General features: G+C 38.6%; 5 protein-coding genes across 9 annotated transcripts; 3 read left to right on the top strand and 2 right to left on the bottom strand.

The window, feature by feature from the left end:
- Positions 1 to 5,613: 5,613 nt before the first annotated feature.
- LOC144644031 (uncharacterized) lies at positions 5,614 to 7,345 on the top strand. The gene is made up of 2 exons (XM_078503438.1): positions 5,614 to 5,755; positions 6,577 to 7,345. Exon 2 carries the CDS (start codon positions 6,580 to 6,582, stop codon positions 6,892 to 6,894), a length of 315 nt encoding a protein of 104 aa, XP_078359564.1. The 5' UTR covers positions 5,614 to 5,755; positions 6,577 to 6,579; the 3' UTR covers positions 6,895 to 7,345.
- A 177-nt stretch (positions 7,346 to 7,522) lies between these two features.
- Positions 7,523 to 46,926, bottom strand: LOC144643085 (melanocortin receptor 4-like). Of its 5 annotated transcripts, none has more exons than XM_078502227.1 (5): positions 46,793 to 46,926; positions 16,788 to 16,850; positions 16,042 to 16,133; positions 15,318 to 15,377; positions 7,523 to 10,459 (listed from the first exon to the last, which is right to left on the bottom strand). In XM_078502227.1, exon 5 carries the CDS (start codon positions 10,368 to 10,370, stop codon positions 9,201 to 9,203), a length of 1,170 nt encoding a protein of 389 aa, XP_078358353.1. In that variant the 5' UTR covers positions 10,371 to 10,459; positions 15,318 to 15,377; positions 16,042 to 16,133; positions 16,788 to 16,850; positions 46,793 to 46,926; the 3' UTR covers positions 7,523 to 9,200. The 5 variants fall into 5 exon arrangements, with proteins under 5 accessions (XP_078358353.1, XP_078358358.1, XP_078358365.1 ...); XM_078502232.1 differs by lacking the exon at positions 46,793 to 46,926 and adding an exon at positions 38,718 to 38,803; XM_078502239.1 differs by lacking the exons at positions 16,042 to 16,133; positions 16,788 to 16,850 and having other exon boundaries at positions 46,793 to 46,814.
- Positions 26,549 to 51,170, top strand: LOC144645866 (uncharacterized). The gene is given in 16 exon segments (XM_078505399.1): positions 26,549 to 27,958; positions 27,960 to 28,517; positions 28,519 to 28,975; positions 29,229 to 31,615; positions 31,983 to 32,124; positions 35,445 to 35,575; positions 39,953 to 40,096; positions 40,098 to 42,194; positions 42,196 to 43,815; positions 43,817 to 43,984; positions 44,406 to 44,969; positions 44,971 to 45,159; positions 46,188 to 46,364; positions 46,820 to 46,972; positions 49,481 to 49,612; positions 50,032 to 51,170. Coding segments are annotated over 16 exon segments (9,825 nt in total). The 5' UTR covers positions 26,549 to 27,307; the 3' UTR covers positions 50,287 to 51,170.
- A 1,617-nt stretch (positions 51,171 to 52,787) lies between these two features.
- On the bottom strand, positions 52,788 to 57,893 carry LOC144661744 (tektin-like protein 1). The gene is made up of 4 exons (XM_078522572.1): positions 57,147 to 57,893; positions 55,197 to 55,634; positions 54,699 to 54,794; positions 52,788 to 53,770 (listed from the first exon to the last, which is right to left on the bottom strand). Exons 1-4 carry the CDS (start codon positions 57,513 to 57,515, stop codon positions 53,468 to 53,470), a joined length of 1,206 nt encoding a protein of 401 aa, XP_078378698.1. The 5' UTR covers positions 57,516 to 57,893; the 3' UTR covers positions 52,788 to 53,467.
- Positions 57,894 to 58,174: 281 nt separating this feature from the next.
- Positions 58,175 to 63,225, top strand: LOC144661750 (uncharacterized). The gene is made up of 5 exons (XM_078522584.1): positions 58,175 to 58,323; positions 58,400 to 58,484; positions 60,029 to 60,110; positions 60,681 to 60,911; positions 62,073 to 63,225. Exons 1-5 carry the CDS (start codon positions 58,277 to 58,279, stop codon positions 62,135 to 62,137), a joined length of 510 nt encoding a protein of 169 aa, XP_078378710.1. The 5' UTR covers positions 58,175 to 58,276; the 3' UTR covers positions 62,138 to 63,225.
- The last annotated feature ends 1,885 nt before the right edge of the window (positions 63,226 to 65,110 follow it).

The following is a 65,110-nucleotide window of genomic DNA, read 5'->3' as shown; positions in this document are numbered from 1 at the left end:
ACAAGCTATAAACTGCTAACCGCTTATAAATCTCAAGTCCAGCTCTTGTTTATGCTCCAGAAGGCAAAACTAAGTTGGACCAATAATTTCATGGGTAGTTCATCACGCTTGCAGAGGGCCACTGGTTTGTCAGTTTTTACTGTTATGTGTTTACCCTCTATAAATAAAGTTGATTATTATTATTATTATTATAACAAGAATCGGATGGCAATATCTTTGGCAAGAGGTCAGAGAGGTCCATTAACAAGAACCAATAAATTAAATTTATTACTGCGCGCTTTTGTACTCGTTATGAAATATTATCGTCATAACCAATGGCTTACAAGCAGACGAAAGCAGCATCGACTGTAGACTTTGGTAACAAAAGTCTCGTTTGCAATCATCCTCTATTTTTGGAAGCTAATAAGGCGCTTTCATACAGCTATTTTTTAAGCACTTTTCATTGTAGCGGGTACCCGGGAGATTTGGTGACCCGTACGGGAGAGCGGGAGATCCGGTCTGTATCCAGGAGACTCCCAGTTAATCCAGAAGAGTTGGCATAGATGTGCTTATGAATGAGAATTTCATATCCAGTGAAGACCCTAATGCAGCAGTACAGAAATACTTTTATCCCAAAACCCACACCTTCAGGTAGAGCTTTTGAAAGAATGTTCATTAAAAAAAGCAAACATAATGTATTTATGACGGGACATAATGCCCGCGTGATAATCGGCTAAGTCACTTCCAACCAGGTAAGGGAATTCATCAAATTAGCCAATGAGTTTAGAAGGTGGACCATATTCAGTAGGAAAAAGGCAATTTCCCCCAAGCTTTTCGTCCTTCTTTCTCTGGCCACCAGAGATCAGGAAACAAGAAAGGTCTTCCCGCCACCTCTCCTTTCCGTCCAGCGCGTTGTTACTGTTTTCGTTATTTTTTCTATTCTCTATCATTAGTCTTCATTTAAGGCGTTTTTCTCACCCCACTTCATCTCAAGATGTTAATTTGTTTAGACTTATCGCTGCGTTTTTTGACTCCTATTTTTGATTCAACTAATCCTGCCACTTTCATGGCCAGACTTATCCAACAAAGTTGTCTAAGTACATATTTGTGCTCTTCACCAAAGGATAATAAGAGCTCGTTCTTACGGTTGGCCTGGCTTTCAAGTGGCACATGCCTTGACATAAAAACAAATATGAAATCTAACGGAATGGCGACATCAAAGGTTTAAACTCTGCTTCAACACTTTTGAATACAGTTGTTGACTACATGGTTTGCCATATACTTGGGATAAGACCCATATCCTTCTCGTCAACTCTTCCCCATACAAGGCAAGTGCTAGTCAATGACGCATTTGTAATAGGTTTCGAAAACGAAAAAATGCTGAAATGCTGTTGAATAAAAATTGAAAGAAATGGCAATCTTTTCAAACGCCTTTTTAAAGGCGTCAGTCTCGCACTGTCGAATTTGTTCATACAGATACTGATATCCATTTACACCCCTTTCATCTTTGCTCATTTTTCAGTTTTTATTACTGTCGAATACCATTGGACGTGGAGTGGAGCGACCATTAAGCTGAATCCACTTGGTAGCATTATCCCAAAACGGTCCCGAATGAACATTATAAGTTTCAAACTGGCAGTTTTGGTGGATCTGGAGTGAAAATAAGGCCTAATCTACGTGGTAGCATTTGAAATAACGGGGACCAAAAATCTTCATTTTGAGTTTCCTGTTTGAGGGAACTCACTTGTTTCTGTTGGACCTTGAGTGCCCATTAAACTAGCATGTTCCAGGCTTTCGGTTTGTGGGAGCCTGGAACAGCAATCCACGTGGTAGTATTTTCCAAAAAGTACTACAAATGTACATTTTAAGTTTCAAAGGGGCAGCTTTTAGTGGATCTGGAGTGAGAATAAGACTTAATCTACTTGGTGGCAATAATTGTCGGGTTTTTCCTTACAGTCAACCCTCATTCAATCACCTCCAGTAGGCGGACACCTTGGGACACGAAGAACCGTCAAACCAGAGGTGTCCACTTATCGGAGGTTAAAAATGTGGTGTTTGTGTATTGCTGAGGCAATGCCAAGTGTCTTCTCACGGTAGGTGTTCGTTAAAGGAGGTTCGACTGGCCTAAGCCGTCTTTGAGCTTTTCCAATCGCGCTGAAAACCACTGGCAGTGCTTCTTTAGTTGATATTACCGAGAGTCAGTTTACAGTTTTCTATTGGCCTCAACCCTCGATAAATTGGTTGAGTTTCCTATTCGCAAGTTTACGAAGGCGTAGTACATAAACAGACCAAAAAAGACAGACCAAAACAAACACCGCTTTAATACGCACAGAACAAAATAACTTAATAAAGTTTTTATGATATTGGCTCTTTAAAAATTTGGCGGTAAATAAGGGGTTTATTCAAACGCGCGCAACGGTGTTAAGCTAATTCAAAAACTAGAGTAAGGCCACTTCCTTAGTTTTTGTGTCAACCTCAAGTTTTGAAGCGAAGCAACTATAGTTACATAACACACCAACACAGCATAAAAATACCCCAAGACCTAAAGTGTGTACTATCAAGATTTTAATTAGGTGTGCTTTGTTTCAGTTTAACCCTGGAAACGAACATTCTGATTGGTTTGTTGATTCTGTTTCAATCTGGTTACACTGAGAAACAAAATGACATAAACCTGAAGCAAACAAAAGTGGATTTTACCTAGGTGTATGTTTTCCTTTGTTTTGGAGCTATTGTTTTCCTGCTCCATCAATCTTTGTTTACAATATTTGCCTCATAAGCATAAGCGCTTTAGTTTCTGATCGAGCTAACAGTGTCAATTCTGAATATCGAATGAACATGGCACGATTAACTTTCTCCATAATGTTTGGTCTTGTTTGTGGCGGGTTTGAACAGTCGAAATTTTCAAAGAGCTAAAAAGTTCGCCGGTTATTAAGTTTCACAAGCTCTTTAAAAATCTAGGGTTAATTTGTATATAGCACGATGCCTTCAAGGTAGTGTGCCAATGAGGCACAATGACGTCAGCAAAGTTCCCATTAATGATTTTAAATGTTTTGTTTTCTTTCCTTTACGTCATTGGCAAAAGGGCGTTTTACAGGTTTGATCCCGAAAATGAAATTATTATATTTTCGCTTGACACTATGGCGAAACTAAAAAATCTGTTTATTTCTGCTTAGTACAAGTTTTCTTTTATTTTCCCGATGCCAAAGTAAATCAAAGTAAAGGATTTGGAAAAAGATAACGAGAAAAAGTGAAAAAAAAAAAAAAAAACCCACAATACAGATAAATTTACACTTCAGTTCAGCTGTTAACGAACAAAGCATCAGCGCATGTTATCGACTTCATTGATTTGATTTAGCCGAGCAAACTATATAAAAAAAGTCAATTTTGCTTGGAATAAATAAAATTGTGTCAGCGAGAAGTGATCAAAAGATGCGAAATCAAATCCAAAACAGAACAGGTCAATGTTTCTTTTTGTGAAGAATAATTTGGGATTACGCAAATTTGGTCAGCCAGACGACTGAATCAACAGCGCTTCGCTTAACTTTGTTATCTGTATTACGTCACTCTTAGGAAACAAGGCATGCCGTGGAAGATGAACAGATGAAGCTAGACGAACATGTCATTCATTTTTGACAGGGACATAAAGCCATGCAAAATGTCTTGAAGGAAGAAACATAAACTAAACTAATATTGGTTCTGACTTTACAAATATGAAATCTAAGACTATTTATTTCTCAGATATTTCTCTTTGTTCTGTGAGGTTTAGTAGCTTATTTAAACATGAAGAAAGTCAATTTGTTAAATGTCATGCTATCTCGAAAGAGGTTTCTGGCAAAAGGTAAAATGTTGCGAAATGTTACTTTTATCACAAATGAATATAAACATGTTTGCTTATGAGTGTCATGGCCATATTTTATTATTCAATAAGTAAAACATTGTCTTCTCTTAGAACTATCACAGATTACGCAATACATTAAAACAAAGTCTTGCCTAAACCCAGACTTGAAATACAAGATTTGAAGAACTTTTAAACACAATAACTCGGTCTTTATTAAGTGTGAATTTGATTTCTTTTCCGTTTTGTGCTAAACGAAAGCCATGCACATAAAGTTGTGTTTGACAATCTGTAGTCTAAACCTAATACGGAGAGCATTTTCCTTTTCATCTCAGTTCAATGGTGTCTGAGCCTGCGGTATTTGGCTGGAATGTTGCTAGGTAACATGACGCATTCTGATTACGTCAGACTGATGAGCTGTTTCGTACTGGACAAATAACAATCTGTCAATCGAGGGATACTTCAAACAGGATTTGATACAGCACAGCACCGGTGGATGCATATACAACAACCCCGTCTGAACGACTCCTGCTCCTTTATGGCTTCTTAGCGTTTGTTTTGTTGTTATTTTCCAATACAGTAAAATATCTAAAAATATCCTTCAAGTGTGAAAAAGGAGTTCAATAAATCGGTTTAATTCGACATTACCATTCAAAGAGGAGTTTTGCCATTATGAATATACGATTTAAAGAAAAGCAAACAATAATTCCCAAAAGGAAAACAGCAAATTGTAAACGAAAAAACTACTTGAATAAAACTTTAAGGATTGCCTTATTTTGGGGGGGGAGGGGGGGTAAAGATTGCAAAGATTTAAAACAGGAAAAGCTTACGTTTACGGTTCAATTTACTAATTTGAAGGCCCCGTTGTGGTGTAACTCGACAAAAGCCAAATTCAACATAAATTAACATACGGTGGCTACGTGCTTTTGGCTACCCGCCATTTCTCAATTAATTACAGCAAAATTTATCCCATCAGGTTCTCTAGTTCTAGCACAGGCTGCTAAAACCGCTAAAACTATTAGACGTTATGTTTATTTGCCTTTTCTCACTGGATTTTCTCCCTGACTTTCCTAACAAGATGTGTGCTGACTGGAATTTTAGATGCTTTCCTCATTTTGATTAATGCTTTTGACTGAGCAACACGAAACGACGCTGTGGCTTTTACTAAACCAAGCCACAACTAAATTATGAACGAGGAAACTGCTGGTTCGTTAACAAAATAACAGGTATTTCACACTAAGACAATTATGATTATCTAGGAACATTCCAGAACTGGTTTGGGCATACAACTGAGTTGTTAATAACGATGCCAAATATCAGAGCGGGAAAATATGATTGCACCTTTTATGTTAGTTCAGAAAACTAGACGATACATCGTGCAAGAAACATATGTCTAGTTGATGATTTCCTTCTTTCTCATTACCTGTCTGCCTAACACCATAAGGATATTGTAGGGTGAAATCACGTCTTCATCACAGTTGTTAACTAAAGGTTCAATAGTTGTCAACATCTATTACCAAGCAAAACATTCAGAAACGTATAAAAGAGCTTAACTTGCTTAGCGACAACTATTATTGAATAGATTGAGCACGATTAAAAAAATTAATTAAAAAAGTCTACAAATTCGTTCAACAGTTTCCACTGCCAGGTCAAAAGGATAAAATAAAGCGTCGTCTAACTGCAGAGATGCGATTTGCGGGTTTGTGGGTATAAACTGTTTAACCACGGCACTTTTCCATGGATCTGTCAACGTTTGGCTCTGCGTCTTCAAGCTCTTAAACAGCTTGTTGTTGATTTATAATTTATAAGCGATTCACACTCGGGGAGCTCAAGAAAACTGCTTAAAGCCCGGACCCTGCATCAAAGCTTTCAGATTGCCGACGCATTTTCCCCGGTTTGTTTCACAGAACAGCAAGTACATTCTACTCAACAGAATACGAGGTTAGTGCTCGTTTTATGTAAGTCGTTTGGTAAAGCCCTTTAATTCTCTGTCAAAAAATAAGTTTAAAATTGCGTGTTTGGTAAATTTGAACTGTTCTTAGTACGATGATTTGGCATTATTAGAAAGCAAAAATGGAATTTAATTGAATACACCAAGCATACCAAGGATTATGGAAATGAAAGATCTTCAGTATGGTTTCTGGAAATTTGTAGCCAAAAAAACCCTGTTTGTTTTGTTTTTAAATATCTCTTGGTTATAGGCCTAATTTCGAAAAACGCTATTTCAGCCACTGAAGTTTCCTTGCTTAATTAGGTTCATTCTTCGCGGTTTATTAGGTTTTATTGGCACTTCATGGTAATTCCAATACCTTTGCCCAGTGAACAGGGTCTATAGCAAGCATATCAACAGATGTGTTTACATGAGAGCTAGCGCATTTTACAACAAGAGTATTCCTAAGCTGATGCCGTTCTTTAGATTCCAGTAAAAGCAATACAACTGCATGTTTTGAAGCGGCATGAAGTTGAAAAATTGATTATCTTCGAGTCACTGTGACAGCTTGTTTTATTGAACTCTTTACTTAGTTCTTGCCTTCAGTTCCAGCTTTGATATTATTGGTACATACCGGTGTATGTGATATATTATATTTACATAAGCAGGTATCTGGAGGTACCCCCACTAATTGCAAAGAATATATCTTAATTTAAACTGCACTTTTCCAAATGTAGAATCAAGCCAAAAACTCGGATACGACTTCACGTTTTTGTAATATCCAGCATAAACAAGAAATATTTGCTAAAATCAATTTCTCGCTCAACTTTAGACAATGGCAGAACAATTGGACGATGTCAAGAAACAACTAGCAGAGAAAGTGGCCGAGAACGCCAAGTTGGTTACAGAAGTCGCATCTTTAAAAGAAAAATTGGCGGCATTAACACAGAAGCTGCAGGAACTGGGCGGTGCCGACGCCGCGAAAGATCTGCTGGGTAAATTTACAGGCGGCTCAGATGCCGCGGAGGATGATGGGTCTAAAGAAGAAAAAGCTACAGAGGCTGCGGAAGCTGCGACAGACGCTGCGAAAGACGCGGCCAAGGACGCCGTGGGGGGACTAAGTGCTAAACTAGGAGGATTTGGCTTTTAATAACACGAATTGTATCAAAACAGAACGGCGGTGTGATAAGCCGGTCAATTAATGAATCTTAGCTGTTTTAACGCTCGTTTTCCCATGCTGTTTTTTTGTCTTCCTGTAATATCAAAATAAAAGGGTAATTTTCGTCAGTAGCATTTTTAGTTTAACACCGCTTGATAGTTTTTGTAACATCGCGAGTGAAAAGTTTTTGGATAAGTTAGTTATGACCAGTAGCAAGATTCCCTTTACCTCTTTCTATATATATATTTTGTAAAATAATTGTCCTTTGGAGAATTTACATATCGTTCAATGTTTTTTTTATGAACTTTGAATTGTAACGAGAAAAAGAGAGTTTAGGAATTTAACACTGCTGCGATTTAGCGTCAGGAATATTTAATCATTTGTTGTCGATACTAACATGTTTCAATAAAATGTTAAAAAAAATATTCTCGTCATGAAGGCTCTTGCTGTTGTCTCATGAGGGCTTCACTGAAAACCGCTTTTGCGAGTTGGATTCCCTCGTTAAATATTATTATTTTTCTTATTAGTATTGTCTCATACATTTCCGACATCCAAAATTCGAAGACAATATTCTCGTAGATTCTTTGTCTTACATTTTGCGTATCCTTGATCAAGTTTAGTTTGTAGAATAAAAAACCTAAGCATTACCAAGGATGAAATTGCATATACGCATATCGCTTTCACACTACACACAGCGCTTACCTTACCTTACGATTTCAATAATTTATCAAGTTAATTAAGAAAAAAACAATTTTACAGTACATATTTCGCCCGCTCCAATTGAAGTGGCAGGAAATTTATCTAATATTATCACTATTTTCTTGGCCAGTTTTCAGGGTTGTTATTAAATTATTTAAAGCATTGAAGAAAAGCAATTATCGTTAAAATACAGTTTCATTTTTTGAAGTTTCGTTAATTTTGTTCATCCTCTTCATTTGTTGCAAAGTCTGCTAAGCAGTCGGTACTAAATAAAATGTCACATATTATGACAAGCTGTCAATCGCGAATTCTTATTTATAACGCTAGACAAGGTTTACAACATTGATCACACGACGAAATTGCCAATAACTCGATGACAAAAAAATTGTTGTTTTTATTTAATAACACGACACAAGGAAAAACCGCAGAAAAATTACAAACATTACCGGTATTATGCGAAAGAATAAAATTTATATGAGTTCTGAGGGGGTTTAAAAACATTTTCATAATTTAAATTGCGGGATTAAACAAGCTGTGTATCTAAGATATTAGTTGCGATTTTAATCAGGGGTGGCATGCGATCCCATTGGTCGCTGAGGAATACATTCGCTTCGAACGACATTTGTGTTCATGTTTTTAATTTATTTGAAATTGTCTTTCTTTACACACTGAGTTGTCTCGAGCAAACATTTCCGAGCGATAACAAGCGGTTTCATTTTGTCGAGAGGATTCCTCGCCGAGAGTTTTCAGAGCGTGAATTATTGCCAGCAATATGGCGGCAAACGATCAAGTTTCTTTTTTCACAAAAAAAGTGATTTGCTAAACGCAAAATTCGATGCGGAAGGATTTAATCGAATTTGTCGTGTTGCCAAAAGGAAAAAAAACTAAAGTGAAAAGCAAATGATAGCATGTCAGATAGCTATCTAAGGTCGGGTTTCTCTAAGACAAATGATTAAAAAAAGGAAATTAGCATAAAACAAAATATTGCCAATGTCTTAAAATATCTATTGTTAGATTTTCCCGCATACGCTGAATTTCGTCTTTTTTGGCTCGCAAAAACCTTGTTAGGAAAATCGGGAAAAAACATAACAAAATTATTTGAATTATTAAACTGAAAACTAAGCCGAACGGAAAGTGCCTTCAACAGTCAAGCTAAATACATTAAGGGACTGACAAATAAGACAATTCTAGCCAACGCTAAAAAATTAATTTTCACTTTGGTCTTTCTGCTTTAAGCGTTCTTTACATTAAGTACATAAAGAAATCAAGAAAATGCAATCTTCAACGACATGAATATCGAAATCAACTAAATTAATAGCCCCTGGGAAATAAAACAGAAATCTTGTGTGTCCTTTCTCATTGCACACCTTAATTTAAGCTCAATATCTGCACGATTAAAGAATGATTTGCGTTAAGGTGTGAACAGTAAATCGACCGAAATCTTTCTTTATTAAGATTAAAAGTTTCGTCAATCGTCAACCCACTTCGATTGTACGATGCTATAAAATTAATGAGAATTTTCGCATCATAAATACTTCATAAAATCGCACGCCTTCTTGATGTTGTTACTGTTACATAACATTTCTGTTCACCGTTCTTCAGCCGAGTTTACCCTCAAAACTAGGACCAGGCTCGAGAAATCTCGGCAAAAGAAATAATTTCTTTTCCTCTTGCGGTTTCGCTTCTGTCCCTTGATCCTGGTGTAAATCCGAGCGGGAATGCGCCACATTCGACCAGCTTCCCCGCGGCCTGACCGAGAAAGAGCCCTTTCGAATCTGTTCCGTCCTGCTTCTATACTCATTGTCCATGCTTCCTGATCCGGGAGTTATCACATCTCCGACCTGAACGCGCGTTGCTGACGATAAACCGAACACGTTCCGCACGGCGCGTCGCATCTCCCGCATTTTCCAGTAGTACATTAGCGGATTAGCGGACGCGTTTATGAGCGCTACTGTCTTGGCAACTTCCCATAAAATGGTCTGACTAACGCTGGCGAATTTCTCGCCCAAATCCAAATAATGAATCATGGCGTAAAACGTCGGCGCGTAGAATATGAAGAATAGCACCACAACGTACAGCATAGTGGCGGAGGACTTTTTATGTTTTCTTATGTTCACGGAGGGTGGGTGTAGCTTGGCTTGATTCTGTATGAGAGCTTTGTGTCGGCGAAGTATCAGAAATATCTTGATGTACGTAAAAAGCAGCAGAATCGCTGCTATTGTGATTACAGTAATGCCGATCATTGTGAAGATGTACAGGTCTAAACCTAACGGCCAGGCGATGACCGATACAATGCAGAAGAACCATGTTGCTCCAATGGACATAAGCGTCCGCGAAACTGTTACAATTTCGCGATATCTTAAGTGAAAATGGAGAGCCAGCCAGCGCTCAGTACTAATCAAGACCAGAGTCGAGATCGACACAAACATGAATAATAGTAATAGGGTCTCTTTAGCCATCCACAGCCCACAGGAAAAACTTTGCCCACTCACAAGCATGGCATTGTGCGCGATGTAGAGAGGTTGTATCACACATCCAACAAACAGATCCGTCGAAGCCAGCGAGCACAGCAGAATGTAGGGAGGATTGTGCAAGGAAGGCGTTTTTAAAATCGCGTAAATAACTGGCAAGTTCTGAATTGTAGCCGTCAAAGCAAAAACCGAGTTCAACACGATGACTGCGATGTTTGTATCGACCATCATACTCCGTCGCTCTTCGTTATCGACCATAAAAGAACAGTTCGTTGTAACACTGCTTTTCTCAGTCATGTTGAGGATATCAGTGAAAGATCGCCCGACTAGTCCTTTAAAACTGTCATCAAGCACGGAAGCTGGTTATGTCCTGACGGATGCGCTCTCTGAAAGAAATTACAAACACAAGACTGAAATCTCCAATCGTGTCGTTTCCTCGCGCGTATTACGAGTCACACTCGGTTGAAACAACGCGTTCAAGTGTAAATAGCCACTTTGCCGTTGCTAGGTACTAAACAAAGTTAGAAACGCGATCCCCTTAAGCAGAAGAGCGCTAATAGTTCAGTACCAAGAGGACAAAACAATTCTCATGCGATTACAACACAGAGAAAGAGTAATTTACACCCTTAATGTTTTGCGCTTTCTTAAATAAACACGTGGAAAGTCAAACGTCTTAGTACAATTTGATCTCAACAAATAGTTTTGGGCAGGTGGGATTTTCCAATGACGAATAAGGGAAAGAAATGTTGTTAGCAACATCACGTTTTTAAATAACGGCTTCCTCGTCGCAAAGATGACCGATCTTTACCGCAGATCAGTATATTTCACTTTATATACTTATTAAACCATATTTCTTCGTTATTTTAAACAATAACAAGCATAACCACGCTGAATAGAATTTTTATGTTTCTATTGAAAATGTAAATATTTCAATGTACGCTTAAAAGCAAGCTGTCCTAGCCTGTATTGTTCGGAGTTCTTCGCCGATCAGCAGGGGATCGCTAAGAAGCATTTTGTTAACGTGAAGCAAATAACCAGAAACAAAGGTTTGCAATGCGAACAGTGTCTAGAATATCTTTATTAAGAGCAGTTCACCCTAGGGTTAAATTTGTAGCTTGTGTTAGCCAATCATTGACGTTCTCCGAGAGATCGGGTAAACACCAATTTCCTGCCTTTTGGATCATGTTAGTGTTGGGTCCGATATAAGCGCGCGGGAAGTCGCTCGCACCTGCAAACGATATTAAAAACAAAAACAGAAAACGCTGTAGAAGTTGGAGGAAAACTTTCACAACCAGCTTTTAAACGGGCGTCATGAACAAGGCTGCTGAAATTAAGTTCGTACCAAAAATGGCTTGATAAGTAAACAAAAGAAAGATAGGAAATAACCACAAAAATCATACAATTCTCACTACTCGGTTTGCCGCAAGTGCCGAGCAAAAAGAATTCACAATGCCATTTTCGTTGTTCCGAGAAGACCAAATGGCATTTTAACTGGAGTCAAAGGATAGTTTTATTTAAAATAAAAAGCTGAGGCAAAACTATTTAGTAGCAAATAAATGTATCACAACCTTTTCAATAAACTATTAAATCCCAGTAAAAGATTCTTGACTCAAAACACTATTTCAAAATAAGTACCTGATTTGAAGATCTTTTAAAATACTTCTACAAGACAAGTCAGTCCATTCCGTATAGGGTTTGACTTACCGTGCTTTGTTTGCCTGCACAACTCTGTTTTTATACATCTGAGTACAAAGTTTGAACATTTTCATTTAGAAGTTTCCAGCAGCGAGAGACTTTTAACAATGACAAAACGAAATTAAACAGTAGTATTTTTTTTCCTTTGGTAAATAATTCTTTCTCCCAGAAATTTACATATGTCTTGACTGTTATTACAGTTTGGAAAAACGATATGTTGTCATTTTTCACAAAGCACTTACTGGAAATTGGAGGCGCGAACAAAGCCGTGTTTGCACTTAATATTGTGGTACGTGACGTGAAAACGCGTGCACTATGTTTCTTGGACACAGTTAAGTATAATGTGCTGTCAATGCCCTCCAATAATTTTCATAAGGCAACGATTATACAGACAACTGCTACTGCTGAAAAGCGCAATAAAGAAGGATTTCGCCGATTTTTGGTCTAAACTCTTCTGAAATTAGTAGTAGGCAACTAAAACCATGAAAATCATTATCTTAGAACATCTTAAGGAAGATATACCCTTAATTTGCGATAAAAATAAAGCTACGGCTATAAATATCGTTTTTTCAAGATAGCAGAAACATCTTGAAAAGTTAAGCCACAATTTTTCACGTTGTAATCCATTTTCATCCAAGCCATCCGCAGCCATAGACCCTAGTTTACAGTTTCAGTGCTCTTATATAGCAATATTCGGGCATTATCCCCCACCAGGGGGCAAGGAACTAGGAGGATATAGCAATATTTAATAAAAAAAGACTATAATTTTCAGTTTTTCTGCGACACAAATATAAATTTGGAAACTACTTCTGCAAAATTTGCAAATATATAGACTAAATTAAGTGTCTTAAATTTAAGACCATATTCTTGCTTTAATAAACACATATAATCCCAGATTTTATTCACTCTTTTATCGACATAGCCTTCTACGGACAGATTCTTGACGAGCCCAAAGACCCTTCCAAGCTTCAACATTTACATAGCAATTCTCTCGACGTGTCTCGATACTTTTCTTACAATACCACTTGGGAGAATTTTTTCTGAGTGATCAGTTCCTTTAATCCTACGACCTGTCTGCCCGTTGGAATTGTGTGCATAATCTTGATTATCATCAAAAGTTGAGAAAGAGAGAGTTGTGAGCCACTGGCGAAAAAACTTTAGTACTTCTAACATCGACCGCCAAAGTAATTTTTTGTTTATATTGTAACAGTTTTTTTTTACCCCCGCCGCAAAACTTTATACTATAACAGTTGTTTCCATCAGTACTTAGGCCGAATAATCCTGAAAGAACCCTTTTTCAGTCGTTTGATGGGCCTTGGATTTGTTTTAAAGGAAAGCTAACTGACCAAGAGCAAATGGACTATAAAACATTCAAACGACAAACGGACGAAATTTCAACCGATTTTTTGGAGCGAAGCCGGACGGCTGTACACAGGCTAACAGACAATGAGTATTTTTCACTGTCAACTGTCGATGTAACTTCGAACGCTTAATGGCCAAACATTTACCTATGGTGATAAATAAAAAAGATTGCAAATTTAAAGCTCGGTAGTGAAGTAAAAGATGTAATATTCATCACATCACGAGCGTGGGACAAAGTAAAAAAAAGCCGAGAAAACTAAACAGGGTATCGTTTCGTTTCCAATACAACAGTAGCATGCTAGCATTTTAAAACTGAAAAAGCTTTTCCTGCTTCGCTGTTTGTAAGAAAAACCACTTAATGGTCCTCGTCTTACGTCATCAAAACTCTAAAACTCAAACAACGCGCAATTTAAAAAGTCACTCTAGACAATAGTGACGTAGGTTTTTTGCAAATTTGAATGTTTATACGTTGGTATGTTGTAGATATTTGTCTTTCCTATCGATATTTTGCATTAAATATGTCTCCTTCAGGACATACACATTATGGACAGATTTGGGGCTAATTAGAGAGGGGAACCTATTTCAAATCATAAATAAAAAATGGGTGTGGGGGATTGTTATTGTATTTCTGTCTAATAACACATCTCTACAAAAATGTAACAATAAAAAGTAAATGTGGTTGGCTGTTGGCTCGAAAAACATAAATTGTCTTGGGTTACAATTTGGGGGATGGGGAGTGGGGATGGTAGCTCATTTATGGTCAAGAGAGGGCGGAGGGGGGGGGGGGGCGTAGGCGTATTTAAAGACGGGGCTACAAGAGAGGGGGGACTAATAGAGCTCTTACAGTATCTGTGAAATTTTCCAAGTTTTTTTAATTTTTATCAATGTCCCCGATTTGTTCGGTGATTGTAGAGATAGAAATAAACAAATCAATCATGGATAACTACTGGGGCAGTTTTTTAATGGGAATTGCCTAGTAAATATACAGCTGAGCTACCTTGACTGTGAAAGGTAAAATGTTAAAGCCTTTGTTATTGCAGATATCAAAAGAGCAAATTAGTAAGAAGCAATCTGGAGCCTCGCTGTTCTTTTTCCAACCTTATCACACAGCAAGAGAGGATAAGTCAGTAATGGACAAAAGCGCAAAATCTGACGCAAATTTGTTAACTTGATAATCATCATATGATTTTGAGACAGTGTGGAAAATTAATCCACTTATACCACTTTCGAACAGCCAAAATTTATAATTGTGTCGTAAGAAACCTAAAGGTAATAGTCCATTTTTATTAAAAATTGCTATATTAGAGCATTGAAACTGTTAACGAGCATCTTTGGCTGCGGATGGCTCGGATGGAAACAAATTGCAACTTGAAAAAGTAAGGCTTAACTGTTTAAGTTGTTTCCACGCTTCTTAAAAAAATCGATATTTATAGCCGTTGCTTGATTTCTATCCACAAGTTAAGGTTATATATTCCTTTAGATGTTCAAAGATAATGTTATTTTGTGGTTTAGTTGCCTACCACTAATTTCAGAACAGTTTAGCCAAAAACTCTACGAAATTCCCGTTACAGATAATAATAGAGGGACAAAAAGGTCATGAAAGAATACAAGAAGCGAAACAGATTTTTCCATAAAGAAAAACTGCTATAATATCAAATTTTTAAACTATTATTGTTCCTGAAAATTCAAAATGCGCAAAAACATTACCTTTTGGAGGCACTTGAAACGAACAGAAGTTTTGGTGATTACAAATTTCCAAAATTGCTTTGTGTTGATTCCCAGACATTGCATATGGACAAGAACACTTTTTAGAAAATGAATGCCACAGACTGATACCTGGAGTGTATAAAGTAGAACTTACGCAGTTGAATTTTGCAAAACAGGAATTCAATTCATTACCGTACCCAAATTCGCAAGTAGCCAATCAGAAGCGCGATCTACGGTCCTGATATCTTACGATGTCAAGTCACTGACCTGCTATGCCACGATGTACCACGATATCATTGGTCTCGCCATGGGTATTTTGGCTCGACGCCATGGCTCAACCAAACTCGCTTGATACGCCACCGAAGCGTACCAAAAAGGTACGATTAGGTATAAGTGTCATAAACCATGTGCGATATTTGTTTTAAAATGTGGAAATAAAGAAAAAGCATAAAACATGACAAACAACAAAACATAACTTACATCAAAACAGAGTTCTTATCTTGCTTCAGCCAAACAAGTTGTTGAGACAGACTGCGGAACCTTGCAAACAATAGAAACAAAATGTAATCAATAAACGAAGGCTCTAAATGAATGCAACTTCGAAACATCGAAAAGGTCGTCTTTTGCGTTTCGAAGTTAAATTTGACGCCAGAGTAAAATACTACTTGGTGTTATTGCTTTACCTTTACCCTTTTACCTTTAGTTGACAAGAAAACCTCGCAATGTATATTTGTCGTAATTTAATTTAACCTGATTTAACTATTTAATTCTCAAATTGGTAAACCGCCAAATGTTGAAAACCAAAATTGAAGAAATGTATTGCAAGTCAAAACAATCTAGTAATATGTTGAGTTGGAAATATAAAGTATCTAAAAAATCAGAATGCTTCCAAATTTCCATCCATCAAGGAAAATAGTCTAGAAGCCGAAAGCTCCAACTTTGATATATTGTACATTGTCACAGAACGTTTTTTGAAAACTTTAAAATAAAATACTTAATATAGAGACTATACAGTGACCGTAAACAGGTTCTGTAAAGAAATTTCCTTGTGTTTTCCTCCAGTTCGATTCACTCGCTGACCATTTTCGTCAATTTTTAATTAGCAAGCCTGTTCACTACTTATTGTAAATACTTAACCTTGTTTCGCAATCCACGACGAAGTTTGGTTCTAAATTAATAGCGAACGACTCAATTCACATTGTACCTTTCTCGTTGCGTAAAAGTCTAGGACGGATCATAAGCCTTTGTTAGCCATGACTGTTAATTTTCCGCGAATGGACTATCCCGGCTTATTTGCTGTTAAATGAAAACAATATGCAAATATTAGAGAAGTTTTCAGTTTATAACTCTGCAGCTGCCGCCGGCAAGGACGTTTTTAAGGCACTCAACAAAACACACACCACAAACATCCACCCACCACTTCAATACAAGTTGATATTTAAATGTATAAGGACAAAATGTTTACAACGAAAAATCGTGGTTATTCCTCAAAACTACACTCTCGTTATTATTATTACGCTGATGCTATTAGTAAAAGAGCCATGAACCGTTTGCTCTGAGAAATGATGTTGATTATTAATAATTTTTTTTGAAACCAAAAAATAAATAAACGCATCAACGACAAGTGGTCAATTTTTTTTCGTATTCAGATGTCGCGTGTTCTAATAAAGACAATAAAAAACCGACATTGGCTCTTATTATTGTCTTGGAACAGCCCCAAGAAAATTAAAGGTAGGATTCCTACAGAGGATGATAAATAACGCTAACAGGGTAGAAAAGCGATCAGATTGAAACAAAAATTCGAATTCAATAATCACCCAGGAAGAAGATACATTTGACACATCGATGGCAGGTAATTGCAGCGCGGCAAGATCCTCGATTGAAACGCAAATTCTCCAAAGGAAAACAATAGAGATATATGAACGTGGTTAAGAGAAGTTGAATGCCAACCTTCTAAAGTGAAAGCGCCTCTCCTTCGTTCTCAAACAGTGCGTTAACAAAGTGTCGCCAAATCTATAACAAAAAAGACAAAAATGCATATTTTAATATATATTGTCAGTGAATGGCTCATCATCTTTCAGCACGACATGGGCAGTTATATGCTGATTCAGATTTCATATTCAGATTTTTATTATTATTCCACACTATTTACAACAATTAAACAATATTAACACTATTTACAGAAAATGCAATAATTAAAATAAGGAAAATATACAATAGATACAAAACCAAAATAAAATGTGCTCAGTGACCAAAGAAGCATATGCTATCGTGTTGGTCACTGACACGTTCAAAAAAGCAGACAAGACACATAAATTACCTGGTACTAGAAATAATAGAATATGAATAACAAACGTATGTAGAATAAATATATTAAAAAAAGAATAAATCATACTAAATATAAGCTAATATGCAGAAAACAAAGAAATTATGTACAAGAGTAGGATTGGTTATTTAAGAGATAGATTTTATAGTGCTTGTAAAAGGAAGTATAAGGCAGTTTTTTCAAATCAGTTGGAATAGTTTCCCAAAGTTTTGATTAGACAAAAGAGAAGGTAGAGGTCCCGTAGTTGAATTAATAGGATTATGGTGAATTGCTCAGCTTTTGACAAAGAACTGATAACCTTGCTAAATCCAATTTAACTGTTTCAAATTGTTTAGTCTCTTCGCAAGAGGAGCTTGCAGTTGTTATCAATTTTTAATAAAAATAATCTGAATCATAATAACTTTGTTCACGCCTGTTTCATTCGTGATATATTACTTCGCAAACTCATTACTAATTCATCAAGTTAAAACAAAGAATACCATAACCGTGAAGGAGGTTTGTATACCCAGTCTTAATAAGCATAGATTTTTACGATTTTATTTTAACCCGCAATTTACTTTTTAAAAATTTCTTATTAGACATGTGTAAATAAATTCTATAATGATATGCTTTTCAAATAAAAACACAAATGTGATAAAATTACCTTTAGTAAACCCCTTATTCCAACACGACAATCACATTTCATGCAAACCTCAACAGCTCAACGAAGCGGTTCTAAAAACGTTTTCTTGATATTCAGCCTGCCTTATCGACAATGACAGCAATAATTATTTGAAAAACTTGAAAACGTGACCTCGGTAAAATCGTGATTCACAAAGATAAGTTGAATGTCATTCTCGGTATACAGAAGCAGGTTATTATCCCGGAACTTGCACTTGAGTTCTAAGAAAACCGTTTTTTCAGTTATTTGCAAGCTAGTGTTTTATTTCTTGGCAGGTGTTCACCTCAAAATATAGTAATATAAATTCACCTTACTGTCAGTCAGATACTTATAATTTTGGTTCAGAGAATCTAGTGTTTCATCAAGAAAATCATTCTCTTGTTGACGCTTTTTTTAATATCAACTGATGTCGACATTAACGAGGACTTTGATGATTACCAATGTTGTCAGTCGTATTTACCTACCAAAACACTTCCTGTTTCGGGCCTCTCCAATAATTATTGGAGTAGTCCAGAAAAGCACGCATTATCATTTTAGGTTTTACCTTTTTTCAGTTTACAGACAAATCTTTAGTGATGAAATATTTTATTATTTTTCGCAAACACGTTCAAAGAAACAGTCGCTCCTACAGACGTTAACCATTACAGACGTCTGTGGTTAAAACTACAAACTTATAAGTGCTAATTGTTACTTCTTCTATTCATCCTTACACCTATCACGTTAAAAATATCGTCTCCTTCTCTCAATTCCTTATCAGCCTGAAAGCTTGGACGATTCGCAATTTCTCGCCACGGAGGATGACTTGTCTACCATGTTGTCTACTGCTATCAACAAAACACCAAAACAGACTCAACAGGCCCAACAGCATGATACATAGGAGCCTTACAGACGCAGTACAAAAAACGGAGAGTCAAACTCATTCTGTTTGCCTTGAACGTGATTCTTCGTCACCTACTCTTTTAGCAGCCACAACTCGAGATTTTTTCTCGCTGTCACAATTGTTTTTCCAAGGGATTTGCTAAAACTCGCGCCTTTGCTCTACAACCAAAATATTTTCCTTTTACACTTACCAGCCATCTTCTCGACCATGCTGTGAATCAAAACGTTTCGGAAACAAGCAGAATATTCTCAAGAACCTGCCTTTTGTCCAAGAATCAAACGTGATAACCCATCCGACTAACAAGCAGGAACTTTTAACCGGCTCACGCAGCCAATGTAACACCTGTCGTTTTCGACATGATAAATATATCCCAAACTAACAGTCATTATCAAAGTTACCTCCAGCTTTAATTGCACGTTTGACAAGTTATAGTAGAAAGACAGGAAGACGGCCAGATGATCACCCCCGCCAGCATTAATTACAAAGGTAACTCCAGACTGATTATATTATATACGTAATATATTTTTTCATCCATGGATCATACGACCACCGGCACAGATACACAGAGCAGTCTAGGATGCCAAGCAGGCTTTCTTGTACTTTGTCTCTTCGTGAAATTTACTGATCAGTGCATTATGTTTTCCGTTACCATGATAACATTCTGCCATTGAACACCAAGTCAACCAACAATTTCTTGAGTTACTCTAAAGAAGGCTTTACCAACGCTCGAAAAGTTAGCTTTTATAGTCTCAAATGGCGGTTAATTTACGTAACTTTACGTAATGAAATTCAACTGTCGAATTTCTCGCATGTACAGTATACAAGCGTGAATGAAACAAATTAGTTTCTTCAGTATTACTATATTGTTTTTTTTTTTTAATTTAAAGCTGAATAATTAGACGTCTCAGTTTGATCAAAACAAATCAACTTTAATATGCAAAGCGGCCAATTTCTAGCGGGTGGTCACTGTGTAAACTGAATAAACAATCTTAGGACAGAAAGCGAAAAACCTGCTCCCCATGTCTTTGTCAAGGACCTGCTCCTACGGCCTATAGTTCAGGTTATAACTGTTAAACACGATTATTTCCTGTGTTAAAATGTAAACAGTTCTACTGACAAATGCTGTGACGTAATCCGCCACCAATTAAAGTTCAGACGCAAAACACTTAGCCAAAGCAAACTGACGTCTCTTTGCAAAGTTTTCATTTATTTCGCCTCTCACCATAGCTCTCCGATTTTATCATTTTTCTCGGTCGCACGTACGTTCATTCTCACTCGTGCGGCCAATTCTACGCATGTAAATGAACTGTTCTGTAGCAAAGAGGAACTGTTTTGTTGAAGCGGTTGGAGTGGCACAAGATTTAAAGCAGCTATTTCACAATATAGCAAGGGCGTTTGCGCGAAAATCTTCTGACATTGTTTTTTTTTCTAAAACCTTTGCTGTTGTGAGAATATGGGTTATTCATGTCAGAAATGTAAAAAAACTGGGTGGGGGGGGGGGGGGTAGGGGTAACCGAATTAGAACCACCCTATATCTGAAAAATCGAGCTTCGTTTCTGAATATGGCTGCAATGTCTGTTTGTCCAGATATATTGCAAATAAATCCCTGAAATGAAATTTTCTCTGCCATATAATGTTTATGTGGATCTGTTCATTTAGTTGATTCAACTTGTAACGTTAACTGGTAAAGTAAATCTAATCATTTAGAGATCACATTTTTACTCGCCGAACAGCAGCAAGATGGCAGGATTTGATGCCCCGTGAACAGAAAAATTGGAATTTTTTTTTTCAAATTTCCACGTTGATTGTTTTTTATGTTTTTACAACCTGTGATAATTAGAAGAGAAAGTTGTCTATAAAAAAATGTGGGTGTCACCGACTATAACTGTAAGCGACGTCAACGCTACAGCTACCAGCCCTACATGTTTTAGATAGTTTCCTTAACGGTGCGCGCACTCGATGCATGACGTGCCGTGACGTTACGACATGAATCCCCAATAGCGAAGCGCGCGAGTGACGTCACGACTCAGACAAGACTCAGACAAACAAACCGAAATGGCGGACGATTTTCCTAAAACACTTTCTAAAACAGGCAGTGTCCTTAAAACACTTCCAAAAATTAGAGAACTTCGTCTAGATTCTTTCTATTTCTCTCAGAACACACTTATTTTTTTCTGAGCCGCGTGGGGGTTATATTCATTTGCATTCTATTTTTAGATCTCGCGCGCTTCGCTATTCCCTCTATGACACAAGCCTGCAGGGTATCATAGTAGTTGTATTTAACATTGCCAAGTCTAGCACATGTTTATCTAGATTTGCGTTTAAAGGACAATTAAAATCTCCACCTAAAATAATATCCTCCTCAGAATCTAAATTTTCAGTTTTTGAGAAGCAAGGTATGCAAGAATTGGACCGAGTCTTTATTGTTGTTTGGTGCATAAATATTGACAAGAACACAAACTTTACCATCGACTTGTATTTTAGAAATAATGATAGCGCCCGGAGGGATCCGGAACTTTGGAAAGCACTGTGCAATTCACCCTTGTTGTTTATTAGTATTGCGGTCCCACATGAATTTGGGCTGCCGTGTAAAAAAAGCATTAATCCGCCACATTCATTTTTGCATTGTATTTGTGTTGTTTTACTTGAGCGCGTTTCTTGTAGATAACTTTCGTCTGCATTCTTTCTGCGACACTACGTGTAGATAGTGCGCCTTTTTTGAAGTTGCTAATTCCCCTTACATTCAAAGAAATTATTTTTAAAGAAGCTGACATGATTAAGACATGCATAAGCAATAAGTTCCAACTTTGAAAGCTAAGGCCCGGTTCAGACGCCGTACTTTTTATGAGCCGAACTCAATTCGAATTTGGACCGACCCAAATTGACAAAAGTACGCCTCTTGATTCAGACGCCGTACTTTTTGGCCGTTCCGAGGCCGTTCCTAGGCCGTTCCTAATACAGTTCCAATAAAACTAGTCAAAATACATTATGATAATTTATGAATTAGGATCGGCACATGAAAAGTACGGCGTCTGAATCAAAGTCGTTCCAAAGGCGTTCCACAGGGGAAATTCTCGGCCAAGCCAGGCGGGAAGAACGGGTGAGCCGTTCCAAATTGAAATGCCCGTTCTAATTTGATTCAGACGCCGATCTTTTCATGTACTTAATTCGAGGAATTAAGTTCGGCTCATGAAAAGATCGGCGTCTGAACCGGGCCTAAGATTTCCAATAAACTATAGAAGGTTGAAGAAACCAAGAACATCCATAATAAATCGATTACTGATTGTTTTGAGTTCAATACATAGGGAAAATTTCTTCGTTTTATGCCCAATTGAGTGATCTTTACATAACAAACATCCCCCAGAAGTAACAACTAACTAAAGTGCAACAAAAAATTATATATAAACAAACATACACATAGCTCAGGTTTGGGATTGGATCAAATGCAATAATAGGAAACACGCTATTAAGTACTCCTAATGCAAAGCTAAACAGAAAAAAAATGATAAAGAAAGAATAATTCAACAGGAATTCACTAAAGCAACGAGGCAGTTTGAAAATGATCCAAGTGATTTCAACAGATGTCGTTTGAATGAAGTTGAAGAAAAACTGGAATTATTTTATGGAGAGAAAACGAAAGGAATAAATGTACGAGCAACAGCTCGCTGGCATGAGCACGGAGAAAGAAGCACTCAATACTTTTTAAATTTAGAAAAAAATTCACGTCAAAAAACATATTAGAAAGTTGTTAATTAGTGGCGCCAACACAACTGATCCTTACCGTATACTTACCGAACACAACTTGTAAAAAACAAGTTCGATAGACACGAATTCTATCAAGTCTGTTTTGAATAATTTAAACATACCTCAATTGTCTGAAGAACAAAAGCAATCATGCGAAGGCCAAATTGCAATTGATGAATGCAAAAGGACTTAAGAAACTTTTCAAAACAACAAGCCCCCAGGAAATGACGGAATACCAATCGAATTCTATAAAATCTGTTGGAATCTTATTTGTGAATCGTTCATTGATTACGTAAATGAGTCATTTGAAAAGAAATAAATCTCCAACCCCCAAAGGCAAGCTGTTATTACTTTAATAGAAAAACAAGGGAGAGATCGCAGTTAATGAAAACTGCAGACCCATCTCGCTTGTCAACGTCGATGCTAAAAGAATTTCGAAAACAAATGCTTCTAGACTTACAAATGTCCTACCCTATATTATTCACTGCAATCAAACCGGTCAGATTGGTGAGACGGTAAGATTAATTCTTGAGGTTATGGATTTCACAGAAACAGAAAATAAACCTGGTCTGTTGATATTAATAGATTTTTTTCGAAAGGCTTTTAACACTTAAGAATGGAACTTTTTGTTTATCTGCCAGGGTGCTTTCAATTTTGTATGATAAATAATGGAATGTCATCAGAATACTTTAATCTTACACGTGGAGTCAGGCAAGGCGATCCTTTGTCTCCTTATCTTTTCCTTTTAGCTGTCGAGACTTTAGCGATTGCCGTTAGAGAAAACATATTGATAAAAGGAATTGTAATTGAAGGACAAGAAACTAAACTTTTACAATATGCCGACGATAAAACTGCGTTTTTTTTTTTACATAGAGTCAGCCCACAAACTTTTCATTTATTAGACTAATTTAGAAAACTATCAGGTTCAATAGCTCAATAAAAGAGGGTCTTCGGTAATTCTCTTTGAAAGGAAAGTGAAATAAGACCGCTTGAAATCAAATGGTCGCGAGATCCTATAAAAGCACTCGGAATCTTCTTCAAATACGAAAAAAAAATATGATAAAAACTGCTGTATCCAAAGATGTATCTAAAGAACTTCCCAACAAAACTTGACAAGATAAAAAATTGATCAATATCTGGTGTTCAAGAGGATTATCTTTCTACGGAAAGGTTACTAAAAGTTTGCTTTTACCAAAAGTTGAGGTAAATCGTCATTTTCTTCAAAATGAGTACGGTGACCTTCAGTTAGTGTTTACCATGAATAGTAACTTTCTTTCTGTACAATAAATATGGACCCATTCTCAGTGTAGAATAAGAAATAATTGTCAGAAACGTGAATTTAGCAAGCAATCGTGACTATAATCATGGTGATATTATAAGGATGTACTAGGTATAAACAAGGTGCTGTTGCTCCTAAATGAGCATGGAATAAATAATAACCCCCTCGACAAAGAATAATCACGGAGCCTGAGGCGAATAATAATTGTTAAATATTCTGAGGATTTCTGCGTTGTTCACACCTATAATGGAAAGCGCCCCATGCAAATTTGCCCAGAACGTTGTTGAAGTTATTTGTTTTTAATGCATTAGGTGTGGGTGTGTACTTAGGTGTGTGTACCAAGAAAACTGCTTCAAAAATACAATGTATGTTTTGTTTCATTGTTTTATTTATAAGATCTTGAAAATCAGTTCAATGAAACAGGCACGAATACACATCGAATTTTATGCTGGCCATCAATAAACAATATTGTAAAGTTCACTTATAGTCCAAAATAAATGGATCCTATTAAAAGCCGCTATTCAGGTCACATGAATGCGCTGAAAACCCCAATTCTGTAATTTGAATACAGGATGGGATAAAAATTACGTATTCATTTCGCAAGACTGATACAATTTTCGAGTCTGATCAGTACAGGTATTTACAATGGTCCAATTGTTAATACCCATACAGATCGGCCGCTCTTATCACGTAAACAGTAACATCAACAAAACATTGGAAAATGCTGTCGGAATATCATAAAAAAGCAAATAAATAAATAAATAAATAATATTGTTTTAACTTTTTGCTGCAAAAATGTATGCAAGTCATATTATTTTGTTTGTGGCTACTGAAAGAAAATTACTTAAACAGTCAAAACTATTCCCTTGAATATTGCTTGTATTCAAAGAAAAAACTTTCAATTTGCAGCAACATTTTGGATTTTTCTCCTTGCAAATACAACTAGCTCTAATTTCCACGAACACGTTGGGTGAATAAATGAAACAACTTCTCAGTTCGTTGGCAGTAAAAGTAGTACCGCTGGAAAATCTCCAGCGAGAAAAGCTCAGTGTAAAATCCCCACTGAAGGAATAGCATCTGCACTTTGTTTTAGAATTTAGAAAAGGATTTAATTGTTTTTCTTAAATTAAAAATAATAATATATGTTAAAAAAAAAAAAAAAAAGGAAAAAAAACCAAAACCAAAAACCGACCGACAAATCTAAAAATCCTTTTAAAATTTTTACGGTTTAGTGCGACTTTAGTTCACTAAAAATGCGTTTGTATCACTGCACACACAGTTTACCCTTTCCTTTCCATATCTACACAGTATTTACAACTTCTCCTAACAGTGTCAATATATTATCCTGTAGGCAAGTGATGAGAACAATGGAAATCATCAAGTCTGTAATATTGTCTTGATGCACTAAAAACACTCTTAGAACAGACATGAAAGGAAAAGCAAGGCAATCAGGGGAATTATATCATTTCAAGCCTGAACCTGAAGGGATTAGGACAAAAGGGTTTATCCCCTTTGCATTTATCTGTTTCTTTTCGGGACTGCATTGTGATGTCTTGTAAAGACTAGTTTACACTAGCATCTTGGCCACCAGTAGCAAGCTCTGATTGGTTACGATGGAAAAACAATACTTTTGACATCAACAAGTGGCCAAAAAATGCGCTAACAATTTTGATGCTAGAATCTTCCTTACTAAGCCTAAGACCCACTATCGCTTTAGGCGGAAGCTACATCTGATAGATGATAGTCAAGGCATTGAAAATTTATCAAATATATTTTCCATCTAAATGTTAAAAGGAGAACATTTTTGTGCTTTAGACAACAGGTTGTGGTGGATCGCTTTTCGCACATGTAAATTGCGGTTTTTGAGGTTTTCAAGAATTTGGCTCGCTGTGAACAAACGAAAATATATCAGGGAATAGTATACGGTAATAGTTTTGGTTTGCAAATGAAGACGTGGATTTAAAATTGGTAGCAGGCAAAAACCTCTCCTGGTTTGGTTGCTTTTCCCTGCAATTCAGGAAAGTGCCCGGAGGTTGTTAGAAGAATGGCGATATAATGACAATTCAAGTCGTTTGCCAAATAAGGTGTTTGCTCATCTGGTGGTTGTTTTCACTGCTTGCTACTTAGCATATCTCAATGACAATTTTTGGATATCATCCCATGACTGGAATTATTACGGCACGTTTGGCATTATTTAATGGATTATTTGGAACAATATTTCTCTTACATTAAAGGGACAACTTATTAAGAATTCTTTTCAAACGTCTGGCACAGTATCAGTGCAACATAACATAAACATATTGACAAAATACCGGCGAGAAAGTATGCCAAAGTTCACTCGAATATTCCCGAATGAAGACGACGCTTTCAACATTTTCAAGATAGGATCTTCGTCGAACATTCAGTTCTGAGAAACATTTACCGGTGAGATACCAGTATTTCACAAGCATTTTCACCTTTTCGCTATTCTTACCTCGAAAGACTGCACATAAACAACCGTGACTTACAAGTCGAGCCGGCCGATGTAAACAATTGTTGATAGCTATACCTGCTCCAATTTAAGTCTTATTTTCGAGATATTTCAAGATATTTTCAAGCTCAAAATTTCCGCTTTGAAGTGAATGGATGAACAACAGGCTGAGGAAGGGTTCACGGAAGCAGGAGGATGGAGTATATACTTCGAATGAAACACAAAAATACGAAACTGCAGCCAACGATGAAGATGACACTTCCCTTGGAGAGGATATTGACGAACCGCTGTTGGAAGCAGACGGAAATCGAATTTTGAAACATACGAGGATGAAGATGATCTTCTGAAGAAAGAGATTCAGAATTAAATGCCTTCTTTGCTGGAAAGGAACCCGGTGAATTGATAACTGAAAACGAAGCTGAAAGTGAGGGTGAAGAGGACAGAACGGAAAGGTTAACAGAGGAGATGTCCGCTAGTGCAGATCACGAGACCACAACAATTCTGCAAGACGACACGGCAAACGTTCGTGGAAGATGATGCTGATTTAGCGTCCGATAACTTGCTCGAAGACTCTAACACAGATGGAAATGAAGTATCAACAATGCAGGACGAAGAAGTTAAACAAGATAGAAAACGAAGAAGCATGACGATGAAGGAGAAATATCTGATGCTACTGGTCAGAAATTTTTAAAACAGCTCGAGACTGGGCCCGATTACCCTGTGGAGAGTGATGGAATTGCCCTTTATCTCTGAGACTGATTCAAACGAAGCCTTCTCGGCAAGATGAGAGAGCGCGTAAGCCAGATGAAAATGACGATGAAAAAGAACAAGAACAAGAAGAAATCTCGGTGATCGGATGGACAAATAGATGAGACTTTAGATGAATCTTCGCAAAAATCTGATACCTCGACATTGGTAGACGAAAACGGCGTTGAAGTAGAAGACTCTTTGCTCTACACTGAAACAAACGAAGACACGAGGATGATGATGAAACAATGAACATGACCGGTTCATTTGCTGAGGAGATAATGCCTGATAACATTGACGAGTATTTACAAGAATGTGTTAACAATTTCGATGGGATCACAGAAGTAAACGGCACATGCTAAAATGGAAAATGTTTCTCCAAATACTGAAAGAAATGAAGATAAAGAGGATACGGAGAAGGAAGACGATCCAGACAGGGATGACGAAGGCCAGGAAAGTGCATTTCTGGAGGAACACGAGAACTACAAAGACGAGGACAGCCAGTTACCAAAGTACGAAGATGACAGTAGTAGACCCGGCGATCAAATAGAAGAATTGCAAATGGAAAATCCCTCATTGCCTCCAGAAATACAAAGCAATGGAGACGTCATGGCAGTAGATGATGAAGTACAGGACGGTTATTCAAGGGAAAGAGCTGGAAGCGGATCTCAGCTGGAAGATGATTTCTCTCCAAGACTAGCTGACGGTGGTATTTCGGGTTGTTTCTATGGCGACGATGACTTGTCCTCGATATTTTCCGATGACGGTCGAGATATGGCCAGCATTCTTCAAGAAAACAGTATCCTGAAAGAGGCCATGATGCAGCTGAGAAAGGATAATCCTGACGGGTTTACCGACACTGTGAGCGAAACGTCAGACGAGGTTGACGATTTTTACATGTACCCGTACGGTGGAGACAGCAAAAGTGCACACAAGCAAATGGATGGCGGACAGAGATTTAAGCGACGCAAGGTTAAACGAGATTTTGCGGGAGAAGAGGGACTCACAGGCGAAAATGCGACAGCTGGAAAGGGAAAAGGCCATGGCCGAACGAAAATACAGACAAGACAAAATGGAAAGGGAATTCCTAGAGGAAAGATTCACCTTAACGGCATCTCAACTCGAAGACGAAATAAGAAATTTAAAGCAGGAGAATCAGCGCCTGAAGCGTGGAACTCCACAGGGGAAAGGAACAACACCTGGCCCTGAAAATAAGAATGTTGGCAACAAAAAAGAACCAGCTGGTTCTTTGTTTACCGAGAACGGAGACAGTAGCTTTCCAGGCCGAAATGGCTACGCGATAGACATCGCCATTTTGGCAAAGGAAAACGAGAAATTAAGCGAAATAATTGACCACCTGCAAGAAACCCCCAGGAATGATCCATTAACCGATTTTGTTGACAATTTGGACAAATACGTACCCAAAGACGAATACATTAAGCTTGAAAATGAAAAACTCAAACTGGAAACAGCACTGCGGGAAAAGGAAAGAATGGTAAAGGAACAAGAAAGGTTGTTGGAAGAAACGAAATTTGATTTGGAAGAAGAAATTGAAATTATGAAGGAAAGCCTGAAGAAAGGCCGAAAATAAAAACAAAGAGAAAGCAAAACTCTTGAGCCAGAATGACATAAAAATGGTAGATATAAGAGCGAAATTTACAGAAAAAGTGACCAAGCTTGAGAGTAAACTCGAGCAAGAGGTTTCGAAGAAAGTAAAACTTGAAACTGTTATCGTTAATTTGAAGAAATGCAACGGTGGATTTGAAAAGGAAATCCAAGATATGAACAATCGAGTTCAAAAGCTTCAAAAACAAGAAAAGGAGATGGAAGCGAAGAATCGCCGGGAAACGGCAGAGTTACAGGAGCGTTTGCGGAATGAAACAGAAGAAAAGAACAAGCTCGCACGAAACGTCGAAGCACTACTTCAAGACTTAATGCAGCTGAAAAGCAAAATGCTTGAAGAGACAGAAAAGCATGCCAAAGACCAAGAACGAGCTAAGAGACTTCGTTTGAAACTGAGAAAGGAAGGATGATGGCCGCACAAGAATACGACAACCGCCGACTCAAGTCTGAGTTAGAAGAGGAAAAGAAAAGAAACGAGCAGCTGGTAAGGAGAATGGCGGAGATCCCAGGAGAAACAATCGTCTCAGTGATGGAAAACACGACGGAGGCCAGTTTGTTTGAAAGCCCCATCAGGGACATTGAGCCTCGGTCTTCTCGAGAGGACACTACAAGAAGAGCAATATAAAGAGCCAGAGAAGGATAACATGGTTTTGGACTTGAATGACGTTCCAGCTAAGAAGCGAAGGCCAGTTATGGAATGTTCCAAAACCCTTGGAGGACAACAGCGGTGACATCAACAAACTACAAAGAAAACTAGTGGAAGCGACAAAGTACAACAGCATCATACAGCGTAGGAATAAAGAAATAGAAGAAGAGAACATCAATTTGAAGGAAAAGGTGGAAAGAGTGGGGCGAGATGTGAGCAGGATGAGAGAACTTGAAGACAAAAACAAAGAGCTTCAGGAGGAAATTGAAAGAAACACAAAGAAACGAGCCGAAATGCAAAAGAAACAGGAAAATATGATGGAAGAAATAGAGGACATCACGAAAAAGCTCAACAAGGTGGAGGGAAATAATAATGACCTCAGTGACGAAGTAGACCGGCTGACAAAGAAGATCAAAACCATAGAACAAGAATTTGCTGACGAGAAATCCAAACTTACAACCTCCTTGGAACAGGAAAAGACAAACGCAATTGATGAAACGGAGAGACGACTGGAAGAACAAAAAGCAAGATGTAAGAAACTTGACAATGAAATAGATGATCTACAGTCTGACATTAAGACTCTGAAAGACGCAAAGCGCGCAGCAGAGGAAAAGTATGTCAATGACACCAGAGAACTTGTTGACAGGCACAATTCGGAGCTGGCAAGCGAACGAGAAAGGTATCGTCAACTGCAAGACGAATTAAACAACAATGCTGGAGCTGTGCGACGCGTTACCGAAGAATGGGAGCAGATGCTGAGAAATGCTGTGTCTAGATACGAGGAAGACCTTCAAAAGAATGAAGACGAGCGAAGAAAAATGGCGGACGAATTTCAGCGCCAGAAGGAGGAGATGAAGGCCAGATTCGACAAAGAAAAGGCAAAGTTGGAACTGCGCGTTCAAGAGATCGAGAGAAATGCACGTTCACCGTTCGAAAACGAAATACTGCAGGAAACCGCGGTGGTAAGCTACCAAGATCCACAGACTGACTTGCTATTAGAAGACACACCTGGAAGAGGTTTTAGTGAAGACAGAAGTCAAATTACAAACGATACTGAAGAGTCACAGGACAGGATAAATGCTCTCGCAACACAAAAGCGGAGGCTTGAGCACAAACTTGCACAAATCCAGAAAAATCACGATAGTGAAAAGAATGACTTGTGTATCGAACACAAAAAGGAAAAACAGAAACTCGAAGAGACACTGATTGAAGACTATAAACGAAGACTGGAAGAAAGCAAGAGATATTACGAGGGCCTTGTCGAAGACCTTAGAAGAAAACACGAGAAAGAAGAGGAAGAGCTGGCAGTCAAATTCAAGAGAGAGAAAAGAGAATTGGAAGACAAAATAAAGGAGGACCTCTCGAGTAATTTGTCTTCACGGAGCGCAGGTCTCGAGAACAAAATTCAAGATCTCGTTTCTCAAAAGGTACAAGAGCAGAAAGACATAGCAAAGAAAAATGAAGAAAAATGTAACACGGCTCTTTTGCAAATGAAAAACAGAATGAAAGAAATGCAGACCGAAAAGAACGAGATGAAAAGAAAGTTTGAAAGAGAAAAGAAGGTCTTAGAAGCGACAATACAGGCGTTGACGAAAGAGCTAGAGAAAGTGAAACAAGAGAAAAAAGACCTCAAAAAGAAGCAGAAGAAGGATAAAGCAGAAATGGAAGAAGCTTTTGAAAACGAGAAGAAGGAAGTGAAGCAGATGTGGGAGAAGTGCAAACTTGACACGATCAATCAAATCGAAGAAGAATGGACGGAAAAGATGAAAAACGAAAACGCAAAGTCTGAAATTTTGAAAGAAGAACTACAAGGAAATTTCGAAGCAAGGATGAAGCAAATGAAGCTTAAGTTCAAAGCAGAAAAAGCAGAGTTGGAGCGCCGATTGGCTGACGCGATCTCTGAATCTAATTCCCTCGCGGAAGCCAAAAAAGAAATAGAAGCTGCCCTGGAAGAGGATTACAGACGGAAACTGCAAAAAGAAAAGGAAAACATCGAAAGCACCCTGCAAGGCTTGCGACAAGAGATAGGGAGGCTGCAAGAGCACAGAAAACAACTGCAGAGTCAAATGTCTAACAGAGAAAGCCACGCAAAAGTCAATGCCCCAACATCGCTGGAAACAAACGCGCAGGTTTTGGCGAAGTTGGACAATGATTACCAGGAACACATGAAGAGAGAGAAAGAACATCACTCGAGTAGAATGAGAGAAATGGAGGAAGAAATCGAAAGGCTTCACGACGATCTTTCCGAGATGAAGGTGAAAGCTCGTCAAGAAAAAAGCCGAGTGAAAGCGGAATTTGAAAAGGAAAGAGAGGAGATCGAGGAGCAATTTGAAAAGGAACGGAACGAGTGGCGAACAAGGATGAACTTTATCACAACGATGCAACCAAGGGAGCTTCAAAGGGTAAGTGTAACATTTTCTTTGCACTGCATCTCGACAGAAAACTTTCATAGATTGCACATCTGGCCTTTGTTCTGATCTGTAAAGTGGAAAATTGCAAGAAAACAAAAGTTTTAAACTTTATTTTCAGTGATCAATATCTTGTTTTCTTGGGTAAAAGGAACAGAACAACGTCAAAACAACAACCTCGGAATGTCGCTTTGATGTATCACAAAAATTTTTCTTACGATCAAAAGTAACAAGCTAGCTCAAGAGGCTCGAAGCTAAAACAGCAGAAGGCATAAGAGTCACATAAACAGTTGGGGACATGTACATTATTTGTATAAAAAGCCCAACACAGTAAAGTCTCGTTTTCTTTTTAATTTCTTAGAGGTCAGCTCATTTTGACAGACGTTCACGTGACCTGAGAGAAAGAGGCTATTTCCACAGTGAAAGAACCACTCCCAGAATGCATTACAGTGGGGACACTGGTCCGCAACGCTATGACGTGTTGTCATCGACTGGAGAACTATAGAACAGGGCTAGACGTCACTGACCAACCGCCAACTTCTCATAACCTTTGTAACAAATTGATGTCGGTAGTACATGAGAATAAGGCAGTCGATCAAGTCAGGAAAAAACGCATTCGCTTAGATAGGAATTCTCCAAAAGAGAGCTGTAGAAAATGAATGATAACCAGTACAAGGTGATCTGTGAGCTATAAACGACCGAAGCCAAATACGAGTGCATGGTGATCCTTTTTTTGTTTAATACGGTTAAATGGCTGAAATTAAGTAGAGGGTTTAGTACCATCCCCGTCATCATTTGAGTTTTAGATAGGTGTCCGTGGACAATAAGGTTGTATGTAAAGCTTAAGAGTGACCCAATGAAGTTTGAACACAAAGCGGTTTATTAGTTCAGTCATGGAAACGATGAGCTTTTGGTCGTTTTCGGAAGGAGTGTTGCTAAGTAACATGACATACCGTGATGACGAACGGTTCACGTGACTCCTTTCGGGGTGGTCGTGCTTTTTTTCGATTGTACAATAACAATCAGATACTCTTCGGGAACTATTACGACACTTTGCCAAAACACTGTGTTTGTTCCATGACTAAGTGTCCTTTCCCTTTTGAGATAGGGAAACCGCAATGAAAATGAAGACGACTACAGGTGAAAGCGTTTTAACTATTGGGGACCATTCGGTTTAGAAATACTTGTAACTTATCAACGCCATTCAGGTGTAGAATTGCTATATTGGCATAAGATTGTCGACAACGTTAGCATTAAACTTAGACATAAATGCAAGTAATTTAGTCTTTTTAGCGTAGTGTATCGTCACCTATAATAAGAAGGCACCAATGAAATTAAGGGTTATTAGTGGCTGCTCCAACCTAAAACCTAAAAAGAGAAATCTAAAAGAGAAATCTTTGTCTCGGTTTTGCACCTGATTAAAGAAACCTTCGCTCTGAATGGTTTGGATACGCGGCATGAGTTTTAAGAATCATTTGTAGAGTTCAGCAAAAAAAAATTATAACCATTTTGGTAAACGCATAACTTCTTTCCAAAGTCATTAGAAAAAGTGACGGTTCTATAAACATAGCAGGTCACTCAATCCAGAGTTGCCTTTTGTCTGCGTTCTAAGCAAGTTAGAGTGCAATACCTTTCATATGAAGACAAGTCTTACTGCTATGATGAAAGGAAAGAGTAGGTTTTAGGCCATTGCCACTCTAATTACCTAAACAGTGATAGGAGAACTGTTCTTCTGGGCCGGGTTGTTCGAAAGCCGATTAACCTAACCCAGGATTAGCACGAAGCTTGATTTCGAGGATTCAATTTCTCTCCGTATAAAGAGTGTTTTTATTGCTTATGTTTTCTCGTGGAGTTATTTTTGATGGAGTTAGTCGACTTCAAAACTGGAAGACAGATTTGCCGAATATTAATCACAAAAACCTCACTGAACGTTGATCAAAACACTGTTATATAAGAGAAAAGGAACCCTCGATTCACGCTTAATCCTGGGTTAGTCTTAATAGTGCTTTAGAACAACCCGGCCCTGGAGCATACATTCAGCACCACGTGTCAAAGGAGGAAACTAATCTGATTTCACAAGATAGTTATGCAGCAGATCTTTTGCGATATAGTTATGTTTGTCCACGAGACTGTACCTAAAATACTTTGCACGATATTCGTAAGCTGTTTTTTAATAGGGAGGATTCTTTTAGAATCGACATTTGTATCATTTCAATGCTAACTCATTCTGTATGGTGAATTATAGAATCGTATATCTTTTTGAAAAGGGGTTATTCCATAGAGTATATCATTCAACGAGGCATAAAAGAATAGCTGATGAATCGCTGTTGCTCTATTTGATCTCTTTTGTATAATACTGTTGCAAGTGTTTTTATTTCTAGCTAATTTCTTTCTCAAACAAGACAGCCCATCCCTAAACTCAACCGCTAGTTTAAACTGTTGCATTTCCACGCTCAAAACAGTAATTCTCCTTACGGTTGTCATAAACTTCTTCTTTCTTTCTTCTCTTCACCTGTCTGCTTGGTAATGAATTGGTGTTGTTAGGGGGGGGGGGGGGGGGGGGGTGGGGGGGGGGGGGGTGGGGGGGGGGGGGAAAAAAAAAAAAAAAAAAAAAAAAAAAAAAAAAAAAAAAAAAAAAAAAAAAAAAAAAAAAATTTATAAAAAAAAAAAAAAAAAAAAAAAAAAAAAAAAAAAAATTTTTTTCAAAAAAAAAACAAAAAAAAAAAATAAAAAAAAACATCACCCCCCCCACCAAAACCCCCCCCCCCCCCCCCCCCCCCCCTGGGGTTGTTAGGAGAAATAAACCACCGTTGGCGTTTTAGAACGATTTTCCATTGAGTATCGTTAAACCAAAACCAAACAATTACTCTGGCCAATCACAAAGGACACAGTCAATCCAGTAGGCCAATTAAAATTCGAAATGAATACATGTAGCCCGCACATGCAAAGCGCAGCAAAACGTGTGTGAGCGACTCAAGACTGCTTTTGGTTTATCTTCTGATTGGTTGAGAAAGTGGCGCGAGTTTTTTTTATTAACCAATCCCAAAACCAACGTAAACGAAAATTACTTTCGACACTCAAGTGAAAATCGCTCTAAAGGGCTGATCAAAAACGTTAATTCGATATAGCCAGAAGAAGCTTTTTATGCACGAAAGTACGTGCTTTCAGATTGGTTAAAATGAGCAATTTTCATTTTTCATGCTAAAAAACGACTCAAACAGATACTTTTTTTGCAGTAATAACTGTTTCACAAAACCAAATTTAAAAAAGGCACAACTCTGGGGTTCATAATTTTGAAGGGAGTTGAATTCGAATATTTCACTGAGATTTTGTGATTTTCACAGAGTCCAATAATTCATCTCAGAGACACCCGTTGAATGTCACAAAGGTTAGCTCATATGGTAATGAGATATGTTTGAAAGTGAAAAACGAACGATGTAACACAATTTGCCCGGTGTATATATTGGATCGTTTAACACGAATTGGTTACACGCGTCATAAAAAAATGGATTTGTTAGCTTTAGGAAACAATTATTCTCGCAAGAAATATATTCACCACTTAATTTAATTTTGCTAGCTTTAACGTGACAATAAAGTTTCAGGGTAAATGTCATCAATGTCCAACAGTAATTTGCATTTTTGGATGTCTTCCCATGCCATTTATCACTTCACAATCATGAATTCGATCCAAAACTGTTTTGCTCGATGACGCTGATCAGAAATATTCATGAAATATTTCGGGTTTTTCAACAAGCCAATGAGATTTACCTGCAGCTTGCCACCTGCCAGTAGACAGATACTTACCTACCTGCGGGTCAATAAGGGAAAATATCTTATAGGAAATCAGGAAAGAAAGTGTGCTTAAAATTGTTTGCAAATGGGTCTCAGCTTTCAAGTCAACTAAGAAGGAAACGCAGTTTACAAGAAAAACCTTTGGAAGGCCATGCGGTCCAGGTTAGTGAGGAAACAAAAGTCAAAATGGCATCCATGTCATTTCGTGGCCGCCGCTTTAAGGGAATTGTATATTTTCAGGCGGTTTGTTGAGTCGAACGAAGGTAGCAAAAAGTCAAAGTTAACCTTCCAAACGATAAAGATTGAGCTGGATTTTAAAAAAACTTTCTTACGCTTTGTTTTCGAACGGTAAGAACTTTTTGTGCCTGAAGATTTCGATACCTTGACGACCAATCTCAAAGCGTCTGCAAAAATGAAAAGTTAAAGAGATTTATGCATATCGAGCTATCATTTGACACAGTTGTTCTTCGCTGCGAATCCATTTTAGACTCCCGAATAGAAGGAATACTAGGACGCTTTTATACAACAATGGCCCAGCACACTGAGAGGCCTTCACTGTCCGGATGACACAACAACAGTTAATATACATCTCAATGATAAAACATATTCTTTTCAGGCTCTGTAAAACCTTATAGTTTTAAAATGAGCACTAATTCGATAAACGCGCACTAGTCAACTCTAAATCAAGTTTTATTTCCTCTGTCAAAGAATTTTCCGAGCAGAAAGCTCTTGACACCTTTTTTGTTTCGAATAGTATGCTGGCCACTAAATCATAAACAGACGCTGCGGTCGCCTGCGACGCCAATGCATTAAGTATTTTTGTTTTAAAACCAAACCGCAAAGGAGGACCATTCACTACCAGTCGAGACACAAAGTAAATACTTTCGTAAAATACTTATACTAAAGGTATAAACAGCAGTTTTCGATTGTATGTTTAAATCTGACAATAATACAAGCATTCCCCTAACCAAAGATTTCTAGTAAGCGGGTCACAATCTCGAGTCAGCTTACTGTGGTGAAGATGTACTCGAAGTACCCCATGTATAAAAAGGAACGTCGCTGATTAATAAAGGACAACCGAAGGCTCAATAAATTTTTTGAAGTTTTCGTTTCTTGGCTGTGTACTCGTAGAAGGCGCAGTTCAGTGGAAAACTGTACCCTTAGTTTAAAAGTTGAATAAAACTGGGTCAGGCAAATAAACATGCACCTAAAAGTTGATAGCCCACGACCTGAAGGTACGTGTGTAACAGACCAACTTCGAAGTATTTTCAAAATAATTTGAAGCCGGCAGAATTAGGAAGAGAAACCTTTACACTGATGTAAAGGTGCCTTAAAATAGAAATCAGAACGTAATCAAAACAGGCAGGAACGGTCACGGAGCGTGGACCTCTGCCCCGCCACTCTCCACGGATCACTTCGCAAGGTTAAAAGAACCAGCTTCATTTTAGTGTCAATGCATTGATCACTTCGGTTTTTTCTGCCATACTTCAAAGGGTGTAACCATGGCCCACAAAGGTTTTACATGGGACTCAGATGGCAAATAATTTCTGTAAAATTCGATTCCTAACTCGTTCAGTCCTTGCAAAATAATTTACCGATCACATATGGATTTGCAGATAAGCGTGCGGTCACCTTTATAGTTGTACAAAAAAATTAATAATAATGTTTTGGTTTTCCTGCTCACTCTGACTTAGTTTTCCTTTCATGGTATGAAAAAACACAAAACTAAACGTGACAAACCGTTGTCAGCAAATGTATATATATGGTTAATACAATCCGGCTGTAAACAAGTTTCAAAGTTCCTTTTCCAAGTATCTCAAAGAATTTTTCACGGTTATACGGTAAATACAATCCCGCAGTGAAGACAAATTTTAGGGAAATTAATTTATAACAAATTCTTATACAAACACTGTATTTGGCGTGATGTTAGCACCCATTTAATAATAAAGGGAAAAAACTCCATCTCGTCTATCCCCTTTTAGTGGACCTTATAGTGAAGTACTTCATAGTTAACAATTAGATTACGATCCCGCATTTTCTATGGGCGAATAGTTAAGGAGGCGCATAACTGTTTTTGTAGAAACTCTAAAGAATTGCCGTCCAAAATATACAATTTTATGTACTGTTAATGCCAAAAATCAAGAAAAATTGTTCCTGTAAAGAGCACTGCGCTCGCGATCGTGTTTCATCAGCAAATAGAAAACGGTGGGAGAGCCAATTACCTTACTGTTACTAATTTTCGCGGGACTTATTCGCGTTTTCCGCGGCCCGTCGTTCTTGTTTTTTTTTTTACGTTGTTTGGCCTCGCGTTCTCCGCGTGCCCGTTCTTTCGCTTGTCCCGCAGAATAGGTAGATACGCGGATTTGTATGGGTAATCAAGTGGGGATTCCCGCGTTTGTCTTGGTGTCCTGGGTGCGTCGCCATCGTGGTCTGGCCTCGCGCTCGGCGTGGCATTGTGCGTGTCGTCCTTTCTGTGTGCGTTCGTATCACTGTCATTTCTCCAACTTTTCGTCTTGTGCTGACGGCGCCGTGCTCTCCGCTCGTCCTTGTGTCGGTCGTGACGTATTCCGTTTTCGGCTGCTGAGAATCAAGCGAAGTCAGGTTCAAGCTATCTTTTCCCGACGCCATCTCCGCTCTCCATCGTGAGTCCGCCAAGAGTAGTCACCTATGATATTACCAGTAGAACACGGCTGAGGGTTTTCTAACAACCTGTTAGCAGACAGGTGATCAGAGTTAAAGACATGAATACTACGAAACAAAGAAAATTACCCACTATCCAAAAGCAAATTGTAGAAAAAATATGAAAGGAGAATCTTGACAGCTGAGGATCTTAAAACTGCACTGCGTATCACAGAAACTGAACGGAAGGCAATGATGTGCTTATGAGAACGAGATGAAAGCAGTAAAATGAGAAACTTACGAGCGTAGTACACATCGACACAAACCTCGAAAGAAAAAGAAAAAGAAAGGAAAAAAGACAAAGTCTGACAGACTTTTTGACTACACGTATCCGATGGTGAAAAAACTTTGAAAGTTCGCAATTATTTTGAACCTTGTCTACCAATTTCATTGCAAAAGAGTTAAGGACTTTGGATTCCGGCGAGGCACTCTCATTCTCGCAAACACACCCATATTTCTAAACAACTTCAGTTCCGATACCTCACCGACAGATCAACAACACCAAACATCAAGCGAAGGTTATGATATTCTTCAAAAAGCAATCGAATCTCAAAGTAAAAACTGCAATTTGTAGTTGAAACAGAAGCAATAACCAATACAAAAACACAAATTGCGATAATATCACCTCTTAGTTGCTCGAAAAGTCCAGTCAGTTGATCCCTGGTTCTCGCTGTTAGACAAATGATTTTGCCCTATAGCTACACAACATAGCCCTAACAGGACTAGAGTTTTTAAGCGTCATTCGCCTGCATAGTCTTTTTTTATAGTTAGTTAAAATAGGTAGTGGGCTCCCAACCGGTGCAATGGCAATTAAGAATCTCAGTTTTCTATTCCTTTTATTAAATTTACGTAGCCCAGTGATTTCTGCAGGTTTCCAATCAGCGACACAAATAGTAATGCAATCTGACCTTGAATCACTAACACTGCAAGTGCTCTTGCAAAAGAAAACAATTTTTCTTGTTGTGATCATAAAATTATTTGAAAACCCATCTGCATCGCAATAGACACGCTGTTCTATTTAGTCTAGATTTGCAAGCCCAGCGACCTATTCGGTTTTTCTCTCGCTGCTCACTTCACTTATAATACACGTTCTCATTAACCGTTTAATTTCCATTAAATTTTGGGAATAAAAAATTATGATTAAACATGCAAATTTCACGGAATAGGTAAAACTTGCGCACAGGTACTTGGCAAGTAGAGCCGTTTGAAAAACGCTTCAACATAAACGGGAGTTTTTTTTTCCTGAATACTAGTTTTTCGTCGAAATACATGTATGGGGAAATTGAAGGGAGGACAACTTTGCTTTTGAAGATGCCAAATAAAAAGAGACGGTAATTTGTGAACTGGACATGTCAAAACAACGGGATACAAAAAAATCGCCGTCGTATTGAGAAATATGACATGTTATTAACATCTCGCCGGCAAATTTATAACATCAAGCACTTAAAACCTACAGAGAAAGAAAAATCATAAAGATAAACGAGACAAATATATTTAATTTTGGCCCAGTGGGAAAATAATTTTTTTAATATATTTTAACACAGATCGTTTCGTTTCCACAGCAACCGGATAGAGTCTTAGTAACGATATGTAAACGATAAAAACGTGATAAAAATTTCCATAGCGCTTGAGTTGTGCCTGTTCTTGAGAAGTGTGGTAAAGGATAAACACACGTCCACTAAACAATACCATTGCTCCCAAATATGGTGTTCCAGCGTTTAAACAGCTGACTTAATTAGATGTTATCGCTCCAGAACTGAATCCGTGCACAGAATACGAAACATTTAATATGGCGGTATACATGTAGTATCACTGCAATCAAAATATTCCAAATTTATTTTCGTTATATTTTTTTTGTAGATGCTGTGGGATGAAAGGACACATAAAATGGAGAATTCGAGTCACAGTGTAGAAAATGTAGAGACGCAGATAGATGCGAAAGCTGATGATCAAGAAAATGAACACACGGACGAAAATTATCGACAAGAAATAGAGGACATAGTGACGAGGATTTATTATTGAGAAAGATATTTTGGCGCAGAGTCATGAGGAGGAAATTACTCGCATGAAACGACGATTTGATTTGGAAAGAAAGCAGTTACTGAAGCAACTCGAAATGGACAAAGAGCAAATGATCGAAGCTTCGAGAATAAGCGACTCTGTTGCGAATGAGGTTAATTTTGCTGTCTCGGATACATTTATTTCCGATGCCGGTCGACTTCACTCGTTTTCCGAGAGCTCTGCAGATGCCCAGCGGTTAGGTAGCTCTTATCGAAGGTCAAATGGCGGTCATGAAATCGATGAAGTCGATTCAAATTTGATTCGAGAAATTGCCGAGGTATATTTACGAATAAACAACGGGGCTTTGACGAGTCAAATGCGGCCGGAGTTAGACCTGGAGGATAAATACGAGAGAGAAAGGGAGGCGCTTGAAAGGTCATTCCAGTTGGAAAAACGAGAGTTGAAACGAAAGCTCGAGGAGGATTGTCATCGTAGGCTGGAACAAGAAAGAATCAAGTACGAGGGAAATATGGCGGAGATGAAGACAACTATTTCTGAGCTGCAGTGGCAGAAGCGAGAAGCAGACAACCGATTGCGACATGAAAAGGAAAAATGGGAGATGAACTGTGAAAGAGATAAAAATGACACTGAGAAAAGGCACTTGCAGTTACTTCACGACACGAGACGGAAGTTAGAAGAAAAACACAGCAGCGAGTTGGAAAAACAAAGGGAGAGATATGAAGAAAACATTTCTGATCTGCAAACGGATATCTCGAAGTTAACGATGCAGTTGAAGGAGCTAAACGAGAATTTAAATCAAGAGAAAGAGATTATAATGACCAAGTTCGAGAGGGAGATTAAGGAGATGGAGCAGGCGTTCTTAGAGCAGAGAAATTCACTGAAAGCTAATTTCGAAGCCGAGTTTATGATGCGTCTTGAAAACGAAACTTCACTTCTTAAAACTCTCAACATAAAGCTAAAGGAAGACTTGGAAATTATGGAAAAGGACAAGAAAGACGTAGAGAAAAGAAGCAAGGAAGAAAGACGAAAGCTAGAAGAAAGATTTGAAGAGGAGATATCGGAAATAGAACAGAGGCAGTCGGAAGAGAAACGCGCCCTAAAACTAAAGCTTGAAGAGAGGTATCAGCTCGGACTTGTGAGAGAAAAGGGAGGATATGAGGAAACGTTTCAAGAACTAAGCGAGGAAATAACGCTTTTAAAACAAGAAAACGCTCAAATGGAAATCACGTTTGCTGAGAGGAGGGAAGAGTTTCAGAGGCAACTGGAACTCGAGAGAGACGACATGAGAAGAAAAATCATCGGCGAAAGAGAGGAGATTCGCATTCGAGTTGAAAACGAGTTAGCACAAAAGTTCATGCTTGAGAAGACGACTCAAGGCGATGCGTTCCAACAACACGAAAGAGAAGCTTTGATTTTCAACGCGAAATGCGACGATCTTGAACGACAGATGACAGCATTGGCTCAGGAGCGAGACATGCTGATCAGAGAGCGAGCAACGCTAGAAGAGAATATACGGAGCAAGGAAACGCGTTTGATGGATATGAACGAAGGCAGGTTGTCGTCTGGAGCTGGACAAGACTCAAGCGCTAAACTAAAGGAAACCATCCGTGAAAAAGATAACGAGCTAGCAGCTATTAAATTTGAAAATCAGCAACACGAGCTAAGTCTATCAGCCATGAGGCGCGAAAAGGGGGACTTGGAAGACGAGATAGCGAGTTTAAAACGACGACTCTCCAACTCAACGGAACAGTTTGGCGTTAAATTTGGAAGCAATGACAGTGAATTGGCATCCATGCAAGAGAGTTTGAGGCGAAAGGAAGGTGAGGTTAGCTCACTGCAGCGGGAAAAGCACGATCTTGAGAGCCGACTGTCGTCTATACAGCGCAAAAATGACGAGTTAGAAGATGAACTGGCAACACTAAGACGCAAAAAGCTTGAAGTCGAGGATGAAATATCTGCCTTGAAACGAGACAAAACTGATTCCGATAACCAAGTAGCGTCCTTGAAAAGGGACAAAGTGGAACTTGAAGAACTTATTACCAATTTAAAGAGAAAGCAAGGTGATTTAGAAGACTCTATGGGCTGTTATAAAAAGAGATAAAGTTGAACTTGAACACGAGATTTCCATCCTAAAACGGCATAATTCGACAATGGAGATAGAGGTTCACAGGCAGTTCAACGATCAGCATGCGAAATCCCGCACCAATCATAACCAACGTGATCACGTCACGCACGACAACATGACTTCACTTGTCACGCACGACAACATTACCCCACGCGTCACAAATGAGGTTTATCAAACACTGGATGGTTATGATTTCAATGACGGGGAACGTGATTCTGACCAAAGAAGGGATGCCAGTGAATTGCAAAAGATTGTATCAGACTTAACAAGGCAACGACATGACTTAGAGAGTGCTATCAGAAGATTAGGCGAAGAAAAATCAGACCTGGAGAAAGATTTACGCCTACAGATGGAATACCGACGCAAAGCACTGCGTCAAGAGAGAGAAAGTGTGTTACAGGGCAAAGAGGAAGGCGAGGATAGTTGGGTTCTCCAAAGACAAAAAGATGAATTGGAGAGGAGAATAGCTTCTTTAAAGGAAGAGCAGGTTGATCTCGAGAGTGAAGTGTCTCAGTACCACACAGAAGTGACAAGTATGGAAGAGAGACTAAACGAGTTACACGAAGAAAGGGCTAGTTTAGAACAGGAGATTAATACCTTGAAGTATGAAAGACAAACTGTTGAAAAAACCATTGAGAATGTCAAGAACGAAAAACGAGAGGTGGATAGCAAGAGAAAGCTGCAATCAGGCATTCCTCGATGGAAGGGTGACAAAACACAAGCAGACAACAGCACGGATCAGCAAATTGCTAACTTGCAACAAGAAAGAGATGCATTGAAGAGGCAACTCATACATCTTCAAACGGAGACTTCTATAACGCAAGTTCACTCCTCCAAAGAAAACGTCCACAATGACGAAAAGGAGATTTCAGAACTGAAGAAGATTCGCAGGGAACTCGAGAGAGATATAGAAATTCTCAAAAGAAGCAAAGCAGAAGTGGAAGCCGAGATCACTGTCGTGCAGGAAGTTGCAAGACACGAAGAGAGCGATGTCGACAAGCTACGAAAAGAGAAACTGGACCTTGAACTGCAGATTACTGCCATGCAAAGTCAAAATACCAGACTGGAAGCTGAAGGGTCCATGTTGAAAGACGAGCGATCAAGGGCCGAGAATGAAGTTGACAGACTAAGAAGAGAAAAAGCCGATTTAGAGAAAGACGTATTTGGTTTGCAAAGCCAGCAGTGCAAGCTAGAGACGGACATTTCAGTAGGTGACGATGCATGGAGAAAGAAGACTACCGCAACGACTGGATTGCAGACAAATGTGCAAGACTTGACAAAACAACTGGAGGCTTTGGCGAAGCAGAAAGATCGCGACGAGAGAGAAATTGAAGAGCTCCGGCAAGAAAAGTCCGAAATTGAGATCCAGTTGTCCAGGTTAAGAATGGAATATAACGAAAAGAGGCTGGATATTTCAGTGGGTGACGATGCATGGAGAAAGAAAACTAACTGCAACGACTGGACTGCAAACAAATGTGCAGGACCTAACAAAACAGCTGGAGGCTTTGGCGAAGCAGAAAAAGGATCTACAGTCCGAAATAGCGAGCATCCAAATGATCAAGGACCGCGACGAGAGAGAAATTGAAGAGCTCAGGCAAGAAAAGTCCGAAATTGAGATTCAGTTGTCCAGGTTAAGGAAGGAATATAACGAAAACAGGCTGGGTCGGACACTGAAGAGCACAGCAATAGGACATGGTCAAGAGGGTTGGCGATTTTCGGCTAATGATACATCGCGCCGTGCACAGGTGAGATGAGTTAACTTGAACCTGAGGAAAGCTCATAAGAAGCTTTACGTCTAGCTGTCAGTTTGAATCCTTATTTTGACGATTAAAAATTTGATACAGTAACTCCGTTCCATTTATTGATAAGCCAATCAGACTGCATTTTTGATTCAGCATGCATTAAAATGGCCGGGAAAATGGCTCTGTCCTGGTGAACAATTTATGAAAAAAGTTATTACAAACACTTTGTTTTACTAAAATGTACGCAGCTTTATGCAAATGTGTGAAAATGTTGCGAAGGTTGTTACATGTAAAAGAGGGTAAGCTGTAACGACAAAAAATGTGGAAAGAACAGAGCTTCTTTTAAAAATATCGCCGTCCTTAGTCCCGGGATTTGTTGACAACAACAAACAAAAGGCCATTAACTTCTTTTGCCTCATTTCAGGAAGAACTGGAAGAGTGGCAGAAACAGAAACAAGATCTACAATCTGAGATATCAAGGATTCAAATGCTAAAGAACAACGAAGAAGACGAGCTAGAGAAGCTTAGACAGCAGAAATCAGAAATGGAGATCCACATCTATGATTTGCAAAGTAAAAGGGCGCGTTTCGAACTAGATGGACAGCATGCCACACAACAACCACACGAGCTGAGGAACGCGAGAGATCGCATACCATTGACGGATGATCAACGAAAGTCGGAAGCGGAATTTAGATTTTCCCCGGACTATGACAGAAGAGGGGAGATTCATACTCCACAAAACTACCTTTCTTCACAACCGTCTCTGCAAACTTCCCATCCTTTATCAAACAGTTATCACGTCACTTCTTACAACTCCGAAACTTCAATCAATAACTCGCATTTCCACACTTATCAACCACAGCAGGCTGTTTCCTCTGAAACTCTTTCAGCAAGCCCTCTGCTTAGTTCGAGCTTTTACGATGACTGTATCAAGGTGGACAATAACGTGGTGTCCTTGAAAAGAGAGCGAAGCGAGATCGAAAGCCAGAGTCTACGAATTGAGGATGCAACTGACAAGGTTGCAGACAGAAGTGGCGAGTCTGGAGAACAGGAAAACCATTCTGGAAACTGTGCATCGGGACTACGCTGCAGACGATTCGAGAACAGGGCTGATGAATGGGCATAGTGTTGGTGACGGCGCGGATGCGGATTTTGACATTACAAGGACAATAACGGAGGTAACAAAGCACTTTTAAAAAAATGCCTAGTTGACAAGTTTTTGCCTGAATACAAGCGAGAAAATAAATACTTTTCTCAGTAGGAATCTCGCACCCGGGAACTGAGCCCACAGCTGCTTGGCAACATGACGTTGTTGACATGTCCTGATGAGGCTCGCCCACTACCTCTCGGAACAAGACATTCCATTGGTTCTTAAAACAATAGATAACAGGTCACAACATGCCCCTAGACCCAGATATCAATAGAGGTAGTGTTACAACGGGCAAATGAAAGTAGGGGTCTAGAAAGGTAGTGGCTAACTACCTGATTACGCCATAATCGCATGTGATCGGATTATTTTCTGATTGGTTTACAATAATCGGAAACTCTTCGAGTTGTCGTAGGAAGATTTGCTCTATATGGCACGGTAAAACTTGTATGTTCCTCAATAAACAAGTAACTAATGCCTAAGAACACAAAGAGAATTATTGGAAAGACTCGCTATCATTACACCTGCAATTCACTGGTGGGAAAGACACTTTTAAAATTCATGATTTGCAATTTATGGGCATTGTTTCTTCAAACAAGATAAAGAGGGGGGACTGGGTCCTTTTACACTAAATCGGTCTAAAAATCAATCTCTTTTTTTTACCCAATTGAATAAAAACTTGGAATTGACTATGTGTGGGTCCAACTGAATTCTCTCTTGATTAGTTAAAGAGCATCTCCATTACTAAAATGGATTTACAATGTTCCGAATATGTGATATGGTAGCAGGGTTCCATGAAAGCCCTGTCTGGCCATCTCAGGGCAAGTAGATTTTTCTGTCTCGGCAAATAACTTTTTATGCTTACTTGCCTGATCAGCAAGGTTCCCATCTTCTGACAAAATATTATGAATTCAAACAAAAACTTAACATAGGCAACATGTACTGCCCCGGCAGACAAGCAAACTTTAGAGATGCTTGTCTGAAGGGCAAGCTGGAATTTAATTATAATAATTATTCAACTAGTGTGTTTGAACTAACGTCCCCTTTTACTAATGTTAGGGACACAAAGACATTCTAATTCAAGAATATGAAGATCAAATCCGGGAACTAAGGCAGCAAAAACTTGAATTAGAGCAGAAAGTGAGTCTTCTGGAGTGGCAGCTTGAAAACATGAAACAGAAACTGGAGCTCCAGGAAATAAGCCACAGACGAGAAATAAGCACATTAAATGAGAAAGTAAGGATGATTTAAATCTAATTTCTTTTATGATGTGTCTTGAAAAAAAAAAAAAAAAAAAAAAAAAACAAAAAATTTAATACACTTTCAAGCCAACAGGTTAGAAGAATAGGGAAAATCATCAATGGATTTTTTTTTGAGATGAACCACCAGTTCTCACAACTGATATTAAAAAGATAAATGGCAATTCAGAGTGGAGAATCAATGAATAAACAGTTTAACCAAAAACCATTGAAAAACTGGAAATGAGTAAACTAATGAGAGAAACATTTGCAATTAAATTTGTGCAATAATAGTTGCTTGACTATCATCCCCCTTTCTGACACAATGTTTATCTCCCCTCCCTCCCTTGTGATTAACAGTTGACAGAATAGCAGTTTGTTTTGTCATTGTTCTTTCCACATCTCTGATTAATAACAGATTCTCACCTCTCAAAAATGTTCATCTTGCCACAGAATCACTCATTCCATGGTTACCATAGTGACAGACAGGATGACACCCTCCAAGTGTTTTACCAGAGGCTCTCCTATTTCCTGATGACAGGAGAACATAGCAACAAGGAAATCATGGAAGAAATTGAAAAGCAAATTTCAGATCTAAAACAGAAGGTAAGAAATCCATGTTTATGGTCCAATTTCTAATGAGACATGGGAAACAAAAAGTGATCTTCATATTTTAGGTAATTTAAATTCATAACTGATTTCATTGAGCCTGCAAATACAGACATATTTTCAACTTTTGTTTCACACGGTCCTAAATTTCTGTGGTAATTTGCCAGTATATAATAAGCAGAAATCCATTAGAGGCAGCCATGGTGTCACATAGGAAGTTTCAATCTAAAATAGACCAATGATACTGAAGTATGCAGTACAATAAGATCTACATTTTAAGATATTAAATCAGTATTTCAACGGAGATATATAGCAAGTAAAGGTCTAGTTATAGAAATAGTGACTCTTCTACACTGTATTCCAATTAAAGATCCCAGTGGCATCCACAAAACTGATGAAAACTACTGCAAAATTTAGGATTGAAACCAAACAATCAAAAATTTTAAAGTTTCTTCAAGCTCACTTCTGCAACCTGTTGGATCAAATTCTGATTGGAGAACTATTGACTGTATCCAAACTTCAACATTGTTATGAAAAAGCATGCCAATCCTTTGTTCACAAATTATTAACATTTTATTAGTTCATTCAAGTGGAATGTGGGCAATACACTGTAAAAATTTCCAGTGATCCACTCCCCGGCCAAGATACTATTAGGGCCCTCCTCCCCCTTCCTATTCCCCCCACCCAGGCTTAGTGATGATCTCACACCTAGCGCGCATGCTTCAATAAGCTCTGCTATGTGAAGACCACTGGGAATGAGTCATCAGAAATAAGTTCACAAAATAACAGAAAAAAATACTACACATCTTGGGCACCCTTGTAGGCAAAAATACCATGACAAAATCGACTGAAACCTTACATCTGCTCATAGGCCTGGATTCTGACTAAACACACAACTGCAAAATGGTCTGTTGTTTTCTTGGCTAGTTTCTCCACTTCAAGATACCGTAGAATTCGGGCTACTCTGAGCCCTAGGGCTATACAACTTCGTAAGGGTACTATGCCATGGGCATATAAGCGAAGGAGCTTATATTCGGGAGGGCCGTTGTATAATCGGAAGGTATTAAACCCAACCTTTCCAAACGAGCGCTCGGGAGTGTTGCTCGAAATACATTTTTAAGTTAAAAAAGTTACATTTATGCCCTGGTATCAGTACTGTCATCAACAGTAGAGCGGGGCTTATAACTGGGGGATAGCTTATAACCGGATGTATTTTCTTGGTTTACACACGCGTCTAATGGGCCTATGTAACCGGGGGGATGCGAGTGACTCATGTACCGGAAGTGTTCTTGGGCAAGACACTTTACTCTCATTTTGCCTCACTCCACCCAGGTGTGCAAATGGGTAATGGAAATTTAACCTAAGAAAGTAACCCAGGGATGGACTGAAATGTAGCCTCTCATTCAGAGAGGAGGGGGACGGTAGAAATACTCACTTGTTACTTCATCCTACAGAAACTGGGATCAAAGCTCCGGCCTGATGGGCAACCTGGGGGTCGTAGTGCAGACTTTAACTTTACTCTGGAATGGCCCTAATGATTAACATTAAAGTAGAGAATTCACACATTAGCTTCCAACTCAGTGCGCTATCTCAGTGTACCAGCCTATATCATTAGTGTAACAATGCTAACAGTAGCCAGTGGTTTAAGGCTACAATAAACGTAAAATTTATGGGAGTTAAATGAATTCATACCTTATTGATTTCAATCCATTCTAAAATAGTCTCTGGTAAGCTGTCTCACAAGTCCAGTCTGACCTTCTTTCCCGAGTCTCGATTAGTGCCTTAATCTCCGCCAGTGCCTCTGGCAGTGTCTCAAGGGATTGGTCGGAAAACCTCGCACATAAATACAAGCTTCCAGTTGTATAAAATGAGGCGGAAAACGTGTTCCAGTTATAATAACATTCGTACTTAGTTTTGCTTTCATTCTCATTGTCCTCATATAATAGACATTAATGTAGCACGGGTTTTAAAACAAAATGAATAGAAAACGTGCATTATTTCAGTCTGAAAGCTGAAGACATTCATGCAAAACGTTTCTTTATACTACAGCCGCCATGTTGTTTTTGCCGCGAACATTAATATTTCTAAACTTCCCGGGCTAAGGGCGACCGGGAAAACCTGGTACCAAGCTCACGCGACACCCACGCGAACAATCACGCGACACACGCTCGCTCACGCACCAAGAACACGGAACACGCGTGGATTGTTGCGTGATTTTACCGCATCACGCTTTTCACCGCATGTATAAACAGTGGCCAGCAAAAGTAAGCTTAAATTTTTTTTTTTTTTTTTTTTTTTTAATTTTCCCATTAAAAAATTATTTTCAAAAAAAAAAAAAAAAAAATCGGAAAAAAACCCCGGGGCTAAAAAAATTGAGCCAGATTGCGCAGTACGGACTGGAATTCATCTTTAAAGTAGTGTACTTTTTGACAGGAAATGTGTCGGTGTTCTGAGAAGAAAAAAAATTGAACATTTCTATGCTTTCGTACTGCTTTTCGTTGTTAGCAGGTAGACTTTGACTACAAGAACACCAAAGAGTTTGTGTCCTCTCCCACAGTGAAGTTGGAAAAGGAAAAATATTCCTCAGAAAGTGAAGTTAAAGCATCTCGGGAGTTTGCGAGTCAACTGAGAGCGCAGGTAAGCCACCTATGTAGCTACGAAACATTGTTTAGTCGAGTTTCAAGCCTACTACAGGTTTAGAACCTGATTCGTCCTCCGGGAGGGAAAAAAACCGGCGTTTTGGTTGCTGACTGAATTTGAAACTTTATGCATACCCTGTTCTAGAGATTGTCTCTAAAATGGATACCCCGTTCTAGATCGGGAGCCCAAAATCACGACCCCGTTGGGCGGCACATACCCATATAATATAAGTATTTTGGGGTATTAAAAAAAAAAATCCGCCGGACCGTCCCGGGCAGTTCTAAACTAAGGCCCAAGTTGGTTCCTTGGAAGTTCTTCAGCCGTCCATAAATCAGTTAAAACTCCAAGGCGTCTAATGGCGGCTGGGCTGGGTTTTCACTGTTTAATTTTAATCCTTACAATCTTTTATATTTCAGATGGAAACTGCAGACAATCAGCTCAAAACGTGCGAGAAGATAATCCACCGGCTATACGGCGAAAACACAGATCTTTCAAAAGAAAACCTGAGCCTCGAAGGAAAACTTAAGTCGGCGTCGCGCTCACAGGAGAAGCTTCAACGTAAAAAGATCCTGCTACAGAAGCTAGTGGACAAACTGAGTTGCCGCATTGAAAAGGATGTACTGAAGCAGTCCTACTTAGTACTCGAACTCGATAAAGATGTTTCTTTATGAGTTATCAACAAGCTTTTAAAAAGTTATCAATAACCGCTTGAATCTGCGCCAAAGCAAAAAATAAACGTGCCCGCGCAAGCGGGCACTTCGCTCCGCATCAACTGCCACGCCTCTATCTTCAAATTCGAGAGCTTTGCAAAGAAAGACTCTAAACGCAATGCAATAATGCGCGTTTGTATAAAATTTAGGAGCTATGTGTATTCAAACATTTAAAGTAATCTTTTTAAGAGTTAAAAACCTTCCCAAAGGATTTTCTTTTATAAGTAACAGAAAAAAATGCAAGTCACATGACTTTTTGTTTGCTGGCGGCTTACTTGCAAAAAAAGTAATTGCGTATGACTATCATCATATTGGAGAATCCTGCAGATAAACTTTTCGTAGGTTTTATACATATATATATTTTTTCATTTTGAAATGTTTTGGGGGCTGAAACTAGGAATAAGAACTCTAACTGAAATATAATGGCGATTTGATTGTAGTTTTTCAAGAAAGAAAGCCATGTCAGTTTTTTTTTTATCAAGGCCGAAATTTGTGCCAATTAGTTAGGAACGCGTTCACTATGAACAGGCTATTATTATAGTTAAATCAATTGCAGTGACCATAGTCATCCAATACCGTTAACAGGGCTTACTGTTTTTTATAAGTTGGAGGTTTTTACAATAAAACAGTTTATTACATTGTGCACATTTTTGCCGCTATAAGCACGGCACTTTCAAAGTTCATAGGAAGACATAACCAAACTAAAAAGTTGCAAATTGGTATTTTGATATTCAATGAGAGTTTAGCCTGTAATCGACAGGTGCGTCTTACATAACTGTTACATAGGTTTACAGTTTGTAACGGTATGTTTGCTTCAGAAATAAATTTGTTGGAACGCGTTAAAATGGTTTTGTTTACTTTGTCCACAAGGTAATTTGCACGGAAATGAATGATTTCAAAGTGTTTATCGTACCCTTTTACACAAAGAATTTTCCAGGACTCACATTGATTTTTTTTCAGGACTCCAAAATGCACATTAACCCTTTAACTCCCAAGATCTCAATATTATTTCTCCTTACTGTCTGCCATACATTTTTTAGAATGATAGATCTGAGAATTCTGGTGTTACTATGCCGGGTTTAACAGATTTCCAGAACTTTCCCGGACTCGGTTTGTCTTTTTCCGGGACTTTCCAGTCCTAGAAAGTGCCGCAATAAAATTCCAGGACTTTCCAGGTTTTCCAGCGCCCGTGCGAACCTTATGACCCCGCAATGAGGCTGCATCACTGTTGCCTCCTACTCTAACATCACATCATCGATTTTCACCATATATTCATTTGCGACTTTAAATTTACGCAAAGGTTTACATGCATCTCGAAAGTGCATGGGTTATGACACGCCTGCATCCGCGCAGAGGCTAGGCCCCTCAGGAATGTCCTGTTGATGTTACTGAGTACTGCCATTGAGGTTTTAGTCTGAAACTAACAAGTAGATAGTCCCAGGGGGGTACTCAGGATTTCAATCGACGGGGATGATAAAAGGATTTTTTTGGGTTAGGAATTTTTGATTCCAGGATTTTTTGGGTAGAGAAATTTGGCAAGTATTTCCATGGGTGGCTTGATTTAAGTAGCGGATGTTTGTTTCCCTTTCTGGAAATTTAAGGGTCAGAAATACGGCATGGGAGTTTTTTTTTTTTTTTTTTTTTGGGGGGGGGGGGTAATTTTTGGTTCAGGGATTTTTTCCCCTTTTTTCAAGAGCCTTAGGGATTTTTTTGGGGTTGTGATTTTTGCCCCCATTTGATCATCCCCGTCACTTGAATCGGCTTTAGTCTGTTTAGTATTGGCTTAAGTCTGGTGTGGAGAATGTATAATTAATGGATATTTAACGTTGTAATTTCACTTTTCTTCTCGTGTACCAGTTGCTATTGTTTTCAGGGACCGGGGAATTGCTCCTGTTGATTGTTCTGTCTAAGAGCAGCGAGCCATTCATGTGAGACCTTTCGAAAACTGCCACCGTACCCATTACGATAACCATAATCTGAAAAATTGATAGAAACATGGCTGGAATAGGGTATCTCTTTACTGTATTTCGTTTGCAATTTGCCTTTTACTTTAGGAATTTAGTGGTTTTTGACACATCCTACCCTGTTTCTCCCCCCCCCCATGGGAGGGGTACTCCCCCAAAATACCTATTAGGGTATGTGCCGCCCAACGGGGTCGTGATATTGGGCTCCCGATCTAGAACGGGGTATAATATTTTGAACGCACGAAAATTTCAATTATTTCCAGCCAAAACGGGGTGTTAAAAAGTTGAACTGTTCCTAGAACGGGGTATCATTTTGGATGCAAATTCTTTCTAAAACGGGGTAGTACTTTAGAGACCCTGGCGGCACCTACCCACCCAAAACATAACTGAGTACACCCCTGGGCTCCCCCTCCCACCACCACCCGGTCTTGTTTTCCAGACAGTTCCCATAAAAGGGGCAAGGAATTTTTGAATGCAAAACATAACATTAATCACTAATCACATTAATCTTTAAGATTTTTATTGACACTATAACACTCTCATCTATCTTGTTTTTTTTTTACCACACATCAAATAGGAAAGTTACTCAAACCAACCAACTAAGGTAGAATAGAAAAAATTAAACTATTTAAAGCTTATTTGTATTATCATTGGAAATTGTTTAATAAGTACTTTTGGTATCAACCTGCCATTTGTTGCAAAATCAAAATAAAGACAGATTCTTATTTAAACTTAATAAATTAAAATATGCGATGTGGTATCTTTCACTCTTTTTTAATAAATAAAACAATGTTAAGAGACACAATTAATTTTATTTACAAACCAAGTCTTTGGTGGAACATGTTTCCTTTTTTAAATCTCATTTCCATAGTGATAGAAAGAAAAATCTAGTAATTGTAGTGATTTTGGAGTGCAATAATTGCCTGTGAAATGCAGAATTCCAAGATAAATTATCATTTCTTTTCACTCGTATACTGTATATTAATTATATTCTTCACAATCAAGCCAAAATGGAATCACAGCTCAGTGAGCATGGAAAGAATCAAATAACAGTTTGCAAAGTTGTATAAGACATTTTAAGACCCACATTTAGTATTTACTTTTTGGTAAAATAGGAAGGTTGTTTTTAATAAGAACCAACAAGTCTTAAACTGAGGACAAGTGATTTCAACCCCGAGTTAACATCCAATGCCATTTATCACCCAGCGATGATTTCCTAGACGCCTACGTGTGCGTGTAACACTAGCATCAATCAAGGCAGCATGGTGCTTATCTCTAGCATCTTCGTCAACCCTCTTTTTAGTAAGCCTCAAGAGACCAACATTTCGTGCTGTAGCATTCAAGGATTCCTGTAGACCCTCCCCTCCCTTAACGATTTCACGAGCTTCAGGTAGCTGGTTACCAGGGTGACGCTGGTGGACCTGTACAGCTGGGCGGTCAAGACGCTCACGTGTGGTTAGATCAGAATAAGACACAGGTCCCTATTGTAATAGAACAGTGTAAAACTTGAGTTAGACAAGACCAGAGAACATGACTGTTTACTGATACAGAAAAAAATCTCTGAGTAATAAGAATTACCATTCCTTCATGGGTAAGGTAAGCAGTAAATAAAATAAGAGAACAATACATGTAAGTATTAATAAATAGCTATTGTGCATTCAGAGCATTAAATCCATATATCAAAATTAACTCATTTTACCCAACCAGCTACAGCAAACTACTGCAAGGCAGTTTGTAGTAACAATCCCTTGGCTTCTCTGCTTACAGTGCTAGCTTTTGTCCTAGGCCACTGAGGTGCGTATAGTTTCCTCTTCAAGTGTATTGCACTTTAATATACAATCTTCGTTCACTGTCCAAAATCCCCGCTTGGTTAATGATCCGTGATTGCACCGTCCCTCAGACAGTCAGTATTACATTCACATCGTCATGAGGTGTCTTCGCTTCAGGCGTGAGTGGGAAAAGAATCCTCAAAATCCGTCCATACCAAACAAATCGAAGGGACTTCGCCAGGTCGCTCACATTTTGTGTGCTTGCTGCTGTGCTTGTGTGGCCTCGCGCTGGCTTCTCCTGACGTATTTGAACGACACAGCTTGCGTGACCATTTTGCTTTTTTCTGTCGGCTAATTTGTGTTTTTATATTTTGATGTATCCCGTGTAATTGTTCTCCTTCTTATTTTTAACATTAGTTGTTGTTGGCTCTTCGTCATTCGGTTGCAGTCGTGCAGTGTCTAGTGTAAGGGTAGAGTCTGTTCTGACACTGCCTCACATCTCAAAATTCATCTCCTGCCGCGCAGTTTGAAAATTCTCGTGCGGCCAGCGCGTGTTTTGTCCCTCCTCTCTAACCATAAATACTGCATGCTTATTATTTTATAAATACGGCAGTGTTAATCATAATAATTCATGACTTACCAGTGTATATCCCAGTGCCATCTCTGTTGCATCATACCAGCGCTTGCTGCGGTGAATGGCCATGCGAGTTTCACCAGCCCCAACCAAAAGGTGTTGCTAACAAAAAATAACCAACGAAAATTATGATATTTTCAACTCAGCAAAACAAAAAACTTTAAATTGTATCTTCATGTAAAAATAATTTCAATGGATTAGTAACTCACGGGAAGTACTCAATGACCTATGCGAGTTTAAACTGAGGGATCAGAAGAGACCAGAGGAGATTGATAACAAACGTACAGTGAATCCTAATTTCTCGAAACTCCAAATAATTCGAACCAATAGCAGTTTTCCTTCTCTCAGTCAAACACTGTAATTTTACCACAGATTTCTCAAACTTCCAAATTTCTGTAACCAAATTTTTGTTTCTCCTGGAGGATAGAGAAATCAGGAATCCATATGTTGATAATGAAAGATACATAGTGTAATTAATCAATCAATCAATCAATCCCAACTCACCTTCATTGTGACTGTTTCAGCAACTTTCTGTGTTAGTCCATCATTGACAGATTGATGTGCTGCCTTTTGCAGCTTAACTGTCTGCTCGATGGCTTCAGCAACTTCCTTACGCAGATTAGTAGACCTCTGCCTGGCTTCTGCTGCTGTACCAATCACCCTTGCACACTCAGGTGTGTAAGGTCCCAGTGGCTCTACAGGCGGTGTGATAGGTTTCTCTGCCTGGTCCTTGATTCCTGCTCCCCGCACTGAAGACACAGCATGACATATGAGGTCCAGCACCCTTGACCTCTCTTGTAAGGAGGCTGTGAGCCTTTTCCTGGCGCCATCAAGTACTTGAAGCTGTTTCTGAACAGAACGTAGCTGTGCTTCTAGAATGCGCTTCAACTTTAATAAATGCTGACGCTCAGCAGCAAGGAGATCATCTGCACCATCAGGATCCTGGAGACAAAAAAAGTCATAAAAAAGTCATAATTTAATTGAACAGATTAACACAAATCTATGAGTTCTTACTTAGTAAGGGGGGAAATTATGTTTTTACCTGCAAAAAATAAAAATCATCATAACATACATGTAGTTTATAATAACCCATGAGGCCTTTTTGCATGAATTATCTCAGGGCTGCAAATAACAGTCAGTCATTGGACATTGACCGACAAAAGTTTGCTCATGTCCGACAAAATTCCAAGTGTGGTAGGACATAATATCTGGACAATTTTTTGATCATTAATCATTTTACAACAACGATGAATAAAAATTTGTCTGACCACAATTTTGTTTTGTCCGACCAAGATGGTGTCTTGGTAGGACATACAGTATGTCCTTTCAAGTGAAAAAATATATTTTGTAGCCCTGTATCTGCATGTATTTTTAAGAGATAAATTACAACCAGGAATTCACTAAGTTTTAAAACTTAAAATGTCATTCTGGAATTTTGCACAAGTTGCCTGATTTTTCCTACAGTGTATAAACACTGTATACAAATTGGGACCTCTTACTGTAAGTTACAAATGCACTGTTTACCAACTTGGCAGGGTCCCAAAGGAGTTTAGAGTTCCAGGGCTCCAGACCCTGCTTAGAGCCCTAATAGGGCTTAAAGCAGCGAAACCATAAGGCTCCAGTCTCCTGGACAAAAATTCTAGGGCTTCACGGTTTCAGCCTTAACCCCCCCCCACCCCACCCTGCTTAGTATATATATAACATTTACAAGGTTGTTATTTTACCAAGTTAAAAAAAATAAAATTGAAAACAGTATTTATCTTTGAACCTTCCACATGTTTTAACCATAAATTATGGGAGTTTAGATGCGACCCAGGAATTTTGTTAAAAAATATAAATTATACCCCCATGCTGAGATTAGAACAATAAAATGTAATAAAAAGTTTGTGTGCCATTGTCTTGTTTTACATACATGTAGTTACTTGATCAAAAGCATAATACTGTATTAATTCTTAAAATTCTACTTCGTTATGCGGATTGAACGCAAACACGCTAAAATAAACAATAGTGTTTAACACAAATTTTAACTTTTTAACTTTAATTGGGATAATTGTCAGAATTTTTTCTTCCAATGTTCTGCCTTTAGACTGAATTCATTAACAGCTAACTGCAAAAGAATTGTTTCCATATTTTGAAATTTTGCCGAGAAAACGATACCACCTTCTTTTTCAATCGCTTTCATCGGAGAGTGATACTTAGCTTATGGTTATATATCAACTAGAATTACCACAAAAAGAGATTGCTTACAATGAAACAACGGAGAGAGTCATTCAATTAAGGAATTGAATAATATATTCGCCTTGGGCACATTACAATGCAGCTCAAATTAATTTCTTCTTAAGTGTTTGACATTCCTTAGTTTCTTAAAAAACAGAACTTTTAAACTTGAGGCTGTTTATGATTTTCATAAAAAAATTGAAATGGAAAAGCGCACAGACAAGAAGATCATGTTACCTTTTCTCGTGATGGTCTTGTCTGTCTTTGCATTGCAGATTTTGTGTTTAAGATGATATCTTTTCGTATATGCTCTAGGGTCTTCTCTAAATCCTGCTTTCCTCTTAAAAGAGATTTGATCTCTTCATTCGTGTCTAATAAGCTTTCTCGTAGCTTCACTAAAACGGCCCTTGTCGCCCGAACATAGGCATGAATTCTGGCGTTGCTTTGTTGAATACTCGTGTCCCTTAGCGATGGAAGAGGATCTAACTGCTGTCCCAGCTCGCATGCTTTGTCGCTACGATTCAAAACTGTCTGAGAGAGCCTGATGTTTCTTATACTTGCATTCTTCCAAGAATCGGAGCCGATAGTAGCCCGTGTAATTTCCATTTCTTCAACAAAATTCTTGCACTGTCTGTGGGCAGAATGCGGCACGACCTTCTGTTGTGTAAAACCGCGCGGAAGCTCACAGTGTCACTATGGCAACTAATTAGCCTCGTTTTCGCATTAATTAACCCGGATAAACAATACGTGTGACTTCCCGGATTAGAACGCAAATAATTAAAAATGCATAGAAATGTGAAAAAAGTCATCAAATAAGAAATTCTGAATGAAGAAAACAAACAAAGGGATCTAAAGAGGTCTGATTACCCGTCAAAGTTATCGCTTTTATCTCACGTCACAATTTACATCTAACAGCTGTTGCGTGACACGATATCAGTTTAAAATTTTTCGTCACAGCAGTGTCACACCATCTTGAAAGATAATCTCACGTTACCTTTGGTCAGGAGCCCAGTATGGGCTCCTGCTTTGGTATCATGAATTGCCTGAATGTTATGCAAATCGTTTCATCTATTAAAATAATGAATCGGCTGGGACATAACAATTTAAGTGCTTAGAAATCTTGCTGGCTCGGGCACATTCCTCTGTTTCCAACCAGAATTATTTTTTTATTCAAGTCACGTGACTTTCTAATCCGACAGCCTTTTGTGCTGTGCGTCAGCTTGTGCAATTAACTTATTAGCATATAAATTAACCAAGTAACACAATACACGAAGAGTCAGGAGTATTATTTGGAACAAATCCTCGACGAAGAAGTCTTTAAAAATTATTATGTCAACGGCTTAGCCTAGCGATCAAGAAAGTCGAACATGACAGATACACAACTCTACCGCGATAGCACTGGAAGCTTGCCGTAGTAAGTCCATAAAACCGATCGATCGATAGACGGGTAAAAAAAAAATACAACACTCATTTTCGCTGTTTGTTTACAGTTTGTCGCACTGGGCAGCAAAGGAACCCGCCAAGCACAGATTCATGGCTGGGAACACGGATCACTGGGCAAAGATGAAACATAAGGTAGGTTAAAAACATAACAGTAAACTGTTTATATTTTTCTTTTCTCGTGTAGCGTGCGCTCAAAGCAATCAACATTGCGCTTGAATGGTTGTCAGGCAGATCGTTCTTTTATTGGAATGGTTTCCATGCGCGGTTTCCTTTGATAGCAAAATAGGAAATTGCCAGGACAGTTTTAGAAAATGGGAAGGTTTTTAGCGTTGGCTGGAAAGGAGAGTGGTGTACTCAACTGAGAAATAATTTTAGGGTTTCTTTTGTTCAGATCAGGATGGAACATAATGACTCCCGCGAATGTCACGCACGCAAGATTTAAAGGTGACAGCAGCCTTCGAAAGCAGCTGCCATTTTTTCGCCAGCTTGATAACAGCTATAAATAAAAAGTAAAAATGTCATAAGAGCGGCCCCTAACCCTAAACAAAAAATTTGACGTTTGAATCTCTTTTTTCCTTTAACATCAACAAGGCATTTTGACACAAATCAGCAATTTTTTTTAAGCAGATTTCAATTTCAAACAAAGGTCAACTATAAATATTGTTTACGATATGAAATAGCGATCAGTACTGTAAGAAATCAAATGTTACCTGTTCAAATGTATTGTCGACGTATATGATATTGTTCCACCGAAAGCTTGCTTATGATCGCCATCATCGCCAGTTCCTAGTCTTGTGTCCAAGGAAAAAACGTTTCTCTTCCTCTACAGCCGGTCACGGTTAAAAGTTCTCGCTTTGATTTTATCATATAACTGCATTCCTGGCACACGTCTCGATCCCAGAGAGACTATGATCGTAGGTTAATTACGGACAGACCAGGCAGGCAGGCTCTCTTTCTATGTCTTTTCTCTAGTCAGTTACATGTACTGTGTGGTGTTTTGTCGTGCGAGAAGTGAAAAAAGAGCGAGAGGAAAACTGGGGACGAAGCGCGCGGTCGGCGCGCGGAAATAATGCCACATGCACATGCTCCGCGCGTGGATCGAGTTGCGAGAAGAAGTACGTGGTTTCTCATGGTATTCTACCGACAAAACACTTGATGGAGGGTGTAAACGGGGAACCAAGGTGCAAAATAAAAAATATGCTGTTCTTTGTAAAGGCCAACTGTCAGGTGTCATCAGGAACCATCCCCTTTCTCTGTTCATAACCTAAGTGAAGGGTTCTCTAATGACAAGGTATACAATGTAAAAAAGCACGGTCACAGAATAATCCTATTTCTAATATATCATTAGCTGCGCGTGAAATGCTTTAAGTCCAACGTCACATATAGTGTATTTTGGCCTCTTCAGCTTCTTCGGGAGCTCTGAGATTTTTACAACATATTCCGTAATAGTATAGTTCTTGTTTGTCCCCATTCCTCTCCTGGCTTCGCTGCTCATTTGCCCGCTAGCTGTAGCTTCGCAGTTTTGTTAAAAAAGTAACGCATTTTACTAGGACCTTTCCGATTAAACCACGTGACCCAAAATAATCACAAGACTATCGATCTCAAGACAATAACTACTCATAGTCTATCATATCTAAATGGATTACGCTCAAACGACCTAATTTTTCTCCGCTAAGGTTGCCACGTTTTCCATCCGAGACACGACGGGACAAGTGAAGACATTTCAAGGCGATCGAATGCGGCATGAACAACACCCAGGTAATGATGCATCAAACGAAACCTTCATTAATTTGAAGAAAACTTCAAAATGATGGTTTTCTGAGATAACAAACACCAAAAGGTTAGTAATAATAAACCGAAAATAAGCAAGGATGGTTTCTAAGACGGATTACTAATGACAAACCTGATTTAGTGAACATATATGAGAGTATTCATATATATATGAACTGTGGATGAGATGTACAGTAAAGGAATGATTCTTGCAGTGAATTTTTTCTGGCTTCTTTCTTTGCAATTTCTTTATCTGCAAATTCACTGCGAGGATTATTTCTTTTCTTTACAAACTTGAAATAGTTGGCCATTTTTTTTCAAAATGCACCGTCCGTTTAAACAGAGAATATTGGGCTGAGCCAAGGGGTTGAGTGAAGTTTTCGCCAGAGGTGTGGTTGAATAACATGACGTATTGAAAGATAGTAGCTACAAGCTAACATACATGAAAACTTTCGAAGTGACTTCAGCGGTGCCAACATTCTTCCCACACTTACCGTGTTTTATGAGACCGTGAATAGTTATATAAACCAGAGTATTTGGTTTGTCTTTTCCTTGCAGACAAAAAATCGGAACAAAAACTCCTCAAGTTCCGACACGAAATCGACGGGACGTTAACTCGGATCGGTGGACCGAATTTTAGCGACATTCTTGTAAAAGAGTTGCATGGTAACTTGCCAGGCGATTATCACAAACCACGCCCTCTGCCGCCCAACCTGCTGAGGACTTCAGTGAATGCCAGGGCTAGAGAAGGGTACATGTATTGGTATATGGAAAAACCTCCACCTAAAAGTAAGTTTTATTTTGATTCGCGATGAGTTCTCTGGTGTAACTGTTGGTCGCTTGGTGTCTACTCCTTAGATCTTATGTTCCGTTTTATGCAGATTGATTAACGTAACGTCAATCTCGTTATGCCAGTCCCCCCCGGGGGGGGGGGGTACTCCCTATAATGGCCTATACGGGGAGGCTCCGCCCGAAAGGGGTACCTTTATCAGGCTTCAGGTATATAAAAGGGTAGGGATTTCACGAGTTAAAGTATATGAAAGGGTATGGAAATCTGTCATTTGGCTATTTAAAAGGGCCTTTAATTAAAATATTTCGAAGAAACGCAATTTATGGCTGTATTATTTTAATTTATTGAGCGCTACATAAAAATGACAAGAAAACGTCCTATTTTAAGTCCACGCCATATCCCTTAGGTATATGAAAGGGGTACAATTTCTGTCAAAAATGGTATATAAAAAGGTAAGGGGTTAGAACTTGGGGCGGAGCCTCCCCGTATAAAACTTTTTTGAGTACCCCCCCCCCCCCGGGCAGTCCCCATTCAGCGGAACCGGCATCTTTGGTGCTGACCAAAAGGATTGCCGCCTCTAGAAACGCGATTCACGCGGACAGCGGTCAAACGCAAAAAATGACGTCACTTCTGGTTTTCGGCGCCTCGAACTTTTCTAAGAAGTAAGAATTAGACTCGAAAATGTGTAAACGTGTGTAGGAAATACTGTTATGGAAATACCACGGTTAAAGAAAATTTCAAGCTGTAAAACTCAGTTGATAACAATTATCAAATTACTTCCTCATAAGCGGCGTATAAACCTTAACTTTCCATTGATGGCGTTAACATTTGGCTTTAAAGGGAAGATAAGATAAGATAAGATAAGAAACTTTACTTTCGGAAATTTAAGACGTTTGTATGTAGCAGGTTGGAGCAGTTTTGGCAAGAACTGTGTACGTTTGACCGCTGTGTGAGATTCACGTGGCCTGTTTTTATACACGTTCTTAGATTGTGGGCTCACTTGATGGAGGTTGTGGGGGGGTGGGGGGTGGGGTGATGGGTAAAAAGGTAAAAAGTACGCTCTTTCTCGCTCGTGTTACTCACAATCTGGGAGCCTAAATACTTGTACAGGTGAAAGTGTTTTTTATATGACAATTAATAAATTCGTTTTCTCATTTCAGAGGGCAGGACCACATTTGGCTCAGATAAAACCTTTCTTGGATTGGGCAAGAGATTTTTTCCTTGATTATGTACGGATCAGCTGGCTGGTCTTCTACATGAACCTTTGGATATAATATATACTCAACGATATTTTTTATGCAAAAAATGTAAATAGCAGTTTGTAATAGTGTCCGTATATTGCTCCCATACCAGTAGGGCTTGCCGCTGTTCGTTATTCCAGAGACTTCGGGGTCTGCGGGGAGAACTGATGGGCAACCTACTTTCGACGCTAGGAATTCTGGGTAACGCGCGTAAGTTATGAATGCTAACCATCTTTGGAAACAATTCGCCAACTTTAGTATAGCTATAATGTTGAAGCTGCCAGTCATAAAAAGAGATAAAGGCAAAAAATTAACCGCGATTAATTAACACTAAGATCTTGTTAAAACTAAAGGTAAAAAGAGACGCATTAGATCTTCGATAAATTTACACAGCTATTTAGACTTTCTCAAAGTCGTTCGCTTCTTGTTTCCAGTGTAGCAGTAGTTCTCAGTACCTCTCGCGCTCGAATGCTCGACTTGTAGGCGTACAGCTATGGCCCTGATAAGGAAATAATAACACACTTTTCCAGTTCCTCGATCCGTCTTCTTCGTTAGTAAAGTAAACGCTTTGATGACTTCGTGGCCTTCTATCTAACTTAAGAATATTTTAAAAGAGCTAAAAATCTTAAAAATACATAAAAATCTTAAAAATACATAAAAATAATATAATATAAAAACATGCTGTTATTACGGCTAGATATCACTTTAAAATTACTGATAGTCTTTAAATCTCCTAATAGTCCTTTTTTTAGTCCTTCTGGATTTTGCGCCAGACGTGTCATACCAATGTTTTAATGAATCCAGAACGGAGAGGAAGGGTCGAGGTCCTGCATGGCTAGTGTCTCATTAATTGGTTCCTTTACAGTACAGAAAGCCAGACAAATAATCCTTCCTAATAGTATCTCAAACGCGCGCGCAGCCGCTCTTGTCTCAAGCTTTTCTAAGTTCACCGTGAAAAAATAACATTAGAAAAGTTCTTAGACCTTTGTTTCTTTTTTATATCTAACAAGCATTGTCAACACGTTGAATATAAGGAATATAAGGTGTAATAAATCAATAATGCATGCAGCAACTTCTGCTTACTTTGATACCCAAGTCTAAATATTCCCCATCATTTAAAGTGAAAAGGTTGACAAAGTACTAGTGTTTACATGAAAAAAAAAATTGGTTCGTCCTTAGGATCACCCTACCCTCCACCCAGGGTCACCTTGCCCTCCCCCCCCCCCACCCCACCCGAGCCAACTTTGCGATTTCTTATACAACAGTTCACAGCTATACAACTTTTTTCCGTAAAAACAGACCCAAAGAAAAACATAGCAATTGCTCACAGCCTATTTGTATGAAAAAGTTCCTGTAGGTTGACAGGGAGATGAATAGAAAACTGAAAACACGCGGATTTCTCAACCCTCATGCATGCCATCTAGAGCTGTATTGGGAAACATACGAGAAGAAACTGTATGCTATGTTATTAACGGCGTGGGCGGGACAACAGTTTGATATTGTTCACCTTGGATGAAAACCTCTATCTTGAACTAAGCTGAAAGTTGATATAATCATCAGTTCTTCTGTGTTCCCCCAATTAAAGTGTATATGACATGAAAAATATTTTCTGCTTATTTGAAAGGCCTTTCGAAATACAGAAGAATGGCGTTTTTCTTTTCGAAATATCTTTTTTCGTTTCAGAGATATTGACGTTTTTGTATTATGCAAATTAGATCAGTGATGACGTCACAAGATTTGACTCTAAAAATGGTAAAATACTGAATAAACAATATCTCTAAAACTATTGAAGTAGTGTTCTTGAAACTTGGCACCACAAATGTGCATCACAAAAGGAACAAAATGAAACCCTTAGTATTGTTGCCATAGCAACTCTTTCAGCTCCAGTCTCTCTCTGTCAAAAAGACAAATATCCTCATATCTGACCTCTAAAGTGAGACAAAGGGTCCTGCTTAGAACAGACATAGTTCCTATATTGCCTTAATTCCCACCATTGGTTTGGCTGCGCTAGATGGATCTTGGTTTAAGACAAAAACTGGGAATTTTAGTTTTTATTGAGACAGCACCAGCGGCAAAACTGTTGTCATGGCAACAGCCCTAAGAGTAACATTTTGTTTCTTTTGTGATGCACATTTGTGGTGCCAAGTTCCAAGAACACTGCTTTAATAGTTTTAGAGATATTGTTTATTCAGTATTTTACCATTTTTAGAGTCAAATCTTGTGACGTCATCACTGATCTAATTTGCATAATACAAAAACGTCAATATCTCTGAAACGAAAAAAGATATTTCGAAAAGAAAAACGCCATTCTTCTGTATTTCGAAAGGCCTTTCAAATGAGCAGAAAATATTTTTCATGTCATATACACTTTAACCCTAATATGATCAGGAGTGAAATATCTTGCCAAATAATTACGCAAAGCTCTCGCTTAACCGGCAGTTAACAAGATAACAAGAAAAAAACGACTTTTTTTTTTTTAATAAAGGCCATTTAATTTGAAAGGTTTTACGAGACATCTAAGACGCCGAAAGTGTTTGTTTTGGATAAGGTACCAAAATAATGAAAGGACCACTTGTACAAACAGCAGTAAAGTGAAGCCGGATCTTGGCGTAGATCAGGATCAGCAATATAGAGTAAAACGATAAACCAAATGCAAGGCTGATCGGACAGCTAAAAAGACTTAATAAATTTTATTGCCCAATATTTCGGCTAGACAAAACTAACCTTCTTCAGGGGCTGCAAAAGCTAAGTAAAAATTGAAATGGACGGTTATCTTGTTTTGGTAGATAACCTTTTCTTGCACTGTCGTTAAATTTTAAGCGTAATATATAATAGGCAAGCCTAAAACGAGCCCCAGGCACTAGCGAGGCAACCACACGGCCGGGGGGGGCCCCGCCCCACACACGACCCCCCACAGGCGCCTCACCGGGGGCGACCACCCCCCCCCCCCACCCCCC

This window comes from Oculina patagonica, chromosome 1 (genome assembly GCF_052425735.1).
Source record: "Oculina patagonica isolate OP01 chromosome 1, crgOcupat, whole genome shotgun sequence".
Taxonomy (NCBI): domain Eukaryota; kingdom Metazoa; phylum Cnidaria; class Anthozoa; order Scleractinia; family Oculinidae; genus Oculina; species Oculina patagonica.
This window is presented reverse-complemented; position numbering and strand designations above follow the sequence as displayed.

Excerpts from the sequence above, each read along its gene's own strand:
- LOC144644031 (XM_078503438.1), top strand. The coding sequence starts at position 6,580 with ATGGCAGAACAATTGGACGATGTCAAGAAACAACTAGCAGAGAAAGTG.
- LOC144643085 (XM_078502227.1), bottom strand. The coding sequence starts at position 10,370 with ATGACTGAGAAAAGCAGTGTTACAACGAACTGTTCTTTTATGGTCGAT.
- LOC144661744 (XM_078522572.1), bottom strand. The coding sequence starts at position 57,515 with ATGGAAATTACACGGGCTACTATCGGCTCCGATTCTTGGAAGAATGCA. Across the intron at positions 54,795-55,196 it reads CTGAAACAGTCACAATGAAG|CAACACCTTTTGGTTGGGGC; the intron begins GTGAGTTGGGAT and ends ATTTTTTGTTAG. Across the intron at positions 53,771-54,698 it reads TGGCACTGGGATATACACTG|GGACCTGTGTCTTATTCTGA; the intron begins GTAAGTCATGAA and ends CTATTACAATAG.
- LOC144661750 (XM_078522584.1), top strand. The coding sequence starts at position 58,277 with ATGACAGATACACAACTCTACCGCGATAGCACTGGAAGCTTGCCGTA. Across the intron at positions 60,111-60,680 it reads GCGGCATGAACAACACCCAG|ACAAAAAATCGGAACAAAAA; the intron begins GTAATGATGCAT and ends TTTTCCTTGCAG. Across the intron at positions 60,912-62,072 it reads GGAAAAACCTCCACCTAAAA|AGGGCAGGACCACATTTGGC; the intron begins GTAAGTTTTATT and ends TTCTCATTTCAG.